This window comes from Ahaetulla prasina, chromosome 2, assembly GCF_028640845.1.
Source record: "Ahaetulla prasina isolate Xishuangbanna chromosome 2, ASM2864084v1, whole genome shotgun sequence".
Classification (NCBI taxonomy): Eukaryota; Metazoa; Chordata; class Lepidosauria; order Squamata; family Colubridae; genus Ahaetulla; species Ahaetulla prasina.
The window spans coordinates 227,465,211-227,527,316 of record NC_080540.1 but is presented as its reverse complement, the minus strand read 5'-3'; the positions used below and the strand labels follow the sequence as shown (position 1 = coordinate 227,527,316).

Genomic DNA, 62,106 nt, shown 5'->3' with positions numbered 1-62,106 from the left:
ATTTCAGACATCAATACAATTGAACGTGTCCAGAAATATTTTACAAGAAGAGTTCTCCACTCCTCTGAATATAACAAAATACCTTATGCCACCAGACGTGAAATCCTGGGTTTAGAAAACTTAGAACTCGCCGCCTTTGACATGACCTGAGTTTAACTCATAGAATCATCTATTACAATGTCCTTCTGGTTGAAGACTACTTCAGCTTCAATTGCAACAATACACAAGCACACAATAGATTTAAGCTTAATGTTAACCGCTCCGATCTTGATTGCAGAAAATATGACTTCAGTAACAGAGTTGTTAATACTTGGAATACACTACCTGACTCTGTGGTCTCTTCTCAAAATCCCCAAAGCTTTAACCAAAAACTGTCTACTATTGACCTCGCCCCATTCCTAAGAGGTCTGTAAGGGGCGTGCATAAGAGCACAAGCATGCCTACCATTCCTGTCCTATTGTTTCCTTTCATTATATCCAATTAATATAGTTATTACATACTTATGCTTATATATATGCTTATATATTGTATAGTTATTTCATGCTTATGCTTATATATATTGTTGTGACAAAAATAAATAAATAATAAAATAAAATATGAAGAATGATTGTAAATTAATCTGAACAGATGCCTATTTAATAATTAATTCCAAACTGGAATAATTAAGTCAATCACAATAATCAATAGTTGAAAGCTGAATGCTAGTAGCAGGAAGAAGTCCCCTCCATATATTTTGATGTTCAATACCCATCAGTCCCAACTATCATAGTCAATAGCAGATGGGAGTTATATTACCCAAAATACAGAAACTGACTATCCCAGCCATATGACATTATGACAAGAACCATTTACCGTATTTTTAGGAGTATAAGACACACCTTAGTTTTTAGAGAGGAAAATAAGAAAAAAAGTTGATTGGCAGGTGCCTCCCGGAATACCCCCAATCAGCTGTTCCCAGAGATGAATTTTAACAACAGGTTCCTTGGTTGTGAGCTCTGTGCCTTGCTTTTTTTTTGCTTTTGTTTTCAGCCTCTGAAACTTCTGAAACTCCGTTGCAGAAAAAACTTCTTTTCCTGCCTCTGAAAGCCTCTGAAACAGCTTTAGAAAAAAAGCCTCTGAAGCTCTGTTTGGGGGCTTCTTTTCTGAAGCTTCATTTCTGATGCTTTTTTCAGTCTCTGAAACCTCCATTTGAGAAGCTGGGTGGGGCTACATTCAGAGTACAAGATGCACCCAGATTTTTACCCTCTTTTTTTGGGGAAAAAGGTGCATCTGATACTCCAAAAAATACGGTACTTATTCACACCATTTAAATCCTACAATTACAAATGATCCTTGACTTACAATAGTTCATTTAGTAACTGTTCAAAGTTACAACCGCACTAAAAAAATGACTTCTGACCATTTTTCATACTTATGACTGTTGCGGAATCTCCATGGTGATGTGATCAAAATGCAGATGCTTGGCAACTGACCCACAGTTTTGATAGTAGCAGTGTCCTTTTGCAACCTTCTGACAAGCAAAGTCAACAGGGAAGTCAGATTCACTTAACCACTGTGTAACTAATTTAACAACTGCAGTGATTCCCTTAAAAATGGTGACAACAAGGGTTGTAAAATGGGGGAAAATTCACTTCACAATTGTCTCACTGAACAACAGATATTTTGGGCTCAGTTGAGGTTGTAAATTGAGGACTACCAGTATTATAACTAGAAATAACTAGAACTAGTACATTTGCAAGAGGATGACACTTTCTTGGCTGTCTTCATAGATAGGAAGAAATGCAACTTCCTTCCAGCAAATATTAATTACCTTCCTTAAGCATGGTGGCCAAATGTCTCCTGATTATTTTAATCAGAAATGGCAAGGACAACAGTATCAACGGTAGCCCTTACCTCTGCAACTTTGACCATTATTTAAATTCTTAGCAAGAAAAGAACAGGTTGTTACCATAGTAGCATCATCACACTTTTTTCCTGATGCTAAAGTCCAAGCTAACACAGATCTGAGCAACTTTATCATCAAAGGATGCTGCAAACCATTCACAGTAAGCCAGCAATTGCTCTGAGAACACGCACCAAAAAAGCAGACAATGAGGCCTGTACTGTACTGAGACACAATGGAAGGAAAGAAGCAACCATCATAGTCTCCACCAGTTCTGAATAGAGCTCCAAAAGGATTTTAAAACATGCTTGATCTCATTCACCCAAGATTTCTTCTATGGTACCACCCAACTCATTACTTGCAGTTCCTCACCATCACTCTGCAGTAAGGAGAGAACAGTAATAATGTCTATTAGTGAACTGCCAGTAACCAGTCAATAGTTGCTCTCAAATAGTTTCTTCCCAACTCACATATTCCTTAGGGATAGGCCCAAACATCCATAAACATCCATTAATCTACAGAAGGAGGGTTCACCTTTCTACACATACTCATACATTGATGCAAGCAAATGGCCACCACAACCATCGCGTCAGAATGGAAAGAATAAAGTGAGCTCAGCCTTCAGACTTAAGGGCTTCCCAAAGGTATCAGCAGCCTGATTTTTCTAACCACTTAGCTTGATGAGCAAATGAAATAAAATTCATGGGGTCCTTGGTGCTCTCTGAGCTTGGTTGTTTTCTTGAAGACATTTCACTACCCAACTAACATCACCAGTGCTACAAGGTGCTTCTAGAAATGTCTTCAAGAAAACAACCAATTACAAAGAGAATCAAGGACCTTGTAGTTTAACCCTCAGCTATAAATATTCTCTTCTATTGGAGTAAAAATCCCTGACTGTAAAAACATTTTGACCATGAGCAGCCAAGGATTCCAAAGCTTGAACTACTTAGAAGAAGACCTGAATAAATAACTAGGCAGACAAGTGGCAAGCCAAGTCTCCTTCTAATCAACTTTCTTTATCTTCTGAGATTGCTGCAAATTGCTTGCTGCTACTTCTGAAAGATAGCAAGACCAAGAAACCTAGGCTATGGAAAGGACTTGAAAGGGAATATGAGCAAATCTAGAAGGGTTACGGTGGTTAATGCAATTTTCTACAGCAATGATGAGCCATTAAGGCTCCATGGTTGCATGCAGCTCCAAGGGAAGGGGGGGAATGGATATTTGCTCCATATTCCAGGGCAAGAGCTGGATCTCGCAGCTGTTTCTTCTGGCCCTTGTTGGTGCTCCTGCACCTTGGTCTCTCGGGGAGATGCTTGATTTCCTCTCAGCCCCAAGACACTGGCTGGCCCATGAAATGACAGAGAGAGAGAGAATGAGAGAGAGAGAGACAGAAAGAGACAGAGAATGAGAGAGAATCTGAATGAGAGACAGAGAAAGAGAATGAGACAGAATGAGAGAAAATGAGAGCACCACCTTCTTGGAAGAAGTGCGGGGGTTGGGCCAAATGGGGATGTCTTGCATTAAGTATCGACCCACCCACCTCAATTTCGCGAGGTCGGCACAGCAGGCAGCAGTCCTTCCCAGTGCAAGTTGGTTCTCTGGAGCACTCCGCCCCCCTCCCGCTTCTGCCCACCTCCTCTTCCTCCTCCTCCTCCTCTTCCTGGAGTCTCTGGGCTGCTTACTCAGCCGGAGGGAAAACTCAAAGGGCGCTCTGCCATCCAGCTTGCCTGCCTCCCTGGGGATGGGTGGGGCGCTCTCTTCGCAGCTCTTGCTCGAAGCCACCTGGCTCTGAAAGGGATGTGTGGAGAATCAGAATCAGAGAGAGACAGAGAGAATGAGAGAGAAAGAGTGGGAGTGAAGAGAAAGCGAGTGTGGGGAGAGAGAGAGAGAAAGGGAGAGAGGGGGGGAAGAGAGAGAGAAAGGGGAGAGAGAGAAATAGAATGAGAGAGAAAGAGTGGGGGGAGAGGGAGAGAAAGGGAGAGAAAGAGAGAATGAGAGAGAAAGAGTGGGGAGAGAGAAAGAAAGAGGGGAGAGAAAGAGATGAGAGAGAATGAGAGAATGAGTTGGGGAGAGAGGGGAGAGAGAGGGGGAGAAAGAGAGGGAGAAAGAGAATGAGAGAAAAAGAGTGGGGGGAGAGAGAGAAAGAAAGAGGGGAGAGAGAAAGAGATGAGAGAGAATGAGTTGGGGAGAGTGGAGAGAGAGGGGGATAAAGCCGCTGGGTGATAAAGCCGCTGGGTGAGATCATCAGTGGCTTCGGTGTGAGGTACCAGCTGTACGCGGATGACACCCAGCTGTACTTTTCCACACCGGGCCACCCCAACGAAGCTATCGAAGTGCTGTCCCGGTGTTTGGAAGCCGTACGGGTCTGGATGGGGAGAAACAGGCTCAAGCTCAATCCCTCCAAGACAGAGTGGCTGTGGATGCTGGCATCCCGGTACAGTCAGCTGAGTCCACGGCTGACTGTTGGGGGCGAGTCACTGGCCCCGATGGAGAGGGTGCGCAACCTCCTGGATGAACGGCTGTCTTTTGAAGATCATTTGACGGCCGTCTCCAGGAGAGCTTTCTACTAGGTTCGCCTGGTGCGCCAGTTGCACCCCTTTCTAGACCGGGATGCCCTATGCACGGTCACTCACGCTCTCGTGACGTCTCGTCTGGATTACTGCAATGCTCTCTACATGGGGCTCCCCTTGAAGGGCATCCGGAGGCTTCAGTTAGTTCAGAATGCGGCTGCGCGGGTGATAGAGGGAGCCCCTCGTGGCTCCCGTGTGACACCTATCCTGCGCAGACTGCACTGGCTACCTGTGGCCTTCCGGGTGCGCTTCAAGGTTTTGGTAACCATCTTTAAAGCGCTCCATGGCATAGGGCCGGGTTACTTACGGGACCGCCTACTGCTACCGAATACCTCTCACCGACCCGTGCGCTCTCACAGAGAGGGACTCCTCAGGGTGCCGTCAGCTAGGCAGTGTCGTCTGGCGACACCCAGGGGAAGGGCCTTCTCTGTGGGGGCTCCCACCCTCTGGAACGAACTCCCCCCAGGACTTCGTCAACTTCCGGACCTCCGAACCTTCCGTCGCGAGCTTAAAACACATTTATTCATCTGCGCAGGACTGGATTAGATTTTAAATTTATATTGGTTTTAAATGGGTTTTATTATTTATATTGTTTTTTAATAATTCGGCCTTGTAGAATAAGTTTTTTAATTGTTATTTTAGTCTGTATTTATATGTGCTTTTTACTTGCCTGTGAACCGCCCTGAGTCCCTTGGGAGATAGGGTGGTATATAAATGTGATTAATAAATAAATAAATAAATAAATAAATAAATAAATAAATAAATAAAGAGAGAGAGAAAGGGGGAGAGAGAAAGAGAGATGAGAGAATGAGTGGGGGAGAGAGAAAGCGAAAGGGGGGGAGAGAATGAGAGAGAAAAAGTGGGAGAGAGAGGGGAGGGGGAGAAAGCGAAAAAGTGAGAGGAGGGACAGTGCCTGAAGGACCCCATCCCATCACTGGAAGTCCAGGCGCTTCAGCAAGCGGTGCGCTGGATTCGTATTAGTGGTCCGCAGGATTTAAAATTATGGACTTGGTGGTCCCTGAGGTCCAAAAGATTGGAGACCCCTGTCCTAGAATACAACCAACAAAACTGGGCATAGAATTATTTTGCTTTTGCTGTGAAAAAGCAAAGTAAGGCTCTCACAGACAATATACACTAACATACCTGACTCAGTAGTATCAAAAGTTGAAATAACTTTGATTCAAAGACCAAACTACAGATCATTGACAGGGATTATCAGTTGAAGAACTTTGTCTTTATTTACATGATACTTACTCTGGATTAATTGAACCATGGTTTATTTACCCAGTATTTCAACAACCATAAACTAATCAGAGTAGCTGAGTTTGCAGAATAACCAACTTGGCTAGCTTACATTTTATTTTAGTTTGTGATCTCCAAAATTCAGCTCAGTTTATTTTTAATATAATCCTTTTAGCAAGATATGAACTTTCCTAATAATTCCTAATAATTTGGCAGATTTGGCTAATTCTAGTGCAGTGTTTTCCATATGTACTATTTTTGGAACTAATTGTTGAAGGTCTTTATTAGAGCAAAATGTTAAGAGGAAATCATAAATATATAAAGATTTAGAAAATACTTAAAAACAATCAAATAAAATATTGCCTTTTGTTTGCTGGCCAAGTATATTCACTGAAAGTATGATTTAGAATTAGATAGTTACAAATGTTTCCAGAATAAAAGTTCTCGGGTATTCTTTTCCATTATTGTATTAATTTTTTAAACAAATTCAGCAATTTTGGGACTGATGCATTGGTTTGTGTTACGTTTAATTCCTTTTCATTTGATTGGGACATATTTATTACAGATTTGTATTTGGTTGCCCATACAGAAACTGCTAAGTTGAATCTTTACCAGGATAGGTGCCAATATCTGTCAAGCCCTATATTAAAACCAGTTTTAAAAAAGAACTGCTTATTCATCCAAATTTTTCAAGAACTCTATTTCTAACATCAGTTTGGAATTTTTCTCCCCATTCATAATCGTTGGCATGTACCAGAAAAAAATATGTACCCTGATGGAATTCACGTTAAATTCTAAGAAATAAAAATATTTTTATTCTTCATATTATTTATATTATGTGTTTCGCCCTTTTCTTGTTTTGAAATAAAATAAATATTCCTCCAATTTATCTCACTTATCTTTCATGACATTATTTTAGTTTATCATCAAAGCAGATTAATAGATTAAAAGATAATTATCATCACAATTAAATTCAACAATCAGTTTAGTAGTTCACAGGTCAATTTAATTGCTCCTGGTCAAAACAATTTACACTGTTGATTTCAATGTAGCAGTTCTCAAATTGAGCAGCCTTTAACGGTTTAGTGTTATAAATTATTTCTTTATTTTTGTGCCCTTGAATCAGTGTTGACTCCTGGAGATTGCTTAGACAAGTCTCTGCAGTACTTTTGGCAAGGTTTCAGAAATGGTTTGCCTGTCTCCTAAGGCTGGGAGAGAATGACTGACCCAAAGTCACCTATCTGGTTTTATGCCTAAAGCGATCTCTGAGGTTTTATGCCTCACGGTCTCCTAGTTTCTAGCATGATGCCTTAACCACTACACTTAACCAGGTCTCCAAGTATTGTAATACTACAACTTTACTTATTTATTCAGTTCATCCTTGCAGATATTCAGCATGTTTGAAAATATGGAAAAATGGAAATAGCTGTAGATTTTTACATGCTAGTAAGCCTGGGTCAAAGGAGGAATAAGCTAAACAAATGTTTCACTTTTTTCTCTCAAGGACCAAAAAAAGAAAAAAAATGCATATGGAAGGGTCTTTATAGTAAAGAAGGTAAACATGTAAATTAAGATGGGGTGAATGACAACTTATTATTTTATTTATTTTATTTGTATTTCGTCAAGCATGTATTTTATGACAGATACAAGTATAAACATAATTTTCCCTCATTCTTGTTTCATTTGCCAAAATCATCAGAGTAACGGTCTGAAGAATAACTTGATAGAGCAAAGAGTTCTCTCCATTATTTTTTTGTGTTAATAAACTCTAATATTTGTGAAACAGGAGAGGGGGAATTCATTTTCATCAGTATTATTCCTACACATAGTGGCTGAGCTATTCGGCAAACAGCCTGGTTCACAAAATATGGCTTGTTTTGGGGGTGTAAGAAGAGATGAACCCATCCATCCCTATTCTACATCCTACATCATTCTACATCATTCTATATTCTATATCAAGTCATCATTATTTATTCAATAAACCATCGTTATAAATAATCACGGTTTATAATTGGTCAATCAACTCCCATCTATGGTCCTGATCAGTGGTGGGATTCAGCCAGTTCGCACCACTTCGGGAGAACCGGTTGTTAACTTTCTGAGCAGTTTGGCAAATTGATTGTTGGAAGAAATCATTATGGCATTATGGCATTATAATCATTATGGTTAAATTACTTGAATCCCACTACTGGTCCTGATCAATCTTACCCTTCTAAATACATTACAGTAGGTACCTTCCAGATATGTTAGACAAAAATGTTCTAATTTATTTCAGGTAGTTACATCAACATATCTGGGTTTTGCTTTGTTTTCTTTTGGCAAAGATACAATGATCAAGCCAGAATGTTTTAAACTCCCCCATTTAGTTTTAACTCTCTAAGATTTCAATAGAAGAGAATATTTGTAGGTCAGGGTTGAATTATGAGGTACTTGGAGCTTTGTTGTTTGCTTGTAGACATTTCATTGCATTGTGGCACAGTGATATTATCTACAATTATGTAATTATCTCAGTTATGGTGTTACAACCATAATTGAGCCCAAAATTGATGTTGCCAAGGGAAACATTTGTGAAGTGATTTTGCCCCATTTTACGACTTTTCTTGCCACAGTTGTTAAGTGAATCATTGCATTCGTTAAGTATAACTTAACACGGTTTTTAAGTGAATCTGGAATCCCCACTGACTTGTCAGACGATCGCAAAAGCTGATCACACGACTTTGGGACACTGCAACCATCATAAATATGAATTTGCCAAGTGTCTGAATTTTGATCATGATGTGACCATGGAGATGCTGCAAGGTCATGAATGTGCAAACAACAGTCATGAGTCTTTTTTTCCCCAGTGCCGTTGTAACTTTGAACGGTCACTAAATGAACTGTTGTAAATCGAGGACTACCTACCTGTAGTTGGGCAAGGACACCTCCGCAAGAAAACAATCAAGCTCACAACGGCGACCCCCAGAGCCCTAAGATTTCCTGTTGGATCTCTCATCCAAGCAGTAGGCTCTGCCATTTGCTGGGAGGCCACAGCCTTTCCCAACTGGGAAAGAAGGGAAGGATGACTCTCTCTTAATGGGGGTGTGTGGGGAATGGTGGTGGTGGAAAGAAAACGTCCATTTCCTCTTAGGCTCCTTTTCTTTCATACACAAATTTACCTCAGGGTGAGGTTGGGCTGGGAAAAGCCCTTCTGCCCCTACGCCTCGAATTGCTTCCTCTTCTTTGCACTTCCAGCACGCGGAAGCTAAGCGGCTTGGGCGACGCCCCCCCCCTCCCATTCTCTGCAAACAGGATGGCGCAAACGGAGCGCAGGGCAGCCGGGCAAGGGCTGGGCGGGCGCTCCTGTCCGAAGGCGGCAGAGCGCGGCAGAGGCGACAGAGAGTGAGGGAGGGAGAGAGAGAGAGAGCGAGCGAGCGCGCACCAGAGCCGCTTCTCCGCCTCTGCGTCGAGCAGCCCCAGACAGCCGCGGCAGAAGCGGAGGAGACCCGCAGAGCTGCGAACGCGCCCGTCTGCCGCGAGCACGGCGTCCGCCCACGCGCGTCCCCCAGACACGCACCCAGTCAGAGCCGCGCTGGAACGCGAGGGCAGCCCGGAGAGATCGAGCCGGAGCCTCGCTGCCGTTGACGCCTCGGCCGCCCCTCAGCTCCTCCACCTGCCTGCCGACGCCGACGCCGGCGCCCCCCCAGCTCCCTCCGGGCCACCCGTGTCCCTCCAGCTTCCCGACCCAGCCTCTCTTGGGCGGCAGCGGCTCAGCGGAGACGCCATGGGGAAGGAGCCGCCGGGCAAGAAGGGGGGATGCGATTGTAAGCGGTTCTTGAAGAACAACTGGCTGCTTCTCAGCACCATCCTAGCCGTGGTTCTGGGTGAGTCGCGAGGGGGACCTTTCGGGAGGGAAGGGCGGGCGGCGGAGGCGCTCGTCTCCTCTCGCCCCCTGCCCGCGTTCGTGGGAGAAGACAAATGGAGACCCGCAAGAAAGGTGGTTCAATGTGCAAATCGTCCAAAAGCTGGAAAGGTTCCTTGAAAGACAACCCGGGCTTGCCGTTTCCCTCTGGCACTCCTCCCGAAGCAGGGCTATGGTCTTGGGAGCAGAGGAAGATAAATTAGCCGGCTGGGAGGAGGGTTAGATCGGCTGAGGAATAAGGTGCGCGGGTGACATCGCAGCCGTATGCAGTACGTTATAAGGAAAGTTCATCAGCCCTGTTGCCATTGTGGACAAACCTCTCAATTTCCTTCATTTAATATCCAAAATTGCTGGTAATATCCAATACTGCCGGGGATCTAAGAGCTGGTTCAGTACCGCCCTCTGTAAAAGTTGTTCAAATTAAGAAATCGCAGCACTTAAATGGCAAAATCTTTCTATTCTGCTCAGACGATTCCAAAACTGTATCTATTTAGAACTAGGTCCCTGTGGAATTCAACAGCTTCATGTCTACCTTGGTGTCAGGTGTCATTCAGTTTATAAACTTACATCTTTTCACAGGACTGGTCCCATTGCTGTTAATTAATTGAGTATATTTATCCAAATGAACATTCCTTTCCTTTCCATTAAAATATTTCTGCCTTCCTCCAGTCTTTCAACTGGAGGTCATGATAATGACAAAATTATGAAGGTTCCAGATCCCTTTAGTGAATACTTCATTGCAAATGCCTCCTCTAATCTAAAGTGAAACTGGATGAAATTTGTTTCTAAGTAGATGTGGAGTTGTCAGCAGTGAGAGATTAACTGTGTGTATTTAGAAACAGGTTATTCTGTGTTTAGTGGCACTAGTACCCAAGTAGGACTTTAAAAATCCAAGTGGGTGGAGTTGGCTGTCTCAGATAGCTGGTTGGATCCTGTTTGAAAGGGCAAGAAGCTTTTGGAAAAACATCACAGATGTTTTTGACACAGTAATGAACCACTTCCATATTATTGTCAAGAAAACAAATGACCTTTTTAAGCCATTGGAAACTTGACGTAAGATATCTTTACTTTTTCCAAACCAAACCAATGCTGAAAAGAAAATAGGTAAAGCGGCATGGTCTCTCTAACCATCAGTAAGATAATTGTCTCAAGGTGTAATAGAATGAGACAGTATTTGGTGTGGTGCAATGTTTTTCAATCTTGGCAACTTTTGGATGTAAAGGCTTCAAATCTTCAAGATTCCCCTGTCAGCTTGCCAAGTTTGGTATGGAAGATGAAGTCAACAAAAGCAAGCAAGTTTGAAACTGGGCCTCTTTAGGCTGGGTTTGAAGGGGAAAAAATTCCCCAATGTATCCTTATGGGAGATGCAGTAAAGAAACAAGGTGGAATATTTTTCACCCTAAGTTCATTCTTAGTTCATTCTAAGGCTCCCTCCTCGCCTGCTGTCATGTGACCCAGAGCACAGAATTTGCAGTCTGCCTTGTGTGCATACTCAGAACTGTCCACTAATGCAACATAACAGGAGGAATACAGAAACTCAGAGGCAGCATATGTACTCCTCTGTGATTAGACCCTCACATACATGTAGAGATTCAATATACAGTATTGGATTAGTTTAACAACACAGAGCGTTTTATTAGTTTATTACATGGAAATGTATGGCTGCTGGTGGTAAAGGAGTTGAAAAGCTTTCAAGAAAACATGGTTGGTATGCATTTCCTACCTTGTTAAAGGATGTAGGTGATCACAACTTTCATTTACTTTCCGTTCCTGAAAATTATCACTTTCTATGTTATCAAGCCAGCCATATATAGCAGCAACTGGTTTTCCAGTGTGACTGAGTATTAGAGATAGATGCTTGATTTGAATATATCCTATAACTCATTTCAGTTTAAATTTCCCCAAAAATATAAAACACCCTTCACTATTGTTCCCTGCTAAGATTGATTAAATAATTATTTTATCTCCCTTATAACTGAACTCATTTCTTAGCATTAGTATAACCATTAAACATGTAGATCAAATATTGATCTATAGTTAAATACTGGAACATCTTAATGGTTAGAAACAAATACATTCTAGAGAAAATATGCTTCCATTTCCATTTTTTCCACTCAGTGTTACTTTTTTGTTCCGTTATTATTTCTCTGAATATTCTGTGTGTGTATGTGCATGTATCTCAAAGCAAACTATGTCCCTTTCATTTTTTTAAGTAACTGAATAAAATAATTTAAAAAAGCTTTTGCTTACTGTTCATAAATTCCATTAAACCTGTTCAGATTTAAAGGCAGGACACTGCTTTGGGACTGGGGCATTAATTACATACATACCCATCATATTACTTCATTTCAAGATATGCAATATTATGAAAAGTGCAGAAAAAGTAAGAAATAATTAGCCGAAAAATAATGTCATGTGGAGATATCAAGTGGAGAAAGAAGTAGAAACATACCAAATCCGACTTATTCTGACACCATTCATTATACTGCTCCATACTTCTTGACCCTTACAAACCAACTTTGTTTCATGTTACTACTTTATACATTGCCTTTTGTTCTTTAAATGTCTTGGTTCTCTCTTTAGAATATCTCATTAACCCCATCCAACCATAGCTTTTTGGTCTCTTTGTTTTACATTTTGGCCCTCATTCATATCCTCTGTAGGACCAAATTCCCTGAATGTATATTTTTCATACTGGTCACTAATGTTTATATTCAATCCCCATTCATTTATTATTCATTCTGCTTCTTTTATTGGACACACTTCTTACCTAACCCTTCTCATAGTATTCAATTTAATTTCACATTTTTCCTGAGATACTCAATTCTTAGTATTATATAGCAAAGTGGGTAGAAGGACAATTTTATTCACACCACTTTTACTTCTATTATGAAACATTTATTCCTCAAAACAAACTAGTATTTACATAGCTTAAAATTTCTCCTTTCCCAATTATACTAAATGTTTTACACAATTTTTAAAATTTGTTCTAGTTTTTCACCATTTATATATAATTTCATTTACCCTGTCTTATGCAGCTATTTTTAGAATAGAATAGAATAGAATAGAATAGAATAGAATAGAATAGAATAGAATAGAATAGAATAGAATAGAATAGAATAGAATTTATTGGCCAAGTGTGATTGGACACACAAGGAATTTGTCTTGGTGCATATGCTCTCAGTGTACATAAAAGAAGAATACCTCCATCAACGTACAACATTTACAACACAAATCTTATTATCTTTAATATTAATTTCAAATCCATATTGCACACTACATATTATTTGTTTAACATTCCCTGTAAATTATTAGTTATTCAGCCAATTCCTTATCATGGAATTTATTTTCATTCATGTTTTATTTTCATCATATGTTGCTCTCATCTTCAGCCATCAACATTCAACTTCAGAGTCATGAATAACATTTCTTAAAACAAGCTCTTTATGATAATTCACTTTATCAAATGATTTATCAATTTTTTTTACTAAGATGTTAAACAGTAAGAATCTGGCCTTACTTCCCTAATTTCACACTTTCCTAATTATAAACAGGTAGTCCTCAACTTATGACCACAATTGAGCCCAAAATTTATGTTGCTAAGTGAAACATTTGTTAAGTGAACTTGCCCCATTTTATGATGTTTCTTGCCACAGTTGTTAAGTGAATCATGACAGTTTTAAAATTGTCAAACTGTTATTAAGTGAATCTGACTTCCCCATTGACTTTGCTTGTCAGAAGGTCACAAAAGGGGATCACGTGATCCTAGGATACTGCAACCGTCATAAATAAGAGTCAGTTACCAAGCATCAAATTTTGATCACATAATTATGGGGATGCTACACAGTCGTAAGTGTGAAAACTGGTCATAAGGTGTAACTTTGAACAGTCACTAAGTGAATTGTTATAAATTGAGGACTACAGTACCTGTAGTCAGAATTCTGCCACTAAACATTATTCCCTCTTGGTTTTTGCTTTCTTTCCTTCTTGCTACCTTTCCCTTTTTGTAGTGGAACAGTTACTGTGAACTATCAGTTATTGGGCATAGATTCAAATTTCATGTGTATCTTAAATGTCATATAGTCTTTTCCTAAGTAACATCCATTTTTGCCATCTATATAGGCTATACCTGCAGCCTTACCATTTTAAAAAAATTCTCATGGCATTTATAGCTTCCGTTTCATCAGTTTTGTTCTTGGACATATTGTTTTCATTCCCATACCTAGAACAATAGCATTCTTTCATTTCATTATCCTATATCATTTCTTCACATTTAGTTTTAATTCCTTCGTTTTATTGGAGGTTTCCTGTTTTAGTTACTTTCACTCATTTCTAAAACGTTTGTTTCACTCTGCATTTTAATGCACTTTTTCCTATCTCTTTTTGAATTAATTGTCTGCAGCTATTTTACACACACACACACACACACACACTATACTTTATGTTTTTCAGCCTCCTTTTTGGCAGAATTATTCCCTTATATCTATTTTTTCATCCACAGCCAATATCACCAAAACAACCAAGCATTATTTTCATATAGTGAAGCCTTGTTTTAATGAATCAATTGCAGAGATGATTTCCCGTTATTAACAAATGTCCTGTAAATCAGCAAGTATGACATTACAGCAACAACTGGGTGATCATATCATTATGAAAAAACATGCAAATTTCATAATTGTGACAATTTACATCATTGGGGAAGTGACAAATTGCAACAGATAAGCGTTTTGGTATGTGCAAAGTCTATTACATCAAGGACCCATGTATCATAGTTTCATTATATTTCCTGTTGGTTCTCTCAAACAGAAATGTATTAGTTCAGTAAGCTCCATTAAATGGGAATTTTACCTGAGTAGATGTAGATGTGTAATGACTTTTATTACAATCAGCAATACATCCTGGTTTTTTTCTCAAAAACAAAATACTTGGGTGTGGCAAAAATGATTTTTAAGGTAACATATAAACACAGTCCATTATATTTAAGCCCCATTTATTTAAATGGAATGTAAAACAAAACATTACATCTACACATGTGCACCTTAACTGGAGTGTAAACTCCTTTAGTCTTCATTTATAGGGTTCCATTATAAATCTCCCATGGAAATCTAGGACTTAAAACTTCTAATTACATTTTCCACTGCAGAAATCTTTCTGTTTTAAAAGAATAAAAAATATGATTTTAGGAAAGCTCCTGTTAAAACTAATGAGAAGAAATAATTTGAGAGCAAATATACCTCTAATTGTCTAAATAGACTTCATTAGGGAGGCCCTGGCTCATGTCTTTCTGGTATTTGGGCTTCTGTTATTTGCTTTATTTTTTATTTTTTTTTATTAAAATTTGTTTGCCTCCCATTTCGCTGCAAGGCAAAGGGTTTTTGTTATCCTGATATGAATAGTTTTGATGAAGAATAGTTTTAGCTTTGCTACCCTAAAAGAGTTACCAATAGCATTGCATATACACACATACAATGCTCAGTATTTTGAAGCACTGTTATTATGAAGCCCTTCTATGTTAGAAGTGTTTTAATATTTGCTTCTTTATAGTTTAAAGCAGTCTGTCACAACACGTCATAATAAAATACAGGTAATCCTCAATTTACACTATTCCAGCTGGCTTCTGAAAAGAAAAGTCAAGAGAGACGATTATTTATGATGTCCTTGAGTCATACAATCCCCTTCTGACAAAGTTAATAGGGGAACCCAGATTCACTTAACAACCATGTTACTATCTTAACAACTGCAGTGATTCACTTAATAATAACTGTAGCAAGAAAGGTTGTAAAATGGAGCAAAACTCATTTAAAAACTGTCTTGCCTAGCAACATAAATTTTGGGCTCCATTGTAGATGTAAGTTGAAGACTATCTTTAGTATTACAAATTACAAATTACAATATTAAACCTTTTGTAACTCAATTTATTTTGAAATCTGTAAATCTGCCAAATTTCAACTTTACCAGACGTTTTGAGACTAAAACTCAAAACATTGTTTATTCTTTCTTTCCTTAGTGAATAGCAGTTTAAAGAGAGTTGGTTGAACATTTTGTTTTCCAGCTGCAGAGTGTGCATATTAAGTGTGCACTGATGTGCAACCTTGTGTCATTATCAGTCTCACTAAGTTTTCTGGTACATCTATGAATACATTTGATTTTTTCAATACTTCATTGCAAAATATAGTGTAATGGTAGATTTCAAAAGGATAAATTGGCAGATGATAGCCTGGCACCTCCCTCCTCTGTCTTTCAATTAGGGATGTGAAGACTTGAAAAGAATCAGGTTATTTCCAGTGAGGAAAGCCTGGAGAAAAAAACACACAACTCATCTCCTGTCTACTACAAAGAGTTTACAGCTAGTCCTCAAAACTGGGACTAGATAGAATTTCCATTGCTAAGCAAAGCGGTTGTTTAGTAAGTCATACCCAATTTTATAACCTTTTCTGCCATGATTGTTAAGCAAATCACTGCAGTTTTTGTGTGAATCACATGGAATCTAGTTGCCTCCGTTGACTTTGCTTTTCAGAAGCGAGATGGGATAATGCAGATAGTGATCACATGACTCTAAGATGCGGCAATTGTTGTAAATATTTGCCAACACCCAAATTTTGATCCTGTGACCATGGCAATGCTGCAATGGTCGTAACTTCAAGAACCAGACATAAGTCACTTTTTTCAGTGCCGTCGTAACTTTGAACAGTTGTTAAACGAATGGTTGTATATCAAGCTCCAGTCAGATTTTGTTAAATTCTCCCTGGAAATAAAACAGCCACTGGTAAATCCCCATTGACTCCAAACTATGATATGCAACTTTTTGCCTATAGCCGTGATGGTCCCACCGGAAGTTGGCAAGTGGGCCGTTTCTGGCATCCAGAGGACCTTTGGGGGCTTGGGGAAGGCCGTTTTCACCCTCCCCAGACTCCTAGAAAGGCCCTGGAGGCTGGGGACAGCAAAAAAGGGGCCTTCTGGTCCCACCGGAAGTTGGCAAATGGGCCATTTTTGGCCCCCGGAGGACCTCAAGGGGGATGGGGAAGGCCATTTTCAGGGGGGCAGACTCCTAGAAAGGCTCTGGAGCCAGGTGAGAAAAAAACGGGCCTACCGGGCCATCGCGTGCCAGGAGCGGGGTGGTGGTGGGGGGGTTGCATGCACATGCGTGGGGGCGGGGTGCATAGAATTATGGGTTTGGGCACACACGCGACCCCCCCCCGGCACGCGATGGCAAAAAGGTTAGCCATCACTGGCCTATTGTGTGCTGAATGCACTTCTCCAAAGATGTAGATGCAGTGCTCCTAACAGAATTGACCTATAACATTTCAAGGGGCATTTCTGTAATAATACAGAAGGAAAAGAACAGAAAACAGGAATATTTTATTGCAGAGTAAAAAATACATTCTCTAGATATATAATTATATAAACATTCATAGACTTCCTGAAAAACAAACTACACTATCAAATATAAGATGATATATTCAGAAGGAAGATACTAAAAAGTAGAAAGATTTTATTTTGCATATAGTCTTATACAGCTAGTCCTCGAGTTATGACCACAATTGAGCCCAAAACTGTGTTGCGAAGCAAGACAACTGTTAAGTCAGTTTTGCATTATTTTACAACCTTTCTTGCTACAGTTATTAAGTGAATCACTGCAGTTATTAAGTTAGTTACATAGTTGTTAAGTGAATTTGGCTGTTTTGGTCCGCCAGCAGCCTGTAGAGCTAGCAGCGGAGTTGGACAGTGAGGAGGCTGGGGAGGACCATGGGCCAGTCCTGGACTCTGGGGAAGGCCCGGAGGAGGGCTCTGCATCGGAGGCAGAGTTGCCAGAAGGCAAGAGCAGCTAAAGCAAAAAGGACAATTTGGAAATAAGGCCAGGAGATGATTGGCCCCTCCTATAAAGCTTAAAAGAGCAACAAAGGCTCTTGAACTCTTTGTAGGAAAGCAACGTTGCTACATTTGTTTCTAGTCGGCATCTCGTTTCTGAACTTCATGTGGCTTTTCCAAGAAAAACCTTTGGCAGGGTGCCAAAGAAGACAAAGGTTTGTGATAAGGCCAAAGGACTTTTTCTGAAGGATTTGTTTTGGAATTAATTTGGACTAAGCTGAGAATGAAGTAATTCTCAGCCATTCTAATAAAATACATTTATTTAGGACTGATTGTGTGTGGTAATAACTACTTGGGCCTAGGTCACAACACTGGCTATCCCAATGACTTTGCTTGTTAGAAGTTGCAAAAGGTGATTATGTGACCCTGAGACACTGCAAGGGATATAAATATGAGTCAGTTGACAAGCATCTGAATTTTGACCATGTGACCTTGGGAATGCTGCAATGGACGTAAGCGTGTAAAACAATCACAAGTCACTTTTTCAGTGCTATTGTAACTGTGAATGTTCACTAAATGAACCATTGTAACAATGTAAGTTGAAGACCACCTGTACAATGTTGGATCGTGAACAGTGACATATTTTCCTAATGCCCCTTTGTACAATGAGTGTAAGGGGCAACTACATATGATGCACAGATGCGACCCATTTTTACAACATGCTTGTGGATTCACCATGCTTCATCTACCTTGTTATTGGGGAAGATTTGATAATTGTAACTTTGGAAATCAAAATATAGCTAAATTGGGATAAAGAAATTGTAATGAAATACAGAAAATGGGGTGGAGTTGAATATGAGTAATTCGAAACTCATCTGAGTCATTTTACAGATGTTACCAAGATGTCAATTATTTTCTTCGGTGTCTCTGTTCCTCCTTATTGTTACATTAAATGAGATTTCTATGGCTCTTCAGGTAGATAATGCTAATCTCAAAAGTATAGCTGTTCGGTTTATACTGAAAAATAAATGCTTTGTGCCTCTTCTAGAAATTGAATGAGTAATCTAAACTTAAACAAAAGCTAAATCATTTGATATAATTTCTAAATATATTTCCACATCATACATGCATTTTCAGTGTTCTATTTCTTTCATTTTAGCTTGCTTTAACTCTCATCCTTTCAAAGGCTTAACAAGTAATTGGTTAGAATTCTTTTCTGTTATCAGGTAATTGTCTGGCAAAGAGGACAGTTGCTAGAAAATAGAAAGGAAAAAGATGAAAAATATCACACAAGGAGGAGAGTTGTTTTCATATCCTTATTATATTCCATTTGGAAGAAGGAGGCTTTATAATCTTTATGAAAAAAAGTATTACCGAATTGAAACTACCATATATTTGTCTTACACATCTATCCTGTATCTTTAAAACCAAAAATAAGTTACCAGTACAAGTATTATCTTTGATTAAATTTAATTAGCTGGATCAACTCATATTAAAGACAAAGTGTGTTATTACATAATGTCTGAGTTAAAAAGAAAAAAGAATCCCATAGATCCAAATAGGCCATTAGACAAAAGGTTACACCGATCAATCTTCTAATTACTTTATAGATACATTGGTGTAAATTTCAGAGTTTCAGATGCAGCCACATTTAAAAAAAAACATACATTTTGGCTTAGTATATTGTCTGACTCCAGCTATTTTAGTAGTCTTGGATTCCTTTTATAATGAACCCAGTGATGAGGACCCCATTCTTAACACCCTGCCCCATTGTTCCTGCCAATGTATTTTCAGCAAGAGACACTACCAATAAGTGCTACTTTTATTTCTCTATTAAAATATGGTTCAATCAAACATTCTAACATTAAATTATATTCTTTAAAAATAAGAAATAAGCCAAAATAAGAAATGTTCTAAGTTAATCTATATCTGTACAGTATATGTGCATACAATCACACACATACATTACATACACACCAATTGGAATCTTAAGTTTAAAATCTGAAAACTATGAGATGAAGCAGTAATTTAAAGGTAATCTTAACTCTCAGCCTCTGTAGTTTGGAAAACATTACTTCTATCTGCCCAGGCTACTAATATTGATGACTAAATTATCAAAAGGCTCTGAGCAAAAACCCTCTGATCTCCACCACACGTTAGGATCCAAATGGGTGGCAGGAAATAACACTCGTTAATACAAATGATCAAGCTAATCGTAACAGTTCAGTAAACTGAACATTTATATATTTCATTTCTCCAGACATAATGCCTAGGGAGGTATTAAAACATAATGGTAAGGTCATATACCTTAATTAAAAATTGCTCTTCATATATGATGTTATGATCTGTGCAGCAAATGTTGCTGTCCCTATAGTGTGACTGTTTGAGGCAGAGGTGGGAAAAGGAGGGGGCAAAGTTACACACAATCTTTAACAACCCTTTGTTCCCTTTGTCTCTTTTTATTAATACGTCTTATTTTGTGATTTATTTCACATTTTAGGAATAGGACTAGGACTAGCTGTTCGGGAATATGGAAAGCTCTCCAACCTGGACAAGTTTTACTTTGCATTTCCTGGAGAAGTTCTGATGAGAATGCTGAAACTCATCATATTGCCATTAATTATATCAAGCATGATAACAGGTAAGAAAAATGGTATTTTTCTTAACAGAGGTTAAAAACTATTTAATTAAAAACAATATTACATATTTAGACCAGTTTCAGTCTGTGCTGGGTATACAAATTTGGTGGGTCTTTATTGGTCTCACATGAATAATAGATTGTACATTTTTACTTTAAATGGATTGATTTCAAGTAAAACGCTTTCTGAAGTGGAGTGGGGTTGCAGTGTGATAAATTATAACATGGCTTCTTGCAGCCTGAAAATGTCAGAATTTTAATTTTAAATTACCGGTACATTAAACTTCCGCCTAATTTTACTTCTAACCACAATAGGGGTAGTAATCCAGAACATCAGAGCCAACAGCCCGTGGTTGCTTTTGCTTTTTGTAGTCCTCGAGATTCTTTTATCTACTATTGCTTAAGATTGGTGGCACGATTTCACATCAATGGAATGAAAGTAAATGGAGGTTAAAAAAATAATTAGAACTTACCATAAAGCAAGGAACAGACTTGAAATATTAGACCTTCTGGATTCTCAGTATCTCCTACAACTTTGTTGTTATTTAACAAGGATGATAATAAATTCTATGTAATAAATTTTAATTTATGAAAACACAGATGTAAGACAAAAAAAGGCAATATAAACCTTGTGATTAAAAGCAAATTAGGAGTAACATAGCTACAAAATTATATGACTTGCAACATATTGCTAATCACATAGATAAGGGAGTGGACTCACGTTATCTATTATCCTAGTAGATAGGAGAATTATTGTTGTCATTATACAATTTAGCAATTGCTAGGCTCTTATTAGGGCTCTAGGCAGTTCACCATTTAAAATAAGCAACAATTTAAAAAATACAAATATTATTGGGCTTCAGTTGGTTAACTTAGTTAAAGCTAAGTAGTTTCTAGCAGGAGGAACTGTCTGTCTATAAGAGTTGTCAGCAACAGAACAGGTGGCCACATAAAGTGATAATTACTTTGCTGGAGGTCTTCAGAGGCAGAATGACCATCTGTCAAAGATGGAGTCCTTCACTTAACAGGGGCATGGATTAGGTGAATTCTAAGGTCATTTCTAACTCCACAACTGATAAGTGGATAGTAATTGGTACTAATCCCACAAGAACTGTATCTGGGTGAGGAGAAGCCATATGTAGTATAAAGCCGTCGTTAGAAAGAAAAAAAAGGAAGCAGAAAAAGCTATACATCAAAACTGATTCTAGTAATTCTAGAGTTGGGAAATCAGAGTCATGTATTAAAGCCTAAAGTTAATTAACAATGATTACTTGGAAAAGTATTTGCATTACCTTTTTGTAAATATTAAATAAAACGAAATCATTCAAATAAACATGAGTTATGAAGAAAGCTGTCAATTAAAACAATATTGCCAGGGTAGGAACTAGAGAAAGTTCAGTACAGACTTATATTGACATATAAGTTTATAGAAATATATTTATGTTGACGAACTTTGGCATCTTTTAATTGGCAGCACTGGAAGGAATGTTTGAGAATATATTTATCTTTTGGCAACAGGAATGGCGGTTTCAACGTGCAGTATTGCAGGCACTTATTTATCAAATCTAATCTATTATATCTATAATTTACCTTTACCACATAATCATATAGAATATTACTAAAGTTTCAGCTTATTGGTCTGATGATTTTATTCATTTTTCTGAAGTTGTAACGAGTTTGATCTGAGCTGCAATTAGCACCAGTTCCTATTCTTGCTGACTGAATGGAATTTTTTCTACTGTGTTTGCAGAGTATGTGGTCAGTTTAGTGTTGATATTGTGCATCCAGTAACGTCCATGTATAGATTTGTCTTTTAAGTTATTGGAATAAGGTACAGTATATGCTATAAAGACTGAGTTTTCTTGGAAATTTAATCTGTCTCTTCTTTGTTTTGTAGACTAGGAAGATTTTTTTCCATTATTCTGATGCCATTTTACTTTTATCATTAACATTACATGAATTAATTAGTATTTATACAATGTTTAGTATTATTACATTTGGGATGGAATGATGTGCTGACCACTCACTGTAATCCAACTGCACATTCAATTTTTGATTCCTCTGGAACTTGAAGCATTGGAATATTGGTTGGCTTACATTAGATTTTGAGATCATTGTATCATTTCTGGGATTGTTTCAGAGCACTAATTTTGATACCCTTTTGTTAATAACAATTGCTATTTCATTTCTTTTGTGATTTTCTTGCCTGCAATAGAAGAGCTGAGGCTATGGAATGATCCATTTTAATCCATTCCAGTTTGCTGAATACTAGAATATTTTTATTTACTTGCTAATTTATTTCAGTGTTCAATCTTGACCTTTCTACTGTGAAAACTTGAAGTTTGCTTTAGTTTATGGTTACATACCAATGCAGCATTGCACTTTTCCTTTGCTTCTGGGCACATCAGCAGGGGGCTTCCTTTTGGCTTTGATCCAGCTGCACTGTAACCATTAGTACTACTCATACTTGTTTGTTACTCCAGTATCATCATGGTCCATATTTTCTGAACTGGGTGGGTGGAGTGTTCGGAGGCTCATCTTCCAGGATCATGTTGACATTATCCTGATTCTAAATGCCCATTTATTCTTCTGGACAGAATTTTGGACTTTTCTTCTCTCTTTCCCCTTATTTACATAGGCCCCAAGCTTCTACAGTTGGGTGTTGGAAAAAGTGCGGGCTTGCAAATCTGTCTCAGCTCTCATCATAGCTTTCTGTGAACATACAAAATATTTGCAGCCAAGGAGTTTTGCCGTCATGCAATAACACAGATAAACACATAAAGCCTGTAGTAAAAATGGTGTGGGGGCAGGGCGTTACAATTTAGTACTTCCCTTTTTCTATGGAGAGGATGGTGAGGGAATTTTTGTTGCTTCAGGAAGGCTTGCAAGTCAATGGGTGAATACTGATGGAAGATTTTTATATACTTCCAAGCCAATCAGATGGAGGGAAGACATGATGTTTCCTGGCTTTCAGAATTCCAGTGTTGGCAGAGGCGAAGACAATCACAATGGCAGCTTCAAACTGCTTTGGAGAGGTTAAGAACAGAGTCAGTATTTTGTGGAGGTGGCCATTGTCTAAAGTAGCAGTGGGCAACTCGTGACTTAAGGAATCCTGACTGCTTTTCTGTCAGAGCAGGTTGTTATTTTTTTATTTTTTATTTTGCTAATGTAACTGTGAAACAAGCCTTATTAAATAGGATCATTGGGAAGTGGTCTGTCTTCCCAGTGATCCTGTTCAAAATTCCTGGTCTCCTAAGCAACAAATGAGAAGTCTACAGACAATGTTGGTGTATGACGAGAAACATCTTCATTGCTTTCCTCTATTATTTTCTAAGATTGCAGGTTTCCTGCTTCTACCAATAACAGGATGTGGGAAGGGAATAGTATGTATGGGTATTTGTGGATAAGTGTATGTATATCTGTCATTCAATGCAGCCATTGCCATGCATATTATTTAATTTTAGATGGTTTTAAAAGGTAAATATTTTGGAAAACTATTGCGGAAAAACATTTTTTCTTTATTTTTTTTACAAAAAGGGGGGCAAACACTTTTAGAAGAATTCATTATATTTTACTAGCCACATTCATTGTTCAAAAGACACAAAAAGAATTCTTCAGATTCATTAATATTTGAGCTTCAGTTTCTCACATTTAGACACTGACTTCATCTTTATGGAATCTTTTTCTTTTTATATCTATAATTTGCATAACATAATTTTAATGCTAATATTGGGACTATCAATTTCCAAACAGCACTATTTGATATAGTGTTAAAATCAGAGTCTAATCAAAACTCCATTGTAAGATAGTTAAACGTTCAAAACCCTTTTGTTGTGGGTCACTTCCATCAACTAAAGTAACCAAGCTACTTCCTGGCATATGTCTAAAATAAAACACATATCCTTCTGAAGTTTTGGGCAGATTACTTTAATGTTGTTGTCACCTGTGGGGCTCAGGGTCTGGTATCTACAGGACTGCTATTCTAAGTGTCTAGCTACCTGTGCAATATGATTGATTAGAGCAGGCTTACTCTGAGATCCTTCTCTTAGGTCAGTGTTTTTTAATCTGAGCAACTTTGAGATTGTAGAATTCAACTCAGGCAACAGGCTGGCTAGGAATTCTGGGAGCTGATCCATAAAAATTGCACTGCACACCTTAAAGAAAAAGTGTCTATGGACCCTTATAAAGAACCCAAGGAATCAAATATTTTCAGTCACAGCCCTCTTCTTTGGAATAGTTGATTCTCAATATCTGATGAGCCCCACTCGGCTGAGTTTTAGGAGAACTGTACAAATTTGGCTTTTTAAGAAAATCTGGTATAAGTATTGGAGCCTCCACCCTGGGTTTTGTTTGTATTTTTATTATTCCTCAGTAATCATAGTCTTTGTTTTTATGTTGTAGTTGTTTTTTTCTTTGTAATGGTTAGTTTGCATTTTTCTTAAATTGTTTTACTATTGTCATACTGTAAAAAGAAAAAGTATGCTGCTCAGTATTTCTGGGATGGAGTAGCATCTCTCTCTCCCTCTCCCTGTGCCCCCCTCTTGTGTGTGTGTGTTTTAAATCACACACACCTTTGAGTCAGTGTTGTCTTCTAGTAACTGCCTGAACAAGTTCCTGCAGTTTTCTTGCCAAACTTATTTTCAGAAATGGTTTGTCATTGCCTGCTTCTAAGAGCTGAGATTGAGTGAGTGGTCCAAGATCACCTGGTTGCCTCTGTGCCTAAACTGGGACTATAACTTGTGGTCTCTATGTTTCTAGCCTGATCTTATAACCACTAGATCAGGGGACTCCAACCTTGGTCCCTTTAAGACTTGTGGACTTCAACTCCCAGAGTTCCTCAGCTAGTTTTGCTGGCTGAGGGACTCTGGGAGTTGAAGTCCACAAGTCTTAAAGGGACCAAGGTTGGAGACCCCTGCACTAGATCCAATTGGCTCAACTTCCCTTTTTTTGTCCCCAGGTTTCTTAGTAGGTCCAGCTCAGCTCAGCCAGAGGGCTTTTTCAAAAAGCTTGCTGTCAGGTTGCCTGGCAAGTGGGCAGCTATAAAATTGAATTAATTGATGAATTAATATGACTGTTTTCAAGGCTTACGTGCTTATAAGATATATAAATAAATATTTCTATCTCTCTGGCACTAGTCACTGAAACTTAGTATGCAAAAATGAGTCAGTCACTCTTGCTATCTAATGAGCTTCAGGTAATAGCTTTGTCAGTCAAGCTTTCTCATGTAGGAAGAAAAGAGTGTTTGTGATTTTTCATCAGTCTGGCTGTTGAAAACCTTTATTTTCACTCAAACTGGTACTAATTTGAGGCACCAGCTGGCCCTTTTACTGATGGCCTCTATTTATCATTAACAGGGGCCCATTTCACAATTATTTCTGGAAGAGTTACCTCCGTAGCTGTGTGAATTTCTTTTACTAATTTGTCCTTCACACCTTTGTGGGGATTTTAATAAGTGTATTGATCCCTTACCAATGGCACAGGAGTTTTGTTCTGTTCTTTAAAAGTATGGTCTAATTTTTTCTTCCTTTGATTTAGCATTGTCTTCAATTATTTCACATTCCCTGGATTTACTTTTGTCCTCTGGGTTCTCTCCCTCTCTTTCTCTGTATAGGTGTATTACACAATTACTATGTTTTCAGTTTTTAGAACTATCTTCACAGTTCTGTGTATTGCCAAATTTATCTCATTCTGTCTCTTCTTTTTTGTAAATTCTACTATTGTGGCTTTTTTGTCTGCTTTCTTTACTTATGTAGCACCATAGCATTCTGGATAGTCCTTTGTTATGAATTTATTTTGAGGGCCAGGCTTCTCTGCCATAAATGTCTGCAGTTGTGAAGCTCAAAGAATCCTGGTTAGATAGTTACAAAGGCATCTGAAAATGCTGTGGACATGTACAGAATAGACTTTTTACCTTCACTCTAAACAGGCTTTCTTTTAAGCTACTATTCAATCTCATGCCAAATCATTATTTTTATTAGGTTTTGTCAATCTTTTGTTCTTTTGGTCTTTTTTTCCCTTTTTTATTATACAGATGCTTCCTTTTACATTGTAAAATATACATAATACATTACATTATTTGGATACAATGGTATTTGTTCAATATTAATTAAAGTTTATTAACACTCTAATGTTTAGAGTGAAAGTAAAAAGAGAGAAAAGTACTATTAATATTAATTACGGCTTGAAGTCACTCTTAATGAGCCTGATTATTTAGGTTTTTCATCCAGAACTGAATGTAATAAAAAAAGACATTGCTGATTGCATCAAAGTATTTGTTGTACAATAAAGATTTCTATCTTAAACTGATTACTTAGTATTAAAGCTTCCATTGTATTGATACTTAAGATTATTTATGAATGTTTTAAAGGGGGGGAGATGAACAAAGCAATTTTGACAACAATTAAAATACAAGGGAAAAAGAAGAAGGCTATTCACTTTCTAATTCACTGCCCCTTCCATTGTGTGTCTGCTAATTTACAATATTTAAATATCCCCCCTTTAAAAGCCAGACTGTAAATGTTTGAGCAAAATTTATTCTCACTGCTCTGAGCATGGATGTTTCTTGATATTTTTTTCTGGACTTATACTTTATAAGCCCACTCCATGCCTTTAAATAGTCTTCTCTGTCCATATCAGTCAGGTCATTCAACTTAAGAGACACTTTCTCAAATTCTGAATTCTGATAGTACTTGCTCATTATGGATTCAGTGGCAGTATGCTTTTTAGACTTTTTAAAATTCCATCTTTATTATTTTTGTAAATAACTCAAGGTATTGGATGTACCTATTGTTCCTTCTTCTTCTTATTTTCCCCACAATAGCAGTCCTGTGAGGTGAGTTGGGCTGAGAGAGAATGATTGGCCCAAGGTTACCCAGCTGGCTTTCATGACTAAGGCAGGACTAAAACTCAAACAGTTTTCCAGTTTCTAATCCGATTACCTTAACCACTATACCCTACTGATTTAGGTTGCAATCGCTTGGCATCATTGGGCAAGTACTTCATTGGGTTGGTTTTGTTTTGTCTTACTGTTCTTTTCCAACTTTAAATTGCAGATTACAATCAAAAGAATGTCCTCTAAGAGATCAATATTGGATTCTAAGTAACCTAATACTCATCTCTGGTGTGCTATGGTTCATGGTCAGGATTTTCAATATCATTGTTATGCTGATGATACTCAAGTCTATGGGTCTTGATGACTGCATGGTCAGCCATGATGTAATGGTTTATTAGTTTTTGATCTTAGAAGTCCTCTCATTATCACCAAAAATAAATACAGTATGGATAAAACATTATCACCACAAGATAAATATAGTATGGATAAAACAAAGATTGTGTATCCTTTCCACTCTCCATTATATTTATTTCTATGGCTTCCATATTGTTCAAGATTCCCCTCCTTGAAATACGTTATTAGGATTTTGGTTGATATCAGCTGTTCCTACTTATTGATTTTGCAGCATGTTTTGCACATTTTCATTTGATGAGTATTTGGAGGAGGTCCAAGGAAACTGGTGTTACTGGTGCATGTTTTCTTTTTCATCCTTATATTACAGGAATAATTTCCTGACAAGTGTTTCCAATTCTTTTTTTATATACAATTTTTTTTATTTTTTTTATAAGCATAATAAAAAAGAATTATTGTGAACAAATTATTAGTCAGGTACATCTTTAAACATATCAAGTTTCACCTAAGTTATAATCTAATACAATGTATTTTCCTCCTTCTTCTTTAAGTTCAATTATTTATTTGCACACAATCTGATTATAGAAATAAATCAAATTCAACCCATTCAGGAAAATATTTAAATGAAGTCTAGTCCCCGTGCTTGATTCCCTTCAACATCATTAATAAATTCTATTAACATTTTAAAATTTCACCACTGTCAGCTTTATATCTACATTACTAATCAGAGGTCATCCTATCTAAAATCTCTTTCTTAAAACTGCCCAGAGATCACATAGACAATTTAATTCTTCCCTTCGTATTCCTCCGCCTCTAAATCAATAACATATATTTAAAGTTTTCCATCTAATCCATTTTAATATCAAACAGAAAATTTAACATTTGCAAGGGTAATCACTAATTATTTTCCCGAGTTATTCTCCCAAAATATTAACTGTTTCCTTAGAAATTTTATCAGATCCTTTCATTACCTTACTTATTTGTAAGAACAAAAAAAGATAATTTTTTCTTCAATATAATAACACTCATTTCCCTCTTATCCCAATTTATTCTAGTATTTTTCCCTCCATTTCCCAAAACCTCAATTATTTTTATCATAGTTGTCACTCGTATTTTAATATAGATATTAACATTTTCTAAAATAAATTTCTTAACATAACTCTAAAAGCAGCCATTAGTTCCTTCCAAAAAAAGTCGTGCGACTACATCAGCAGTGCCTTCTCTGTGGGAATAGTCCACTATTTCATTCTTACTTTCTTTCTTTGCCTCTGAGTTCTTCTTAAGTAAGGAATTATCCAAAGACACACCATCTAGAAATCTCTTCTAAAACTGTTGTGTGGTCCCAACGATATCAATCCTCATGGGAATAGTCACAAGAAAGCTATTCGACTCTTGCTATTTTCCTCTTCCTCTAATTATAAAGGCAGCCATAAGTTCCTTTCAAAAAAATGTCATATGCCCACACCCACAGAACTTTCTCCATGAGGAATACTCTGCTATTCCATTCTTGCATACTTTCTTTCCCTCTGCATTCCTGTTTAAATAGGGAATTCAATTTCTATAGTTCAAAGACATGCCATCTGAGACTCTCTTCTAAAGCTGTTGTGTAGTCCCAGCAACACCAATCCTCTAGCTATCTTCCTCTGCCCCTGGATGTCTCCTTTTGAAACAGTTAGAAGCTCACAAATAATAAGTAGCCGTTTTGGTGACAAAATTCCTTTGTTCTCAAATGCTTTGGTATGTGGAGGTCAATTTTCCAAGATTTTCCTTAATTGTATTTATGTGTCTTCCAGATTCTTATGTCCTATTGATATCTTTAATATTCCATAAATTTAAAACAGAGGGATTTGAGATATTCACATAAAAAACAGTTCAATAGTTTCTTTTACTTTAGTTCTCCTATTTCTTTAGTTTCCAATATAATCCGTTAAGATTTCCAAGAATCTCCAAATCATTATTTAGTTGGAAAAGATTTATTTTCCTTTTCTTTATTTAAATGGGGCTCTGCTTCCATTCAAGCCCTATCTTCTCTCTTTCACTTCCTGAATGTGTATTCTTCAAATTAACTTTCACTTTCACTTGTTATTCAATTAGCCGCCAATCTACAAGTTCTCCCCAAGGCTTGTGCCTATTTCAAATTCTTATTTTTTCTTCGTGAGATCATCACTCACCCGACTTCAACAATTTGTTTCTTGATGCTTCTTCCTCCTGCCCGCTCTTGTGGCCGTCGTGGCTTTGGTGCAGCTGCCATGATGGACTGTGGCGCTGCATTCCACCCCGCTGGGTCAGAGGAAAAGATCTGGAGCTATGGGGAGTTTGCCATCTCCCCGTTCGCTCCGGCGGCTCCTCCACTCTTTGCTGCCCTTTCAAGGCAGCTATGGTCCGATCCAAAGTTCGAACGGACCCCCTGGGCAGGGGGATATCGGCGCAAACCCCAGAGACATCGGAGTTTGCGACAGTCTCGCCCACGATGCTGGCCACACCTTCTGGTGTTTCCAATTCTTTTGTCTGTCTTCAAACCATAGTCAGGAACATGGCTGTTCAAACTATTATGTAGTTTCCATTCCATATTTTGCTTTGTACATTACAGAGCTCATTAGTGATTCCCTATTTGGACAGAACACAGTTCAAGCTCCTGATGCTTATATTTAGAGCCTCCAATCATGAGTCTAGAACAACTCACCAGAGCCATCTCACAGTGGCCATCTTGCAGTGGCCAACTTGCCAAGTGACAACTCGCTGCAGGACAATTCCGCATGGGATAATGCAACATAATAAATGCTATCCGCCACTGTTTCTTTAACATTATTTTCATTTTTGTGCATTTCCACAGAAATGAAAATAATGTCAATGAAACAGTGGCGTATATCATTTATCGTGTTGAGTTATCCTGTGTGGAGTTGCCCTGTGGCAAGTTAGCTACAGGAAGATGGCTGTGGCAAGATGGCCACAGAAAATTGTCTGCAGCAAGTTGACCCATTTCACCAATCACAATACTCTACTTCCCTTATTGCTCCCTACAGCCTGATTGTCCCCTGGGCAGGGTCTGCTTTCTCTTTTTGGTTCCACGGTCCAAATATCCAGCCTTTCAGGAACCTGGCCTCAGAACTTTAGCACTATCTTCTTTCTTCCCTTTGCCTCTGTGAATATTTTATGGCTTTAACGAAGCTTAATGGCCTTTTATTTACTAGCAGGAATAGGAGATCCAGTTATTTTACCCTGCTCTCATTAGCATTGGTATTTTTCAAATTATTATTTCTGTGTATGCTCTGTACTGTTGGAGGACGTTGCTTTAAATATATGTGGAAGCTGTGTGTTATTTTTGCTTTCAATATTTGTTTTATGACTTGATAGGTTAGAATTTTGTATCAGTTATGCTTTTCTTTTGATGTGAATTATGTCTGGGTAAAGTAGTATAATAAATATATGCTTTTGGTTGATCACAGTTAACCAGTTGTTTAGACTGGATTTAATCTTTTTGTCCAGCTATCAAGTCCTTCCCAAGGACCTGGGATAGGCCGATGTGAATGTTTGATGGTGTTATAGATATTGTTACAGGATGTAAACTGTTCCAAATAAAACCATCTTTTTTAATTGACTTTTGGTGAATTTGTCAATGCTGATGGTATTCTGAGATTGCACCCAAGGCGCCTATTACTATTGGTACTACCTTTATTTTCTTTTGCCACAGTTGTTCTATTTTTATTTTCAGGGCTTTGTATTTTGTTATCTTCTCCAGTTTTTTCTCTTCTACTGTCTCTGGGGTTGCCCATTTTACACAAAGTAACTTCTGGGTGGCATGCAATAAAACCCACAGTTTAAAAAATTCGACAAAGCCAGTTACAAACAATTGAAACAATAAACACAAATAAGTTTGCAAGTAGGAAAATATTACATAAACTGTAGTCAACATCAGGCTCTCTATTACCAGGGGATCCCAATTCGGGCTGAAAAACATCACATTTTGAATGTTATCTGGAAAGCCAAAAATGTTGTGACTAGCCTGACTTTTGGAGGGACAGTGTTCCAGATAGTGGCACAAAAGGCTTGTCTTCTAGGGCCCATTAGATTGAATTCTTTTGCAGACAAGACCCACCAAAGGCCTCTCCTGCTGGACCTGATGGATGGTTAGATGTAATTGGGAAGAGACAGTTCCTCGAGTAACCTGCTTTAAATTTGGAAGGGAATTTGAAGTAATGATGAAAATTGGGTGGAAATGTTATGTTTTGTTTTGTTTTTGCTTGAAGAGAATGGTAGGATTTTTCAGTGTTTAAAATTATGTTAGATCTATCTTTCTAGTGTTTTAAATGTTTCCTGATTTAAAATAGTGAGAAATTGCCACCAATTCTTCAAGGTCTACAAAGAAAGGATTCAGGGATTATAGAGTGCCTATTCTTAACATGGAATAAACAAAAACTCTTCCCTCCATAATTTGTTTGTTGTCTTTCTTTTTTTGTTCTCTTTTTTCCTTAGACTATTATTAAAGATTTATAAGTCACTACAGTATTTTTAAAGATTTATTGTAGCTTCCTTTTGTGTATTCAAGAAAAGAAAAAGTTGTTAACATGGAACTAGCCTCTCAATGATATTTTCAGCAAAATGTAATGCTTGTGTCTAAAAACATAGTAAAGATGTTAAAAGATTGGAATATTTCTTTCTATTTAAAAAGGAGTAATATCTTACATGCAGTTACACATCTAATAACAATTTACATTCTGATTGCAAAAAAAATGCAGATCCATATTCTTATTCATTAAAGTACCCGTATTTATCGGAGTATAAGACACACCTTTTTCCCCAAAAAAAGAGGGTGAAAATATGGGTGCATCTTATACTCTGAATGTAGCCCCACCCACCTTCTCAAACGGAGGTTTCAGAGGCTGAAAAAACATCAGAATTGGAGCTTCAGAAAAAAAGCCCCAAACACAACTTCAGAAAAGAAGCTCCCAAACACAGTTTCAGAAAAGAAGCCCCCAAACAGAACTTTAGAGGCTTTTTTTCTGAGGGTTTCAGACACAGGAAAAAGTTTTTTTTCTGAAACACAGTTTCAGAGGCAGAAAAAAAAGCAAAAAAAGCAAGGCACAGAGCTCACAACCAAGGAACCTGTTGCTAAAATTCACCTCTGGGAACAGTTGATTGGGGGTATTTCGGGAGGCCAATCCACCTGCCAATCAGCTTTTTCCTTATTTTCCTCCCAAAAACCTAAGGGGCATCTTATACTCTGAAAAATACGGTATATGGGTCAGACCTTAATGTGGAGTAGGATGATAATTCCAATTAAGAGCTGATTCATGCCATATCAGTAGCTTTTCTTTACTGAGAATTAACATATTCTGAAGTAGCACAGCAATGAACTCTCTTACAGATTTGGAGGACAAACATCTATTAATAAGATCATATATGGGCATCACATATATGGTTTGTTTAAGTAATAGTCACGTGGACAAAAAAAAGTAACACAACTACTTAAGGACTCTTGATTTCAAGCAAATGTCACAACCACTATATCTGCCCTGATAAATGGCCAACTATGCAATATGAAATCAATTTCTATAGAGAAAAGCTTTATGATTGGATCATCAAATATTGTAGTAGCAGAAGGAGTAAAACAGACCAGTTCTGTGTAATAGCCAATTTATTGTGTGGGCTGAAATGGAATCAACAAAGAACTGAATTCTATCAAATTCTCTCTCAGCTGTTCTGCTCATGCTAGATTTTCTGGGAAAGGAAAGAAGAGGGCTGATTCATATGCAGCCAGGATGTTCACATTTGATCAGTGCTTAATTTCTGAAAGCAGCTAAATTTAATTTCAAACTTGCCTAAAAGACACACATTTCAACATTAAAAACTAAAATCTTGATTTGAGAAGTGGGTAGAAAGTTCTCATGAAGAAAAATATTCAAAGTAACATTATCTTACTACATCACGTTATGAACAATTGAAGTTTGCTCAATTAATTCTTAATTTTGGTGGTCAGCCTTAATAAATTCAAGCTTAGGTTTTGTGAATTAAATGAGGCTTTTAAAATGCTGAAATATTAATGCCTGGCCCTATAAATCAATATACTAATGCACTGGCCAGTAATGTAGTATAGAGCATATAGCACTGAACATTCAACTTAATTTGCTCCTGTTGTATAGAACAGGGGTCTTCAATCTTGGCAACTTTAAGACTTGTGGACTTCAACTCCCAGAATTCTGGAAGTTAAAATCCACAAGTCTTAAAGTTGCCAAGGTTGGAGACCCCTGGTATAGAAGAAACTCTGAGAGCCAGCCTCACAATTTTGGATACAAACAATCTGAAATCAGGATAATTTGTTAGCAAAACAAGGGGCAGGTGAAATCTGCCCATTCCTCAAAAGATAGTAGCTTCAAACCCACTACCCCAGGGGACAATACAAAAATGTAGAAAAATTTACAACTTGCTTTTATTATAAATAAGGTTTGCATCTGCTGCCTAGCAGTCTCTAGAAATCTTGTGTGACAGCTTCCTTGGTTTTTGCAATAAACCTACTTAGCAGATGATTGCACTTTTCAAAGCCTACTTCTGCCTTCTTCCAGTTCTAGGTTGTTGATAGAAACCTAACAAACCCCACATTAAACTAAACTGGAAAAATGCCTCCATACAATTCAAATATAATCCAGTTGACCTTGGTTTGGAGGATAAAAGTAAGACATGATAGTCTCCAACATTCTTGTGTAATATAGTTTGTAACGTAAAAGAAGAGTGTGATAAATCAGCATTGGTACAACTAAATATTAAAAAGGAAAAACATGAAAGTAAAACATAAATTTTAGCTATTCTTGAAAGAAATGCTACCATAATAATACATTTGCAATGGTGCTTGTGTGTGCAGTCCAGATTGGGAAGGAAACACTACTGCAGCAATAGTTCAAAAACAGCTGCACTTCTAAGCAGATTTATAACCAGTAGTATGAGCATTTCTTTGTAATGGAATTAGGAGATTTGCACTGATTTAATCTGTTAGAGTTTTGTTCTGCAGCAGTGACATACCAAGATCTTGCAACATCTCAAGATGCTATTGCAAATTATATAATTATATATTGGCATTGAGACATGAAACTTGTGAGTAAGATTTTGGCTATTTTAATTTAATTATTTTATGAACTTTGTTACTTGAAAAAGTTGCTACCTATAGGAATACATATAAAAATCTATACACTTGAAAAATCATTGAAGTAATAGAGGAAGACTTATATACCGTAAATATGACAGTACAGATAGCTCTCAATTTACAATCACAATTGGAATGATGCATTGTTCTGCTTAGCCTTGTTATTCAGATCCAAGCTAGCATTTTGAGATTCCAGCAGGTTAGTAGGAGCAATGAATCTCTCTTCAATGTTAGAGGGTAGATTGTCTTGAATAAATAAGTACAAGTAGTCCTATGTGAAATAGTTAGTCTTCTGCTCTCTTCTGTCAGACTGCTTCCCAGGGTTCCTATGAGGGAGGGAAACAAATTCAGGAGCCTGACTAGGAATTGTCCTTCCTTCTCTACGTTAGACTCAGGTTTTTGACCTGATCAGGTCATGAAGCCCCTCCTTCATGCAACTCTAAAACATGTGATGAACTGCAGGACTGAAGCTTCCTTTTATCCTGATGGTATCTATCAATACACCCTGGGAGATCATAACTCATTTATAATGGAGCTCTTCTAATCTCACCAGATGGCAAATATCTGGATTAACAAATATCACCACCTCTGCGATACCCAGGTATAATTGGGAGTAGTACTTTCTGCTGAGATGGTGGAAAAGCAACTTAATAAACAAGATCCTTCAACAAGTTACAGAAAATCTGGTGGTGCCATTCCAGTTTTTCCAGTGTTAAAGCCCAGTGGCATGATTAGATGGGATGGAGATTACAAATACATTATGAATAGGTCAGTTAAGCAACTCCCTTAACTTCTGTCTGCTGTCAAGCAGCAGATAAATGTTCTTGTTGAGGTTTTTTGGGGAAAGCTTGATTTGGCCAGAGCCCTATAGTGAGATGATAAAGCATTGGATTTCCAAACCCTGATTGTTTATCAAGTTACTTTTCTGATTAAGGATCTCAGTTTTGATTGCTGTAGCCCCTGAAATTTATGGAACCTTTCTTTTCTGAAATACAAAAATTAGTTCTCTATTATGACAATGACTTTCTTGCCAGATCCTCAGAGGTAGAACTGACAATGCAGCTTTGGAAATTCTACACTATTTTGACAAGTCAGATCTTCCTGGAGAAAAAAAAGGAGAAATGTGAGACTAGAACTTCTTTAGTCACATTTTGGGATTTTGTCCATAGATTTGACATAAGGCAAATAGATATATTGATTACAGGTTATCAGCATAATCCTTAATTTTGAAGTGCTTTTTAGAGGTTTGAGGGAACACTGACTATCCCAAATTCTGGCTCCTCCATGAACCTGCAGGGTTTACTCTTGGCATTTTTAAAAGTTTAACAAGGCCTCCTGGACCTACAAGGCCAGGTATAAGCTCTACCATGCAATATCTCCTCTTGTGGTCTACTGCTTTGTTCCTTTTTGTTCCTCTTCTATTGCCAAGGAAGCCATCCTAGCTAGTTTGAGTATGTTTTGAAGGTGACAGCTAAACTCAATCTACAAGCTTTTTTTTGTTGGTCACATCCACTGTAACCTCTCTAATAAGCCTTTGCTGCCAGATTTCTTTGATGGGCTTCAACCATGGGGCACTTTTGGTAAGACCAGTTGTGTCCCTACAGTTCTGCCACTGAGCCTCAGTGACTGTACTTACTTACTACCACAAGATGTCTTTGATGGTGTCTCCTGCTAGGCCTCTGATGCCAAATCCAGCAATTTGGCCATTTTGGAGTTTTGTTCCTGCTAGACCAGCGGTTCTCAACCTTTGGGTCGGGACCCCGTTGGGGGTCGAATGATGATTTGCCAGGGGTCGCCTAAGATCATTGGAAATATGGGAAGTATACTTGCGAGTCGAAGAATCGCACTCCAATGTTTGACTCCACAAGCCAGCTGCAGGCTCTTCAAATTGCTAGCCAAATTCGACTTCAAGTGCGATGAATTAAAAAAGAGAGAAATCTTTGCTCTGATGTCTCCCTCTCAAGCCTGCTGCAATCATTCCCAATCGCTAGCCTAATCTGGCTTCAGGCATGATAAACTTAATAGGGGAGGAGTCTCCGCTTTAATGCCTCCGTCCTCAAGGCAATCGCAAGCAGTTCAGATCGCTAGCTAATATGGCTTCAGGCACGATAAATTCAAAACGAAAATAATTTTATGGTGGGGTCGCCACATCATGGGGAATTGTATTAAAGGGGTCGCCATATCGTGGGGAATTGTATTAAAGGGGTCACAGCACTATAAAGGTTGAGAACCACTGTGCTAGACGGTCCTAGGCCTGATTTGGCACCTCTGTCTCTGGGCCTCTTCCTGGCCTTTCTTCCATCTGCTTCAGCTTCTGCAAGCTTTAGGTGTGCTCAGCCAGATCACTTTGTGTGCCATTTGGTAACTAAGCACTGTTCACTGGTGTTCACTGAGAATGTGAGTAAGTAATTCGGAAAATATTAATTAATAAATACATAATTTCTTGACATTCTGTCCTCATGTTCAGCCACAAAATGCCAGCTGGCAAGAAGACTCTAATTATCTTCTACTGAGTATGCTACCCACTGAAAAGAATTATGCATAATATATTATTTCAAGAGTCTGGAAGTTTTACAGCCACTTTTATGGCTATGCCCTTGAAATTTGTATAGTTCACAAAGCTTTGCTGTGGCTTTTCTCACATAATAAACCTATATCATTGTTCTGTCATCTACAGTATAGAAGTGGAGCCTTAATGCTTTAAATGATAGATTTGTCTACCAGCCATGGAGAACAATTGCAAATATAGATAGTTTTGAGCCGTCTGCCTTTTTTGCTTCCAGATTTTAATGTATCTGAAAAAAATTGTACTGAAAAAAATTATATTGAAATTTTTACCCAATCTTCTAATTCAAGCTGATCAGATTGCAAAACGAGTTCGGATATCATAGTAGCTCATATTGATGGGGAAAGGATGTTCTGCTGTGGAATCACCATAACAGTTCTTATCTTTCAGTTGCCAGAAATGTGATAATTTTTCTTTTTTTTAGACTTTAGAATAGGTTTCCCAAGCTGGGGGGTATACCCACCTTTTATTTATATTGTTACAATAAATCCCAAGTTTCCCTTGTTTTCATTATTCATTTTGTTGTTTGGTTTTTTTAAGAGAAGGTATATAAATTAAAATTACACTAAAGCAGGTATAATGACAGTGTAAGTTTAGGAATCCCTGTTTTCAGAATGATCTTCTACTTAATTTCCAAATCCTTCATAGGGATATTCTTAAAAATCCTTCCGTGACCAACATCTGATGTTACTAATGTACCATTTGTAGAACAAAAACAATTTTAGGGACCAATGTTGCATAGAAGAGCTGCCATTTTAATTACACCTGCAAAGAGAGTGAAACAAGAATATATCCTGGCTCTATTTTATTTATCATTTATCCAAATCACTTGACAAAACACTTGTAGGAGCTGGATTTGCACATGCAAAGTTGACATGTGAGCAGCTGTTACTTCATGTAGATATTGCTATAATCTTTCACTGAACCAAATCAGCCTCAGGAAGTTCCTCAGAATCTTGGCTCAGTTTTGTAGGGAGTTACAATCTGTCATAAATCATAAAAAAAATAAAAGTTATGATTTTCTATAAGAGTACCAAAATCCACAAATGGTATATAGAGAACCAAACAACTGAGCAAGTGAAATAGCTGAGTATGTAAGATACTTGAAGGTCCTTAGTAATAGTGCCCAATCCACCAATATTGCCTCTATGATCCAAAAGAGAATAGCAGCTCTCCTAATATTCTATCACAGAGAGAAATTTTATTTCAGCTGCCATACTTATAATAAACCATGAAACTATTAGACAGTTTTTTTTTGTAGGGTATACTTGGACCTTTGCACTAACTACATAGTTTTATGAAAAAATCAAGAATACAAAAAGTAAAAACTTTTTTTCCTCACCCCTCCATGTGTTTTCAGTATGACCTTAAACTAGAAGTTAGATTACCTATAACAGAAACTAGAGATTAATCATCTGTTTACAAACTGTTTATCTGAATAAGCCTTAAATCTAGCCCAGGGGTGTCAACTTCAAGGCCCGCGGGGCAGATCCAGCCTGTAGGGTGCTTGGATCTGGCCTGCAGGGCTACTCTGGAAACAGCAAAGGACCAGTCCGCGGTGTCTCTGCCAGCAAAAACGGAGCTCCCAGCCCTGTTTTCACTGGCAGAGGGCTTCAGGAGGCCGTGGTGGCCAAAAACCCACCCTGGCCACACCTACCCCGGCCCCCCCAAGGTCAAGCACAACCCTGTTGTGGCCCTCAATGAAATCCAGCTTGATACCCCTGATCTAGCCTCTCTGTGGCAACTTGCACTCATCAACAAAAGAAGACTAAAATTTATTAATTTATTCATGACATAGACTTTAACAACTCCTGATTCCAATTGATTCCAGGGTCTTCAAACAACAACAACTTACATTTTAAGAAGATACTTGGTTGATACCTAGAATCCTGGCAGCATCCCGTATCATTCAATCAATCAGTGCCAGGCAATGATATTTGTGATACATTTTAAAATGTTCAGTTGACTGAGTTTCATGTTTAATGAATAAAAGATGATGATGTGATGATAAACAGATGATACACAGCATAAAATGAATCTGCATAAAAAATTTGAAAGGGCTCAGCCACTACCCTGCTCTAGAGTTTAGAAGAATAGCTGCATTTTCAGAGTCTTTTGGAACATAAGCAGGATGCGAGCCGTACAGATCTGTAGGGCAATGCTGTTGCAGAGTGCAGGCACTGTGACAGACAAGGCATCCCTCCAAGGCTCCATTAGGTGACATTACTTAATTGAGAGAATCCAAAGTGTTCCCACTCCGGTGAATTTTACCGGACAGAGAAAAACATAGGTAATTCGCCAGGTAACCAGACCCTATACAAAACCCCAAACTCTTTACCATTATCTTTTACAGGTAATAAGCAGCATCTTGGATTGCACCTGGAAGCCAGTATTACTCATGGAGCAGTGGTATCAGTTGACATACTGTGGCATGTTCGTTACTGCCTGCCTCAGTGCATTCTGGACCAGCCATAGTCTTAGGGTTAGATGGTAGAAGCAAATAATACTCATATGGTGCATCTGATGAGTTCTTCTTATTAGGGCTAGAAAAGGGCCAAGAAAGTTAATAGGAAACAAGCCAAATGTACTTAATTGTACAAGTCATGGTTTTGTTATTTTGTTTCCTTCTAAAAAATCTAGTTTTGAACAATTAACACAACATTTGTTACTTGATCAGGCTTTGAGTTAATTAATTCTGTTTTTTATGAAGAAAAAAATTACTAACATCCATCTAAATAGCATGCTACCTGCAATTCTATATAAGTTTATAAAATTGTTTTTTTTAATTTTATTGGGTATATAGATGGACTAATATTCTGATTTATAAAATGATTTCTCTGATCTCTTAGGCAGTTTAAAAATTATTAAATTCCAGAAGGGCAACCATATTGGTCTGTTGCAACGAAGTCATCCTTCTAGTATCATAACACAGAGAGAACTTTATAGTAATGGAAAGTATAGATAAAGATGCTTGCTGGAATTATGAAGTTAAATTGTAGAGGAAAAAGGTGTATGTAAAGCCTGATTACTGCAATATATATGTACAATTATAATAGAAATAAAATGTTTGGAAAGCAGAGGCAAACACATACTCCACCGTAGTAACTGAAATTAAAAAGGAAATGGTAAAATGAAATATTGGAGGGAAAATTTTAGAAAGTTGTAGGGAGTAAGATAAAATGTATGATGTTACTTTAATGCATTTAAGGATAGTGGTAAAACAACCTGTGTGGTGATATTAGAGCTATGTTAGTTGGTGGGGACTTAAATATGTGTACACTTTTGTATGCAGATAATGCTATATTTAGGTGAGAACTATCTTCAGTAGACATTACATCATACAATTTACCTAACAAGGAGTGTGAACCTAAAATTAGTATATGAAAGACAAACGTTGTGCTCAACAGGAAGAATGTGGTAAACAATAGTAATTTATATATAAATTATTGGGTATATCTTAGTCAGATGTTTCCTAAAGATGGAGAAATGTGAGAAATTTTAAGATATGCAAATGCTGGCTGGAAGGCAATGAAAAGTATGTGGTCTGTTGAGAGAAACAAATATTTGTCAGAAAAAGGAAAATTATAACTGCTTTAGTGTCCTTCGGCCAACTTTGTTAAATGAAAGTGAGAGTTGATCATGTCAATTAGTTGTGTTGGTTATTCAACTTAAAAGTAAGTTGAATGCACTGAAAAATCATTTAAGAATAAGGCCAGACAAGAAGAGTTGGGTGAAGAATGGATGATAAATGAATGCAGGCTAAGTGCAAAACTAAATTACCAGAATGAAATATTGTATGTAAATTGAGGTAGATTGCTCATATAGGGGGAAAAAAAGACCAAACTGCAAAAAACAACAAGGTAAAGGAAGTGTGAATGGATTTTAGAGGAAGAGAAGACCAAAAAGTTGATCTTTAAAAATAGAGGGGTAACAAGTTTGAAACACAAAAGACAATATTTGAAGTAGTTGATGGACATGGTAGAAATGAAGATAAAAGGGTATGAAGAGGTATTATGAATAACTATGAATAACCATGTTGCTATAACTATGCTGAGCTATTTTTCCCTTATTTTTATACTTCATGCCTTTAATATTTTGACTATTTCTGGCTGCTTTCCTGAATTTAATATAAGTAATCTTCGACTTATGACCACAATTGAGTCCAAACTTTCTGTTGCTGAGAGAGAGATTTGTTCAGTGAATTTTGCCCCATTTTATGACCTTTCTTGCTATAGTTGTTAAGCGAATGCCTGCAGTTGTAAAGTTAGTAACACAATTGTTAAGTGAATCTGGGTTCCCCATTAACTTTGCTTGTCAAACGATTACAAAAGGTGATCACGTGACCCTGGGACACTTCAGTTGTCATAAATATGAGTCAATTGCCCAACGGCTGAATTTTGATCATGTAACCATGGGGATGCTGCAATGGTCGTAAATGTGAAAAATAGTCATATGTCACTTTCAGTGCTGTTGTAATTTTGAACAGTCAATAAATGAATTGTTGTAAATCGAGGACTACCTGTATAGCTTATCTTGAATAATAGCATGATGGGAATATATGTACTCAAAGATCAGCACATTTATTCTTATTTAAGTATTTTGTGATTCATAATAATTTTCTTTAAGGCTGTTTTGATTTTTTTTTAAAATTTGCTTGCTTTTCTTCCAGCAAGTTAAAGGAGTAGTATTTACCTCACACAATAAAATATGCAAACTGTACGTGCACATGCACACACATAGATACACTATAATACAGGAGGAAGGAGAGCTGAGTATTGGATTTGACAGCCAAGTCAGTTTAGAACAATGTATCTTTGATTATCCATGCAAGAGATAGGCAAGAATGATAGCCATAATATTCTGCTTATGAACTTAAAATTGATTGTATAGTCAGCAAATATTAGAAGCAGAGTGCACGTCTACTTGGATTTATGACCCAATCCAGAAAGATAATTCTTATTATAGGAAGATGAAGAATGCAGTTAAATATATCACAACTATATCACATTGGGTTTATTTATAAATATATACACTAAAAATTCTCTTTTTCCTTAAAATCTTCCCAGGTGTTGCTGCTTTGGACTCCAGTGTTTCTGGAAAGATTGGCCTGCGAGCAGTTGTGTACTACTTCTTCACTACTGCCTTAGCTGTAATTTTAGGTAATAAGTTGTTCGACCCTTGAGTAATTAAATCCTTATATTTGAAATGTAGTGGGACATTTTTAATAAGTTAGCAAACTAGCAATAAATAGTCAATTTTTATCTAACTTTGATTTACAGAGAAGAACAAACTTGGATATTATCCATCTTAAAGTGTCATGATAAACAGTAAGAGATTGCACCTCTTGTCCAGGTTATAGTCTCCGTGTGCCATTTCACAAAGATACAGGTTTCTCTTTACTATCAAAATTAATATTTAACTGTGATTGAATATCTGGTTTGGAAGGAACAACTTTGCTTCCTGAAAGAGATTTTATCAAGTTGTAGTGGTACAGAAATGGTTAGTTGAATGATTAAGTAAGTTGTACATAAATTACAGCAGAATTGGGGTGCTTCTAAATGGAAGGCTTCTAATCAATCCCCTTTCTGATTAAAAAAGAAGAAGCAAAGGTGGGGAAAGTTATGAGGATTACTAATTGAAATACATTACGGTTAAGTTTGCTATAGGTCCTGTGAAAAAAGCAGCATAGTTGCACAATAAAGCTTAGCAGAAAGCAACATGGCAATTTTCTAACTGTTTTACCATCATCAGAGGGGAAACCCTAGTTCCAAAACTGTATTCCAAGGACATTGGAAATATTAAAGATAGCTGAAACCTGTTTTTCCCCCTGTCTGCTGTAAATAACCACTGAGTTTAGCAAAATAACTTAGGTTTGTGTGCAGCTCTGATTTAGTAGTGTTCTTATACTCTAAAATAAAGCATTGATTATATGTCAGAAAATAATAAACTACAAGTTTGGAAGAACCAAGACCTGAATTTAGGGCAAGCACAATTCTCATCTTTCATTTATATAGCTACACTGCTATCTTTTAAAAAACGTTTTCTGCAAGTTTTCAAATTGTTCAGGATGTGTTCTCTCTGCCCTTTCCCTTCAACCCCCACTCCAATTATAGGGATTGTATTGGTTGTGGCTATCAAACCAGGAGTATCTCAGAAAGCTGATGAAATTGACAGGATGGGTAGCACTCCGGAAGTGTCTACAGTGGATGCCATGTTAGACTTAATTAGGTGAGTCATTAAAACAATGGGTTACGTTCACAATTTAAAAAATTTAATAATGGTAACACTTTCTCCTAAATATTCTCCTGAGAGATGAGGAGACTATTGAATTGTGCTGAGGCATGGATAAATAGGGAGAAAATGAGCATCTCTGAGTAATTGATAGTACCTTTGAGAAATTTTCAGGAGTGACCTTTCCCATTCTAGAATCTATAGTCTATTTTGCTATTTTCCTTTACCCCCCGATGTTTTCAGAAAGTTGCTTGAGAATGTTTCTTCATAAAAGAAAATAAATCATGCAAATCAGCTTTCACTTTTCAGTTTTACTCTGAATTCATTCCTCATTTATTTATTAAAAATGCAGAATAAACTATTTTCTCCCAATTTAAGCTACAGTTTTAAAAAAAGAATAACATCTGCTATAGAATTATAGAAAAGATGCAGGACTGTTCAGGTTCAGAAGACAGTATATTTCTGCTTTCTTCATGTCTGCTTTTTTTTTTATTTCATGGAATGATTCCTTCTTCCTTGCTGGAATTTGCTTTTTGTGTAACATAAAGAACAAAGTGCTGTAAACTAAAATTTTAGGGAAAAACAATATATTTGAGAAAAAGAAAGTACAGGACCCAGGTAGTTTAAGGGTTCATATCTTAAACAGTTAAATAACTAAGCCAAGTCTTTCTAAAACGTAAGGAATAATTACGACATACATTTGTTCAAAGATTTGGAGTAAGAGAAAAAGACTTATTACATCATGGTTCTTGAATATGTTTTCAGCAATTACATATTTATCTCTGTTAACCCTTTTACAGAAATATGTTCCCAGAAAATCTTGTACAGGCCTGCTTCCAACAGGTAGGTTCTATTTTTCTATTTATTAGCAGACGTTCTGTGAAATTTTGGCATCTTCTTATATAATGGTTGGACTGTATATTATTACCTATTATTTTAGATTCTGATCCAGAAGAAATAACTTTATTTTTACACAGGTAGACTTTGTGTACAAAAATCAAATAAAAATATGTAATGATGAAATATGAAATTTTGTAATTAAGAATCCATTTCCTTTTCCAATAATTATTGTTGAGGAGATAATGTAAATCACTAGTTGGCAGTCAATAAACATCCATATGATTTCTTCTGGACTCTGTACCTTTTGTATCTTAAAAACAAATCCCACCACCTTTAACTTTTCTTTCTTAATATTAGAAAATGTATCTCAGTCAAATCCCTAGTTTTAAGCAAGAACCAATCATCAATTGATAGTTAGACAGATTCTCCAGGAATCAGATCTGTTATTGTAAGTTCCTGAGCCTCTGGGCCCACTGCCCCCTTCAGGACTTCTTCTTTCCTTTCCATTTTTGCTGGGTCTTTGCACCACCTAAGGGTTTTGGTGGATGCTGGGGCCTACCACCCCTGATGGCCCATGGTGGTGGGGTGCCGCTATGCTAAAAAGGAGTTTCGGTTTAATGTCAACGTTCCAGAAACCCCTCCTGCAGAAAAGAGTCCAAAGCCAACATCTTTCAAAGTTCTTTTACTAGCATAGGTAAACTGGCACAGTTGGATAAAAACCGAAACTGGGGATTCAGGTTCCTCCCTCAGTAATACAAACTCCAAAATCTCCACCCTCATGACCCTTCTGCCAGTCACATGTTCCAATCCTCAACCGTCCCATGTTGAACCATCACTCTGGCCACTCCTCCTCCAGATGTGAGCCCAGCTTGAACTTGACCGGCAGGAAAAATGTTTATTAGCCCCTTGTACCCTCACCCCCCTCTCCTACTTTCCCACACCGGAGATGGTGGCAGCGTGTGGAAGCCTTCGGCCTAGTATGGCTTCCAAAGCTGACACAGATACTCATAAGTTATCCATTTCTTAAAGATCCCTGTCTGCTCTCTATACCCAGATTCTTAGGTTTTTGATGTGTAAAAAGCTCTGTATTCTCACATTAAAAAAATAAGAGAAAAAGGAACATCAAAAAATAAAATAGATATGGCACTGATAGTATCTTAGAAGCAGTAGTAGTATTTGCCTATTAATAAAATTTTAAAAGAGCTTTAAAAATAAACATTTCCTTCATCATTCTCCACTAACACAACACATATATTCTTACCTTTCAGTATAAGACCAAACGTGAAGAAATAAAAATCACCAGCACAGATAAAAACGGAACCTTTCCTACAGATGAACCAATCACAGCTATAATGCCAACTGAGACTTCACAGGTAAATTCTGTTCATTCTGTTGTGGCACAACTGAAAGATTCCTCTCCCTTAATTGCAATTAGTCTTTAAGATGTTATTAGATGATTCCTATGATATGGCTGCTATTGTGTATTATATAGCATTCACATTACTGAAATAATGTAGAAATAATTTGTATAGTGAAGTTCAGGTTGTTAAAATAATGGCCAATAACAAGAAGTTGGAGACAGGAGTGTCTGTAGAGGAGGCGACAATTTCTGCCTGACAATGGGCCCAGTGTCATGATCAAAGCTCCACTCCCTTTGAATGGGCTGCCCATTTAATGGATAGCAAAGCTAACTCCTTTAAGATCAAGCTACAGATGCCCTATGATGCTATATAGTCAAAAAAAATAAGTACAAACAAACCATTAGCAAGGTTAAGCTGCTCCCAGACAAGAGTTTAATTGTTCAGTCTTCATCTTTGCAAAATATGTTATTGTTAGTTCAGCATTTCTGTCTTCCCTTCTCAACCTACAGAACAAAACTAAAGAATACAAAATAGTGGGCATGTATTCAGATGGTATTAATGTGCTCGGATTGATAGTCTTTTGTCTTGTCTTCGGAATCGTTATTGGGAAAATGGGAGAAAAAGGACAAGTGCTGGTAGATTTTTTCAATGCCCTGAACGATGCCACAATGTATATAGTTCAGATAATTATGTGGTAAGTGGGAGAGTATCTTTTCATTAATACCTTTTACTACTTGGTTGCTCGTTTGATCCAAGAGCAGGGAAAGGCTTCAGAAAGTTGCTACCCTTTGAGAAGATATGGCTACTTTGCTCATGCATTTTGCAAACCTCACTTTTGAATGCTTTGCATTTGGTAGCTTCATATGGGACATAGTGTGTATGTGTATCTAAATAATTTAAAATATACATAAGGATCCAGTTCAACTAATAATAATAAAAAAGTATCTACCTGGAAGTTTGAATGGTTTGATCAAACAAAATATCATTTTGTGAAATTGCTTCTAATGCTAAATTGAATTAATTAGCATGGTCGCCAATAATAGAGGTAATTAGTTTTTCAGTAAAAATTATGTTCCAAATTATAAATTAAATGCAGATTTGACATGCTTAGAATAGATGCATGGAAATTAATGCGATAAATTACTGATCAGGAACCATAGTTGAATGATTTCCATAGATACATCCAATTTGGATTTAAGATTATAACTCAGTGGGTTTATTTGTTTTTTTAAGGGACAATATCCTAATCTTTTTGTGGAAAATGGCACCATTCTTGTTTTATAAGTTGAAGTTGAATAAATTCAAACAAAATAATTCACAATCAGAATTAATTGTTTTGATAGTTTCTGAAATACTGGTTGTGGATTACTCTGTCAGATTATTTTTATTTAATTATAATGTATTAAGGGTTATACTGTCTTTTTAAATGAATAGTTAAATAGATTTATATTAGGAATGCCAAAATTGTACAGTTGTTTCTACCCAAAAGATTGGTATAACCAGTATCTTTTGGCAAACTAATATTTTGAATTTCTTAGAAATATTGCTTTTTGTTCCTCAAAGTTTCTACTCAAATGGCCGGAAGAAAGCTGTCACTAATTATCTTACTATGTGGTATGGATCTTTTGGGGAAAATGTGCTTTCTTCACCTAAACAATCTACAAAAACACTATTTAGACATTCAGAACTGTCCATTTAGTTTTTCCATCCTTTCCAATAGATGTAAGAAAAGTTAGATAAATATCCTGTCTGTGAAATAATACTGCATTCCTCTCCCCTGTGTATTCTTGATATATATAGAGAGAATTGTGTTGCAAATTATCTTGGCATAAAATTGTAATATTTCTTTGTACATTCTAGGTATATGCCTCTAGGTATTTTGTTTTTGATTGCTGGAAAGATAATAGAAGTTGAAGACTGGGAGATTTTTCGCAAATTAGGTCTTTATATGGCCACTGTGTTGAGTGGGTACGTTATTCCTCTAATTAATAAAATGCATTTATTTTCTTTTGAATCTGAATTGATAAATCAGGTTTTTCTATAGTTATGGGAACTTCCATTGTATTGATATTCACTGTGTTTCAGATACATTGAAAATATACTGAATTAAGAATACAACATTTTAAATTCAATTCTCAGGCAATATATTAAAAAAACAGATTGCCTCAAATATGAAAGATAAGAGAAAGCATTTGAATCTGAGTATTGACATGACTGGTGAATTATTCTTAGACTGCATATTCATGGTCTGAAATTATATTTATGTAAAATAGATTATTATTTGTGTATGTTACGCAAATGGGGAAGAAATGCTCGGAGAATAAAGGATTTCCTAATGCATGTTATTCGCAAATAGCTACAAATGTAGGTATTTAAGCAAAAGAAATTTGCTTAAAGAAGAGATGGGAAGATTGCTTCATTCTTTCTTCTCTGTTCCATTTTGCTACTTTTCAGTTATTTTCATAGAATATAAAAGTCATCCAGATTGATTTACATGCATTTAATGATTAATTAGTGACTAATTGGAAGTTTTTATTAGTATTTAAAAACATTCTGCTGAGCAGCATACCTTATGTTATCAAATACAAAAGGGCTAATTTATGGTCTAGCCTAAACAGCTTTATGGATTTTAGGAAAATCTGCTTCTCTCACTGTTGATAAATTTTGAAAGCCATCTACATGTGTTCACTAAGACTCTAATGTTAAATATTACTGTAGTTAATGTATGTTTCTTATTTCAGACTTGCAATTCATTCTGTGGTAATTCTACCACTAATATATTTAATCATAGTGCGGAAAAATCCATACCAGTTTGCCATAGGTATGGCTCAAGCATTATTGACCGCACTCATGATTTCTTCCAGGTAAGGATAACAGTTTTTTTTCCTATGCTTACATTTGGGTAATACAGTATAAATGAACTTACACATGAATTTATTTCAGACATTCATTTGACATTAATTTAGACTTTATCACATACATGCTGTATTTTTTATTGATGTTAGTTTTGTCTTGATCTGACTGTGAAATTAATAAATTCACACATTGGCTTCTTACTGACCTATTTCTTCTTAATGTCTTTATCTTTTTCCCTTGATTTTGTGGGATCTAGTTCAGCCACCTTACCCGTAACTTTTCGCTGTGCAGAAGAAAAAAATCATGTTGACAAGAGAATTACTCGATTTGTCTTACCAGTTGGAGCAACAATCAACATGGATGGAACCGCATTGTATGAAGCAGTGGCTGCTGTTTTTATTGCACAGCTTAATGACTTAGAGCTAGACATTGGCCAAATAGTGACCATTAGGTAAGGATTATACTGTATCACATATTTTATTTTATTTTTTTCATAGTAACCATTATCTTTTTTTCATCATCTATAATATTAAGAATAAGAGAATCTTAATGTTGCAAGGGATCTTGAAGGTCATCTAGCCTCCTGAGATGAATCTCCTGTAAAATTATGCTTTGCTGCAATACACTCTCATAAGAACAAGACCTCTGGTCACAGGATTATATTGGATTATATTTCAACACTTAACAGTAAAGCTCAACTTTGTGCCCAGTGGATTGTCTTAGAACTGAAACCCATTAGCTGTATTCATTACTAATTTACACATTGTGTTGCTAAATTCAGAGTATCACTGAATTTAATTGTATTACTCAAATTGTATTACAATATTTGGACACCATATTGCCTTTTATAACTAATTTCAAATATACTATGTTACAAATTGCTTGACTTGATAGACAACAGAAATAGAAGGAAGATGCAGAAGAGAGGTTTGTAGCTTCATGATAGAGCTATAGGTTGTTGGTTTTTCAAGTTGGGACATTTTCTCTTCTCTGAATACCATATTCTGTCAAGCAAGTTGGCTCAGCTGGCAGTAGTTAGCAGTGTAACACATATCTTCAATGTCAAAATATTTTTATGAAAGAACAATAATGAGTCTGATTCCATGTCTGGAGAAGCTAGTAAGAAAAGGATCTCAAGATGGGGAGCTCTTAAACAAGGAAATAATAACAATTTGTAAACCATTCCTTTGAGCAGTTGTCCAGTTAACACTGTTTATTCCTGTAGCTTTCCTATTTCTCAACATTCTTGTATCACTTACGGCTTCCTTTCCACCACCTAGTATTTACAGCATTCGTTTTAAGTTAATATTACCATCCCACTGCCCCATAAACATCTCTAAAACATTCCTTCCACCATTTCCTACTTCAATTTCATCCAATTATTTCATTACTTTAATTTTTTTTATTCCATTCATGCTGTTCAGAAGCACTTTGTTTTGCCCTTTTCATTCACTTCCCAAATGAATTTGCATTTGTATTGTAAATCACTTTGTATCACTACTTTGTCTTTCTAATTGTAGTTGATTACAAAGAAATATGAATCAGTGATGTGGTAACAGCTGTAAAACAAGGCAAATGCAGTTTCAGGCACCATCAACAGAGTTTACAAACACACAGTACCATTTTATGCTCTATTGGTCAGACCCCACCTCAGTTATTGTGTCTTTTTGATTTGGGATGCAGTGTGACAGCAACAGCCGCCAGCATTGGAGCAGCAGGGGTACCACAGGCGGGCCTTGTTACCATGGTGATTGTACTGAGTGCAGTGGGACTGCCAGCTGAAGATGTTACCCTCATTATTGCCGTGGACTGGCTTCTGTAAGTTCCTACACTTCTTATGCATCTCTTTACATGAAAAATATAAATGAGCCCATTGCACTTCTAATGAGTGTTTTCTGCTGGCACCAGTTAAGATATTTCACAACTATGTTAACATTTAGTTGACACTGTGTTACAGTATTAACAAGCATTGGACTGAGTATTCATTTCAACGCTCCAGAATATCCAATAATATTCCCTTTTTTCTTTTGCATGAACTTGATTATTTGCATGCAATAGTAGCTAAAATTAACACCATCTGAAATATTATTATAAACTTGTACTCTCATCTGATGCATTTTTGTTCAGAAGACATATTCTTTCAGAAGGAAGAAAATGACATGATAATTATATATAGAAGGAATGAAATACCAAGCAATTCATTGCTTTAAAAGATTTTCACGTTTCACTTATTACCTTAACTCTATAATCTTTCACCTTGTAAAAAGTAACTTAGAGTGCAGAGTTCAATATTCCTGAATTTATATTAAGTGTTTAGCATATCTTTGCCAAGTGGAAGCACCTTTAAAAAAAAAAGGCCCTGCCAATCTGCTGAAGATGTGTCTGGATAATAGGAAATCAACACTCCAACAGTAAGACATTCATTAGATTTCCTGATTTAATGTTTTTCTTTTTCCAAAGGCCAAAAACTGTTTCATGCAGAAGTAGTAGTATTGCATTTACTAGAACTTGAATTTATAGTGGTAGTGACTGACATTTCCCTTAGGTTGGTCAAAGGTTATGACCAAAGTACTGTATAAGAAAGTCAGTGCTTATAAGGCTCTGCCACAGAATTACCCTATTTTATTCACAAAATATGATGAAAATCTCAGAGGATATTATCTTTTACCTGTAGTCCTTCCAGATACACTCAGCACTTCATCCATCCTTTTCCTTACCATCTCTCACCCACTTTGTATAGCTATTCCGTATTTTCCTTACAGTGTCCTTCCTAGTTCAGTGGTCCTAATATTTGCCACCTGGAAATCTCCAATACTACATAAGTGATGAAGATATAGGTATAATGTAACCCTTGACCCCAGCATTTTTTTTTTGTCATTCTGTTGACCCTAAAGCAGATAGCTCTGCAGAAACAGGAAAGCCAACAGATATTAGATTGGACTTTGATGTTCAAGAACATTTGAAATTCCAATGTTGAAAAATGAATTATTGAATGCCACATGAGACTCCTCAAAATTTATTTGATCTTTGCATCATGTCTTTAGTTACAACGTAAGAATTCTAAACTGACATATTTTTGCCAATATTGATAATGCTGGGGTACAAATCTTGTTCATATATAGGTTGAATTTATTGCCACCTATCCTGATTATCCTAAAAATGTTGTTTTCTAGGGATCGATTCAGAACAATGGTTAATGTTCTTGGTGATGCCTTTGGAACTGGAGTTGTGGAGAAACTCTCCAAAATGGAACTAGAGCAGATGGACACCATTTCTGAAGTTAACATTGTGAATCCTTTTGCTTTGGAAACAACTGACAGTGAGGAAAAAGAGACAAAGAAATCCTATGTGAATGGAGCTTTTGCCGTTGATAAGTCTGACACCATATCATTCACCCAGACATCACAATTCTAAAGTTGATTGACTAACAGAGGACCACATTGGATTAAAGGACATGAGAGACCCTAAGTCAATCCATACCTTGGGATCATTACACTATCGATTCCTCATGCTGTTCTTTGTCTTCTGCCTGTATTCCTACAGGCATACAGGGAAAAGAATATATATCTATATCTCACAATTCCTGTCTCCCTCAGCCATTCAGAAACAGAGAATGCAGCCATTCTGTTCCTCCTGTTGTACTGGCTGCCCATACCATATTTCCCCACAACTGGGAACATGGGCTCTTTCTTCCCAGTCAGTTGATGAGAGGCAGCCATCCATGTTCAGAGCTGTGGAGATTTCTTCAGGAGGCCCAGTACAGAAATATAAGTATATTCTCGAGCCTAGTTATGTTGTCAGAAAAAATGTTCCGTCATAGTTGAGAATGAAAGCTAGCACTCTAAGATTCCTCAGCAGCATCTGTCTAAGATTCTGAATTGAAATCTTTTAGTGAGATTCAGAGGATAAATATATTCCTTTGGGACAGATTGTCTTCGGCTCGTAATTATCGCAGCATTTGGTCATTGTGTACCGATATATGAAAAAGCCAGGTATTAAAAAATATGAATCTTTTAAAAAGCTGTGTCGTATTTCTAGGGATTCTAGATGTCTGCTTACTATGACCATTCCCAGAAGTTGGAGCAATGAGCTGGAGACAAGCTATTTATGAGGAATAATAAAACAGTATTTCCAGATGCACAGAATTATTTTTTAAAATGATATCCTCACTATTCTTATATTTCAATTGCTACTGAAACATTTATCTTTAAATTTATTCTGTGCAAAAATAACTACTTCTGTAGCTAATTAACTATTAAATAGAAAAAACAGAAGGATAATTCTGGAGTAAGTGTGAAATTTTTGAAAATATATGTGTATTTTTAAATCTTGTTGAAATTGGAAATTATTACTTGAGAACTTTATATTTTCATTTCCATTACAAATTATAGCTATGACATAGTGGAACTTCTTGATTAATCAAATCACAATAGCTTTGCAGCAAACTACAGTAAACCCTAACAATGTAGTTTTCCTCATTTAGTAATCTTCTTTTGGAAGCTGTAAGACACAATTTTAGAGCTCTCTGTTTGATAGAGGAGATAAAAGAATGCATTTCATGGGTATACAAGCAAACTATAATTTAATATCTTTCCTCCTGTCCATTGCAATCCCAATTCCTTGTGTGTCATTGCAGATACTATTCTATTGAGACAGAGGGTGTAATTGAATACAACCCTAACTTCACAGCTATTCACTGAATGGCTTAGAGAAAGTGTATGTTTTTAAAGTATTGCATTTACTGTATGATTCACTGCATGTTGTTTGTTTGCTTCTTTGTTTAATCTTGTAACTGAATCAGAAAGCTTGCAGTACCAAAATACAGGTCTCGTGACCGAGAAGCAGGCTTATGGTGAATTATATACCAGCTTGACTACCAGCATATACACCTTGACTGGTGAAAGATAAATAGCAGCCTTTTATGAAAGTTCATAGTATAGAGTAATGGAGATGTATTCTCATATGGACCATTTGAGTGTGATTTCTTTATGAAAACATTCCGTATTGTTAAATAGTTCATCTAGTTAGTGCTTAACACCAACACCTATGGTGCGGTTTTATTCTCCCTTGAAAAACATTATTACAGAAGATAAACTTTTCTTTGGACATTGCCAGTTAGCTACGTAACACAAACTGAAATTCATAGAAGTTAATCATTTTGTAAATAAGCTTGTGCTAATCTAAAAAAATGCACTTAATTACCATCAACAAACAACAAATCTGTAGCCTTAGACAGTCTTACACTGTTCTGTTCAATAAATAATCCAGGTATGTGCCAAAGAACACTGAAAAGTAACTATTCAAATAATCATGTTTTGATAAATTGCACCTTAATTGTGTGAAAGGCATAATACTGTACTGTATGTATTTAAATATAATAAGCTATAAATGAAATGCGCAAAGTGCAAACATCGATTCGTTTGTACAAATAAAGGAGTGTACAGTGTAAATCTTGTGCAAAATTATTTTTTAAAAAACATTTGTACAGCTTTGCTATTGCTAGGGGGGAAATGTTCTTATTAGTATTTTGCCTTTTCCTTGCATCCTTCAATACTATACATGTCCCCTTTCTTTGATTTCAATAAATAGTTTGATCATCCAGTCTTCGTTGTTCTATGTCAGTATGTAGACTTGTGTATCAGCACTGATGAAGAATGGGAACTTCTGTTCATCTGTTTTAGTTAGAAAAGCAGGATAGAAGGAAAACGCAGCCATTCTGTTCCTCTTCCTGTTGTGCAGTCTGCCCATACCATATTTCCCCACAACTGGGAAACATGGGCTCTTCCCAGTCAATTATGAGACGCAGCCAGCATGTTCAGAGCTGTGGAGTTTTCTTGTGACATAGTTTTGTGACAAAAGCCCTATTAGGAGCTACTCTCAAATAAGTGGCTCCTGGCGACTCCTATGTTAATGGATTTCAACATTCGCCAGTGGTGGGTTTCAAAATTTTTTACTACTGGTTCTGTGGGCATGGCTTGGTGGGCATGGCAGGGGAAAGATACTGTAAAATCTCCATTCCCTCCCAATCAGCTGGGACTCGGGAGGCAGAGAATAGACAGGGGCAGGGCCAGTCAGAATTTTTACTACTGATTCTCTGAACTACTCAAAATTTCCGCTACCGGTTCTCCAGAACTGGTCAGAAACTGCTAAAACCCACCTCTGACATTCACCTATATTTAAGTAACAAAAGTTTTACAATTAAACAAGATGGATTTATTTATATCCTGCCTTTACTACTTTTATAATGGCGGCAAACTTACTTAATATTCCATCCTCCTATTTTCTCCAAAACAAATAACCCTGTGAGGTTACTGAGACAAAGGTGACTGGCCCAAAGTCACTGAGCCACATTTCATGCCTAAGGCCTTAACCTGGTGCCTTAACTACTATACCAAACTGGCTTTATATAATATCACAAACATACATTTAGCAGATATTTTTACCTAAAGAAACAGTGGTGAATTAGACCTGAAACTCCTAAAGAACCTTGAAGAGAACCGCTTCAATACTTGGGATGACAGAAACAATCAACCTATAACAAACAATCCTAAGCAATGGAATCAATTGTGTACACATCCTAAGCCACGATCAATACATAGTTTACTTCTTTTTACTAATGGAGATCCTGGAGCAACAAATCACAAATATTGGCTCTGTGCTAAAGAACTACATTATGTGCCCAGTCGAAGGGCTGCATCCCTTCTTTCAGCTACCTTTGGTAATACATTGGAAGCTGATCCACCTTGTAGAGCAGGATTGCTGCTACCAATATCAATCCTGCTTTACAAAGTGGGTAGCAGCAATATATATGAACGTACAACCTTATTGTAGCACTCTTGAATGGAAAAACTTTCAAATCACTGATAAACATGTAAGTCATTGACAGGATTAACTTTGTGGGATTGGGCCCTGAGTTGTCAGAGGAAAGCATGCAGGCCTACATGTGCAAAAATTAATAATTTCCATTGGAGTTTCTGTATATTACCTGAGCATTTCAAGTTCCTTTTAAATATGGTATTCCTAGACATCTTTAGACATGGAATAATAGTAGCAAGGAATTTCCTATTGGGAGAATATCAGTGTTGTCTTATATACAAATAGCATGTATCAATACTACATTCTGAATATTAAAAATACGTTTAAAATACTTTCTGTATGCAGCCTAATTTCTTTATAATATTAACTAATTTTATTTGTTTAATTGTAAACAAGGTGTAATCAGAAATGTCATAAAGATGTACAAAGGTGGCTTTCTCCCATTCTTATGTCCCAAAAAGAATGAATTGCTCATGTTTCAATAATTATACCCTGACCTTTTAAAAAATGTTGAGCAATAAATAAGTTATCTATTATGTTCAATACTTTGGATGAATTCTGGCATTTCTAGGCAGGTTCTATCTCTTCTTCATGATTTCTGCCCAAAACAGGAGTTGAGAGGCCTTGCTGAGTAGGCTTAGCTGTTAGAGAAGAGCTCTGCAATAGGGCAGGAGACCAGTGGTGGGTTTCAAATTTTTTTACTACCGGTTCTGTGGGTGTGGCTTGGTGGGCATGGCATGGCTTGGTGGGAAGGATACTGTAAAATCTCCATTCCCACCCCACTCTAGGGGAAGGTTACTGCAAAAACCCCATTTCCTCCCAATCAGCTGGGATTTGGGAGTCAGAGAATAGATGGGGGTGGGGCCAGTCAGAATTTTTACTACCGGTTCTCTGAACTACTCAAAATTTCTGCTTCCGGTTCTCCAGAACTGGTCAGAACCTGTTGAAACCCACCGCTGCAGGAGACCCTTTTTTGAGCTGACTGCTTCAGGTTGATTCTCAGAGTACCTCCGTTCTCCCTGCTTCATAGGCTACTCTTTCCAATAGGACCTCCTAGGGGAAAAAGTGGCAGAACCTAGAGGGGAAGTTAAAAAAAGGATCGGCCTAGAATCTCTACATAGCCACAAACAAGCTAATTCCACCCATCCTTTGAATTCATTCATCCCTTATCTAATCCTTAGCACAGAGTTCCTCAATCTTTTCGACCTTGCAGACCACTGGGGGGAAGAGAGAATGGTTCCACAAGTGCCCACCACTTCCGTGGCTCAGTTCTGAAGGGCTCAAGGTCTGGTAATGGGTCGCGGCACAGAGGTTGGGGACTCCTTCCCTAGCAGGTGCTAACCATTAGTTCAGATTTCTGTGCATAGGCATGAGTAGTAATATATCAGCTTAATTGGACCCTCGTGTATGGACCTGATCTTTTCTGCTTGACAGACTTGCACCCCCCAATGAAATAATGTTTTAATAGCAATAGTTCCTGTAACAATTGTATCATAGAAAGAGGAGGCAGGAAATTGACTCGGGATGTAAATCAGCATCTCCAAAAAAAAACGTGTTCCTAATTTAGTCATCTGACCACACATCCAGATGCTTAACCAATATGCCCGTAAAGAATTCAGATTCTGCCTGGTGACATTTTCAAGTCAAGGAGTCGGAGGCAGATTTCTAGAGGTAGAAGTGACCAACAAAATCATGACTGCATCTCTTTACATTAGGGCATTTTGCCTTTCTTATATCTATTGCAGTTAGGGGGCTTAAACTTCTAGTGTTCATTTATCATGGTTGGATTTTTGAAATATTATCTTCATTTATACTAATAGATTCTGGGAAATGAAGCAGAAGCAGAGGAGGAATGAGTAGGATTCTCATGTAACACATTGTACTAGCAAACTGACCTCAGAAATAAAAATGAATGGGTAATTGATGGTTTCTATTTATTCTGTTTGCAGTCATGAAACCATGAAACTATGTTGTCACATCCCTTAATACAGAATTCAGAAACAGTAGCTGGATTAGAAACAACTCCTCCATACAGCATTCATATCACAATTAAAACTAGTTTCCTTGCCATTTGTATTGTATAGGATTTTTAAAAAAATAATAGTTAAAGATAGGGTAGAAATGTTTAGAATGACCCTGGAATTCCTGCAAAGAATTCAGTTTTTGCAGTGTTTTTTAAAAAACTTTTATATAGTTGAAAACCTACAAGTAAAAAAGGTGTTGCTACAGTTACAGTGCAAACATACCATATTTGATTCAATAGAATTATTTTCTTATTAAGTAGAATGGTATGCAACTGGAATATTTTAATTGTCTTAATGCCATTAGTAATGTGGGAGAGGAATTGGGATTAAGGAGAGAAAGATTTGCAACTCTATAATGCAAAATATAGGAGAGGATAGAGAAGTCATACCCAATTATTAAAGACAGGAAAACCTGAAATAGAAAAGTCCTTTTAAGGTGAGATTTCCTTTACTGAATTCAGGGGTGTGTGTCTGAGAAGGCTAAAAGTAGAAGAATGTTGGATATAATAAAAATAGTGCATAGTATTTGTGATTACGAATCCCATAGGTAGGTGGTAATTTGCCCATCTAGAATGCTGGGGTGGCCTTGCCATATTTGAGTGCTAATTCTTGGGCCTTTTATCTTTGTTCCCAGACTTGAGATTGGTGCTCGATTTAGAGTTGCTCAGCCCACTTCTATAAATGTCTGCCATAGCCCTTCCTTGCAAATCACTTTTGGACCCTTCTAGAGATCTGAAAGACATGTTACTTTCAAATTATGTGGCCATGGGCATTTTAAAGAAATGGCTGACCAGAACAGGAGTGTAGTTGAAATAGTTGGCTTGTGCTAAGCAGGGGTATCTGCAGAATGTGGTTTTAAAAAACAATCAAGATGAAGGCCATACCAGTATGTTAAAGTATTTAAATGTAGTAGCTGGTACAATGGGGCTGTACAATGAACCAGAACACACACACACAGTTATAGTTCATTGGTTTGAGATTGCTGGCTCCTCGTGAGGCAACCTGTGCTGTGATTGGTTGCTGTGGGTGTGGAGGGGGAGTTTTCCATTTTTCCCGCCTTTTTCTTCTTTGTGCCCTGGGTGCTCTGTAATTTACCTCATGATGCTCCTGTTTGCCAGACTATCTGTTTTGCTGGATAGAGATAGATAGATAGATAGATAGATAGATAGATAGATAGATAGATAGATAGATAGATAGATAGATAGACAGACAGACAGACAGACAGACAGACAGACAGACAGACAGACAGACAGACAGACAGATAGATAGATAGATAGATAGATAGATAGATATAATATATACTTATTTATATAAAACTACTAGTTTGTGTCAGCATCTATGACTTCATTTGGACACCTGCTGCACAATTCCCTGACACACTGTCCAAAGAATATTGCACCACACATAAAAATCAGGCAATGCTTCTCAGCCACCTGGCCTTTTTTTTCAGGCAGTCCAATGGACATCTCTGGGTTGAAGGACAATTCCTTCATGACAAATAGCTGCCAGAAGGATCAGACCATCCACGACGGTCTTGATCTGGCTCAGTTGATCTTGAACCACTGATTTATGAAAAGCCATAAAAATCATATCACGCCTGTTTTATCTTTGTGTGTGGAAAACTAACATCTACCTAACATGAAGATTTGGAGAAGGCACACACACTTGTTTGCCTGCCACCTACCTAGAACTAGAATTGCAGAGAAGATTTTAAAAAGGGGACAGTTCCATGAGATTTTGTGCCAGACTCCTTTACATGCTACCCCATACAACTAGACTGAATGAGGAGTTCTGGGAATTGAAATCCACAGGTCTTAAAGTTGCCCAGGCTGGACACTTCTGCTCTAGTCTATCAGGACTAAAATTCCAGAAAATCGAAATCATACTTCTAAGGTATATTAAGAACATTTATTGCTTTCCTTCTATAATTTGAGCATGAATTCAGAGGAGCAACAACTTCAGCAGCACATTTGGTTCTGGTTATGATGATGCTGAAATGCCTAAGACCTTAGTCCTAATATCATCCAAGGAACATAAGGCAGATATTGAGGAAAGGATAGATATATCAACTTAGACATAAACACACTAATGCAAAATTTTCTGTTCCTATTATTTCTCAGAGATACACATTCATATACTTCTCTTTTGAGCAAAAAAGTGTTTGAATTTGTTATCTGCTAATGTTAAATCATAATTACAGTACATTGTAGAAGCCAGGAAAGGATACTGAACAGTATGAATGGTGGTTAGTATTTAGTTTTGTGATAGAGAATATAACACAGAAAAAAAGTTATTTTTCATTAGTCCAGCAAAATAGAAACTATAAAAGAAAGTGCTTTGGTCCACTTAATTTTACTTGCACAGAATGAGAATATACTAAAAGAAATTTATATTTATATTCTTAGAAAAGAGTTTCAAACAAATAGCTCAATCCTACAGGGATTTACATAAAGGTAACTTTTTTTTTCAAATAGGACATAAAGATATAATGCATCATATTGATGCATACCAAGTAAGTTGAAGTATACCAAGTGTACTTTGAATTATTCTCTTTATAATTCAGGTACAGGACAGGGAGGCAGTTTGCTATTGTTTGATTTCTTTTTCTTTTAATGGTTGCACAGTAGCATCCAAAAGACAATGACCACATGCAATGACATTGTCCTGCAAATGGTGAAATCATGTATTTGCATCAGGACAATTGACAGAAGTGCGTAAGTATGATTATATTGTCACATGTCTGCCACGTACCCTTGTGTTTGCACTGAACACGTGGAAGTACTTGACCATGATTGTAAGATAAAGTCAAAGTTCAGTGCCTAACTATTACATAGCCAAGTCCAAGTACCAGTAGCTCTTTTAGCAACAACACAAAAATTCTAACCTATTGACTTCTGGAAAAAAAATGCTTTCCCAATCAAGTCTATAGGACTGAATTTTCCTGGTGGCTATATATCCAGCTATTAGTTGGGTCTAGTTTCTTGAGATCAGCCAAAGTGCTTTGACAAAGATTAACCAAAACTTCAACTAGTGGTAACTACAAAAACACATCATCCAGTCTTCTTGCCAACAAGTATACTAATATTTTGCAGCTCCATCTTCCAAGATGTGTTAATTTCCCAATTTAGCTTAACAATTCTGAAATTCCCTAAGGAAAATTCATCCAAATGCCAAATAGCTTAAACCTATTTTAATCTTTCCCATTTTAACTTCTCTCAGCTGCTGAGCTAGATTCAGAATCAGATCCCTTTAGTTGGTTATTGGCTGCTTGGTATTTTGAACTTTGGCTTCTAGTTATTTGCTTTTTTTCTTTCTTAATAAATTTTATTTTCTTTTAATGGTTGCACAGTAGCATCCAAAAGACAATGACCACATGCAATGACATTGTCCTGCAAATGGTGAAATCATGTATTTGCATCAGGACAATTGACAGAAGTGCGTAAGTATGATTATATTGTCACATGTCTGCCACGCACTTGTGTTTGCACTGAACACGTGGAAGTACTTGACCATGATTGTAAGATAAAGTCAAAGTTCAGTGCCTAACTATTACATAGCCAAGTCCAAGTACCAGTAGCTCTTTTAGCAACAACACAAAAATTCTAACCTATTGACTTCTGGAAAAAAAATGCTTTCCCAATCAAGTCTATAGGACTGAATTTTCCTGGTGGCTATATATCCAGCTATTAGTTGGGTCTAGTTTCTTGAGATCAGCCAAAGTGCTTTGACAAAGATTAACCAAAACTTCAACTAGTGGTAACTACAAAAACACATCATCCAGTCTTCTTGCCAACAAGTATACTAATATTTTGCAGCTCCATCTTCCAAGATGTGTTAATTTCCCAATTTAGCTTAACAATTCTGAAATTCCCTAAGGAAAATTCATCCAAATGCCAAATAGCTTAAACCTATTTTAATCTTTCCCATTTTAACTTCTCTCAGCTGCTGAGCTAGATTCAGAATCAGATCCCTTTAGTTGGTTATTGGCTGCTTGGTATTTTGAACTTTGGCTTCTAGTTATTTGCTTTTTTTCTTTCTTAATAAATTTTATTTTCTTTTAATTTTTAGCTGTAAGCTGCCTACGGAATTACGTGGTCTCAAAATAAAAATAAATAAACAAACTTCAAAATGCAAAGTTGGTTAGGTACTATGATAGGATGAGACATCATGGCTATCATCTTCTTTTTAATCCAAGATTAATCTCCATTTCCAATTTGCGGGTTATTTTTTGCCTTCATTTTTTTCCTGAGGCTGATAGCACTAAAGCAACTGATCATAATTAAATTTTGGAATTCCCTACCACAAGGGAATTCAGTATAACTGGTTTCCAAAAAGAATTGGACCAATTCATGGGTTATATTATATAGCCTTTAGGGTGGTTGTGCTTACCTTTGAAGACCATCTGCTGGAAGACTGTTGGGCTATCTTGGACACCCTAAGAACAAACTGCTGGACTAGGTGAGCCAAGGGTAGCAGCCAATCCCCCCACACTCTCTGTTCTTAATGCTACTTAGGAATAATGTCTGTTCACCCAATGAATAGCTGTTTTTTTAGAGTCAACATATCATTATTATTTGTTATAGACCATTCTGGTTTAATTGGTATCCAAAGTATTCAATTTAATTTTTTAAAAGATAATAAATAATAATTCAATGTTACATGTCACTGCCATCCTCTCCCTAAATTAAATGACTCAACTTTATGTGTTGGCTGTTTCTGCCATGCTGTTGCCATTTTCTAAAGTTCTTTCACTGCTACAAAGGACCTCTCTCTCCATCCCAATTTTAATTAAAAAAACACACACAGAGGGGAAAAAAATCTAAAGTAGCATAATTGGAATGGTTTGTCACTCCTTACCAACATCTATTGATTCCTGCCTTCTGTACACCTCCAAATTTAACCCACAGGACAGGAAAAACAGAACGGGTCTAGAAGTGGAGTATATTGTCCCCGTGACAAATGTCAGAAGAGATACTTTGCTACCTTATAAATAATTTGTTAGTAGTAGGAGTTGATAAGAGGTAGATGTTCTACTTAACCTAGTTAAGCAGATCA

The 62,106-nt window shown here is 37.0% G+C and overlaps 1 protein-coding gene across 1 annotated transcript; it reads left to right on the top strand.

Moving 5' to 3' along the window:
- The first annotated feature begins 8,993 nt into the window (after positions 1–8,993).
- Positions 8,994–54,328, top strand: SLC1A1 (solute carrier family 1 member 1). The gene is made up of 12 exons (XM_058171813.1): positions 8,994–9,554; positions 19,902–20,042; positions 41,990–42,082; positions 43,037–43,151; positions 43,955–43,997; positions 45,263–45,367; positions 45,865–46,049; positions 47,216–47,323; positions 48,097–48,219; positions 48,468–48,662; positions 49,895–50,029; positions 51,385–54,328. The coding sequence occupies exons 1-12, from the start codon at positions 9,455–9,457 to the stop codon at positions 51,623–51,625; spliced, it is 1,584 nt and encodes a 527-aa protein (XP_058027796.1). The 5' UTR covers positions 8,994–9,454; the 3' UTR covers positions 51,626–54,328.
- Positions 54,329–62,106: the final 7,778 nt, after the last annotated feature.

Coding starts and splice junctions, on each gene's coding strand:
- SLC1A1 (XM_058171813.1), top strand. CDS start 9,455: ATGGGGAAGGAGCCGCCGGGCAAGAAGGGGGGATGCGATTGTAAGCGG. Junction 9,555..19,901: donor CATCCTAGCCGTGGTTCTGG/GTGAGTCGCGAG, acceptor TTCACATTTTAG/GAATAGGACTAGGACTAGCT. Junction 43,152..43,954: donor GCCATGTTAGACTTAATTAG/GTGAGTCATTAA, acceptor ACCCTTTTACAG/AAATATGTTCCCAGAAAATC.